This window comes from Haemaphysalis longicornis, unplaced genomic scaffold (assembly GCF_048455015.1).
Source record: "Haemaphysalis longicornis isolate Haplotype H1 unplaced genomic scaffold, Haemaphysalis longicornis Haplotype H1 scaffold_13, whole genome shotgun sequence".
Classification (NCBI taxonomy): Eukaryota; Metazoa; Arthropoda; class Arachnida; order Ixodida; family Ixodidae; genus Haemaphysalis; species Haemaphysalis longicornis.
The window spans coordinates 8,685,262-8,757,350 of record NW_027526233.1 but is presented as its reverse complement, the minus strand read 5'-3'; positions in this window follow the sequence as shown (position 1 = coordinate 8,757,350).

Below are 72,089 nucleotides of genomic sequence, written 5' to 3'. Positions count from 1 at the left end.
ACAAAAAAGCGACAAAGCCTTGGACATGTGTCACACTTTATAACAAAATTCAAGACATAAATCGTTTATTTGAGCTTTGCCTGAAGCTCAGAGATGATACGAAATTTTAGAAATTTTGAGCTCTTCGTAATAAAGTAAATGCCGAAATAAAAAGAGCGAGGGATATGTACTACCAGCGTAAGCTTGAACAAGTTGATCAATCACATAAATTTTGGAGAGTCTTCAATGAGTTAGGCAATAAAAACCGAGTCACGTTTTTCCTGATTTTTTATATATATATGGTGAGCCTATCTCCGGAACTGAACTGTGTGAGCGCTTGAATGAGCATTTCCTCTCTTGCGTTTGAAGTCGGAACGAATCTTGCCTAGTAGCTCCTGACCCAATCAAATATCTAAAACCGGGTTCGTCAGGAAGAATTTTTATTTCCTCGACTGATGAGCCTGAAATGATGACTACTATCCTTTCATTGAAAACTAGCAGTGCTGCTGGTTCAGATGGTATGAAAGCGTGGCCAATCAAGTTAATCGCCCCCTTCATAGCTGTACCTTTGGCTCACGTATGCAATCGTATGTTTCACGATAGTCTATATCCCAGTGAGCTTAAAATTGGTCGGGTCACCATAGTGCACAAGGGTGGGGCACAAAATGATTTCAACAACTACCGGCCAATTTCTGTCTTAAGCATTTTTTCAAAGATTTTCGAATCATTAATTCTTGGTGGCCGCTTAAAAATATTTACACCAAAACAATTCTGCTTTGTGAAGCTAAAGTCTACGGAACTGGCTCTACTTACAATCAAGAAAAAGCTTATTGAAAACATCGAAAAAAGCTTTACACAATTGGAATATTCCTTGATATAAAAAAGGCATTTGATTCCGTAAATCACCGTATATTATTGAAAAAGTTAGACAGCTATGGAATATGGGGAAATGCGCAGACCCTCATTGAAAGTTATCTTAGTAATCGCAAACAGTATGTAATGCTCAGTGAATATGCATCACAATATCAAAATATCACGAAAGGTGTCCCACAAGCTTCCATTTTAAGACCTCGCCTTTTTTTACTATATATAAAAGACATGCAATATACCGCAAACGCAAGATATTATACTATATGGAGACGACAACGTGTTTTTTACTGGGGATAACATGGGAGATCTTGAAATAATAGCGAACGATTGACTTAAGGAACTCTCCGCTTCGCTATTGACAAATGATCTGAGGCTAAATACAAACAAAAAACAAAGTGCGTAATTTTCAGACCTAGAACCACTCCTTTAGATAAGAATCCTGAACCCTATTTTTCAAATGAAGGTATTAAATCTGTGAACAGTAACAAATTTCTTGGCGTATATTTTGATGAATTTCTTACGTGGAACGAGCATACTAATCAACTATTACTGCAACTTTCTAAGGTTACTGGCGCACAATGGAAACTCCGTGATAAAAGACCCAAGAGTTTCAGGATAACTGTGTATTATGCAATGTTCCAATCACAATTAAATTACTGCCTTTTAGTCTGGCGCTTAACAAATCGTTCTAATATTTTAAAGCTAACTCTAACGCAGAAAAAAGTTACTCGGGCTCTAGAAAATCTAGGTTCCTGACACAGTACCAGACAGTTCAGAGAAGCACATAAAATACTGAATATACAACAGCTACATATGTACAACTTAGCATTATGTGTCTACAAGGAAATGCGCATAAATCGTTATGAATTTCAGCAAACATATCTATCAATGAATGATAGTTTTGAAATCAGAAAAATAAACTACAGGTTACCCCGTATCGGAAGAAACTATGGCTTAAAAACCTTGCACTATCTCATTCCTAAATTCCTAAATGATAATGCAGATATCGGTGAGCTTATCGAAACATGTCCTCCAAATTCCTTTAAACGAATATTACGAGAATACTGTTTTCAAGATCTCTATTTTGACCTATTTTGTAAGTAACTTTAGCTATTGGCATTATGTGTTGTATATGTACCTCTCTTTTTTGTATAAATCTTTCCCTTTGAATTCCCGTTCTTTGTAAGTTTATATGTATGTTATGGTGTGATGATATGTTGTGTTATGCTCACACTGTTACGCGAAGTGTTGCGAGTGCTTGAAAATTTGTTGTTTTTTCTTTGCTCGGTTACCAGTTGTACTCAATTTTTTTCATCTTATAACTTTTGCTGCTGCTGATGTCTCAAAGGGAGCAAGGACCCAGTGAGGTACTTATGTGTACCTTTTGTCCCCGTACCCTTAGTCTTTGTTTATGAAAAATAAAAAGTTTTTACATTAAAAAAAGTCTTTCCAGGCCACGCTAATGGTGATAGTGGCAGGATGCCCCAGGGATTGGCCAACCAAACAATCCATCCCGAGATAGCTTCACGTTCAACCACCGTCGTCATCGTCCCGTAGGAGACCCTGAGTACCACACCCCCACAGCGCATGACTGACCAGGCTCCGTAGAAAATGATTGTGGCAGGATGCCCATAGGATATTGAAACAAAAGAATCCATCACGAGATAGCTTCGCGTTCAACCACCGTCGTCTTCTTCCAGTAGGGGAACCCTGAGTACCAGACCCCCACTGTGCATGCCTGGTTGGCACCGCAAACGGTGATTGTGACAGGATACCCCTAGAGATTGCCCAACCAACGAATCCATCACTAGGTAGCTTCGCGTTCAACCACCGTCGTCATCTACCACAAGAGAACCCTATATACCACACCCCATTTTGCATGGCTGGCAATAAAATTCTAATGATGATTGTGGCAATATGCCCCTAGGGATTGGCCAACCAAAGGATTCATCACGAGAAAGCTTCGTGTTCAACCCCGGTCATCAACTTTCCGTAAGGGAACCCTGAGTACCACACCCCCTCCTTGCAAGTCTGGCCAGGCATCGCTAATGATGATTGTTGCAGGATGCCCCTAGGGATTGCCCAACCCAAGAATCCCTCACGAGATAGCTTTGTGTTCTGCCACCATAGTCATCTTCCCCTTGGGAACCTTGAGTACCACACCCCCACTGTGCAAGTCGGGCCAGGCAATGCTAATAACGATTGTGGCAGGATGCCCGTATGAATTTAAAACCAAAGAATCCATCACGAGATAGCTTCGCCTTCAAACACCGTCGTGATCTTCCCGTAGGGGAACCCTCAGTACGAGACACCCACTGTGCATGCCTTGCAAGGCACCGCTAGTGATGATTGTGGCCGGATGCCCGTATTGATTGGGCAACCAACGAATCCATCTCAAGAAAGTTTCGCGTTCAATCACCATCATCAACTTCCCATAAGGGAACCCTGACTACCACAACCACAATGTGCAAGTCTAGCCAGGAAACGTAATGATGATTGTGGCAGGATGCCCATAGGGATTGGCCAACCAAAGAATCCATCACAAGATAGCTTTAAGTTCAACCAATGTCGTCATCTTCCCATAAGGAACCCTCAGCACAACACCCCCACTGTGCATGCCTGGCCAGGCACCACTAATGATGATTGTGGCAGGATGCCCCTAGGGATTGGCCAAATAAAGACTCCATCACGAAATAGCTTCTAGTTCAACCACCGTCTTCATCTTCCCATAAGGAATCCCTGAGTATCACACCCCCACAGTGCATGCCTGGCCAGGCACCGCTAATGATGATTGTAGCAGGATGCCCCAAGGGATTGGCAAACTAAACAATCCATTACGAGATAGATTCGCAATCAACCACCGTCGTCTACTTCCCATATGGGAACCCTGAGTACCAGACCCCTACTGTGCATGACTGGCAAGGCACCGCTAATGATGATAGTGGAAGGATGCGCCTAGGAATTGGCCAACCAAAAAATTCATCACGAGAAAGCTTTGCGTTCAACCACCGTCGTCAACGTCCTGTAGAGGAACCCTGAGTACCACACCCCCCATTTGCAAGTCTGGCCAGGCAACGCTAATGATGATTGTGGTGGGATGCCTCTACGAATTGCCCGACCCAGGAATCCATCACGAGATAGCTCGTGTTCTGTCACCATTGTGATCTTCCCGTAGGGAACCCTGAGGCGTGATTCCAAACGCTTCGCTGCACAGAGCACCCACGTGACACGTGTGATGTCACTGCGCGCGCTATTCTTTTGAGCGCCTGCTAAAGGGTACCCGCAACCCTGAGTACCACACCCCCACTGTGCATGCCTGGCCAGGCACTGGTAATGATGATTGTGGCAGGATGCACCTAGGGTTCAACCGCCGTTGTCAACTTCCTGTAAGGGACCCCTGAGTACCACACCCCACTGTGCAAGTCTGGCCAGGAAATGCTACTGATGATTGTGGCAGGATGCATCACGAGAAAGCTTCGCGTTCAAGCGCTGCCTTCATCTTCCTGTAGGGGAACCCTGACTATCACACCCCCACGGTGCAAGTCTGGCCAGGAAGCGCTAATGGTGATTGTGGCAGGATGCTCATAGGATTGGCCCACCAGAGAATCCATAACAAGATAGCGTTAAGTTTAAACGACGTCGTCATCTTCCCATAAGGAACCCTGAACTAAACAGCCCCAGTGCATGCCTGGCCAGGCACCGCTAATAATGGTATGGCAGGATGCCCCTAGGGATTGGCCAAATAAAGACTCCATCACGAGATAGCTTCGAGTTTAACCACCGTCCTCATCTTCCCATAAGGAAACCCCGAGTATCACACCCCCCTGTGCATGCCTGGCCAGGCACCGCTAATAATGATTGTGGGAGGATTCCCCTAGGGATTGGCGAACTAAACAATCTATTACGAAATAGCTTCGCAATCAACCACCGTTGTCACCTTCCCATACGGGAACCACCAGTACCATACCCCCACTGTGCATGCCTGGCAAGGCACCACTAATGATGATTGCGGCAGGATGCAGCTAGGGATTGGCCAACCCAAGAATCCATCACCAGATAGCTTCGCGTTCAACCACTAACGTCAGCTTCCCATCGGGGAAGCATGAGTACCACACCTCACTTGTGCATGCATGGCCAGGCACCGCTAATAATTGTTGTGGCAGTATGCACCTACTGATTGGCCAACCAAAGAATCCATCAGGAGAATGCTTCGCGTTCAAACGCTGTTCTCAACTTCCTGTAGACGAATCCTGAGTACCACACCCCACTGTGCAAGTCTGACGACGCAATGCTAATAATGAATGTGGCAGGATGCACCTACAGATTGCCCAACCAAAGAGTCCATCACGAGATCGCTCCACCTTCAACCACCGTCGTCATCTTCGCATAGGGGAACCCTGAGTAAAACACTCCACGGTGCAAGTCTGGCCAAGCAAAACTAATGATGATTCTGGCAGGATGCGCCAAGGGATTGGCCAACCGAAGAATCCATAAAGGGAAAGCTTCTCGTTCAACCTCCGTCATGAACTTCCGATAGGGGAACCCTGAGGAGCACACCCCCACCGCGCATGCCAGGCGAGGAACCGCTAATGACGGTTGTGGCAAGATGCCCGCAGGGATTGGAAACCAAAGAATCCATCACGAGATAGCTTTGCCTTCAACCACCTACATCATCTTCCCATAGTGGAACCCTCGGTACAGACCCCCACTTTGCATGCCTCGCAAGGCACCGCTAATGATGATTGTGACCGGATGCCCCTAGAGATTGGTTAACCAAAGAATAACTCACGAGGTAGCTTCGCGCTCAACCCCTGCCATCATCTTCCAGTAGTTGAGGCCTGACTACCACACTCCACTGTGCATGCCCGGCCAGACATGGCTAATGATGATTGTGGCAGGATTTTCCTACGGATTGGCCAACCAAAGAATCCATCACGAGATAGCATCGTGTTCTGCCACCATAGTTATCTTCCCTTAGAGAAACCCTAAATACCACAACCCCAATGCGCATTCCTGGCGAGGGACGGCTAATGATGATTGTGGCAGGATGCCCTTAGGCATTGTCCAACCAAAGAATCCCTCACGAGATAGCTTCCCGTTCAACCAACGTCATGTTCTCGTAGGGAACCCTGACTGCAACACCCCCACTGTGCATGCCTGGCCAGGCACCGCGAATGATGATTGTGGAAGGATGCCCCTAGGGATTGGCCTATTAAGGAATCCTTCACGAGATAGCTTCGCATTCAACCACCATCGTCAGCTTCCCATTGGGGAACCCTGAGTACCACACCTCCTTTGTCCATGTCTGGCCAGGCACCGCTAATGATGATTGTGGCAGGATGCACCTAGGCATTGGCCAACCAAAGAATCCATCACGAGAAAGCTTCGCGTTCAACCGCCGTCCTCGACTTCCTTTAACGGAACCCTGGGTACCACACCCCCACTGTGAAGTCTGGCCAGGCTACGCTGACGATGATTGTGGCAGGATGTCCCTACGAATTGCCCAACCCAAGAATCCCTCACGATATAGCTTCGTGTTCAGCCACCATAGTCATCTTCCCGTTGGGAACCCTGAGTACCACACCATCGCTGTGCAAGTCTTGCCAGGCGACGCTAATAATGAATGTGGCAGGGTGCACATAGGGATTGCCCTACCAAAAAATCCATCACGAGATAGCTCCGCGTTCAACCACCGGCGTCGTCTTCCAATATAAGAACCCTGAGTGCTACAACCCCACCACGCATGCCTGGCCAGGCACTGCTTACTATGATTGTGGCAGAATGCCCATAGGGATTGTCCATCCAAAGGATCCATCAACAGAAAGCTTGTCGCTCAAGCACCATCGTCTTTTTCCCGTAGGCGAACCTTGAGTACCACACCCCCACGGCGCATGCCTGGCCAGGCACCACTGAAGAATATTGTGGCAGGATGGCCCTTGCGATTGGCCAACGAAAAATTCGCCACTAGATAGTTTCGGGTTTAAGTGCTGCCGTCATCTTCCTGAAGGTGAAACCTGAGTACCACACCCACACCGTGCATGCCAGGCTAGGAACTGCTACTAATGATTGTAGCAGGATGCCAATAGGCGTTAGCGAACCAAAGAATCCATCCTGAGATAGCTTCGCGTTCGAACTCCATCGTCATCTTCCAATAGGGAAACCCTGAATACCACACCCCCACTGTGCCTACCTGGCCAGTCACCGCTAATGATGATTGCGGCAGGGTGCCCCCAGGGAACCCTGAGTATCACACCCCCACCGCGCATGCCTGGCACGGCAGCGCTAATGATGATTGTGGCAGGATGCCCATGTGGATTGGGAACCAAACAAACCATAACGAGATTGCCTGACGTTCCACCACCATCCTAATCGTCCCGTCGGAGAACCCTGAGAACCATACTCCCACCGCGCACGCCTGGCCAGGCACCGCTAATGATGATTGTGGCAGGATGCCTGCTGAGATTGGCCAACCAAAGAATCTATCACGAGAAAGCTTCGCGTTTGTGGTGTAGTGGCACCCTCTGTGGAACGCCCGCGCACTGTGTGCGTTTGTGTTGTATTAGGTTATTACTAGATGTCGTTGTGGTGGGACGCACATGATGCTACAGATACAATCACGTGCGTATGCGTGACCGGTGGTGCCGTTGTGATGTGAAATAAATCATTCTTTTGTCTGGGATTGTAACAGCGATGTCGCACTCTTCTTGTGGGCTTGTGCCTGGGCCGGAGCGGTGCGCCTTCACTCCCGTCACTGCCGCGGCCGCTCGCCGTCGCCCACGACACATCTTTTCGCGACGAGGATGGGATCCTTTTCTTCTGTTGCGACAGTGACATCGTCAACGGTTGCGGTAGAATGAAAAAGTGTGTGCGTTGTTTGACCTCGCTCGAGTGTGACTGTCTGGCGCGTCTGGCGTCACGAGGCCTAGCGTTCTTTTGTGCTGACGTTCGTCGAACCGTCGCCTAGGCCTCGCCCTACTTCATTCTTCTGCTTCTGCTCCTGTGTCTCTCTCCTTCCTGTTTGGCAGCATGGGCCTCTTCGATAACCTGCCCGTTTTCCATGAATTGCCGGGGCCGCCTCCGATTCCGTGGCATAACTGGAGAAAATTGTTTCAGGCCCATCTTTAGGCGTCTGGCGGCAGCGAGTGGAGCGATGGACCGCGCGCATCGGCGCTCGTCAGTGTTTTGGGTAGGGAGGGGCAACGGAAGTATTTTGCCGAGACGCAGCAGGAGGAAGCAAGGAGGGACCCCAGTAACGTGACCGACTCTAATGTGACCAGCCCTATCGTGACCGACTCCGCCGCCGACTCTAATGTCACCGCATCATCGGCTTCGGCCGTTTCGAAATTCGACCAACTCTTGGAGCAGTTAGACTCGCTCTTCGCCGCTTCTGCAAACACGCTTCTTTAACGACACTAGTTCACAAGACCTCGTCAATCACAATGGGAAAGTTTTTTAGAATACGTGACCGATTTAAAGGAGAAAGCCGTACGTTGCAAGTTCGGTCTAACGTACGCGGAGCGCGTCCGAGATGGAATTATTTTTGGAACATCTAACCCCCAAATTAGAGAAAAGCTGCTCGCGCATGGTGAAATGTTATCTTTGGAGAAAGCTGAAGAGATTGGTCGGAGTTTTGAATCGTTGTCGTTGGTGAATAAAGCCTTCGGTTCGCATCATCATCAAGTACAAATGGTAGGACGACGAGGAGAAGGTTGCGTCTGGGAAGATGGCGGCGTGGAGAATCAAGGTAGCATGGGTCGCCGGGGAAACCGGCGCGCTCAAGAGGGCGGCATAGGAATTCAAGATGGCCTGGCCAGCCCGGGAGGCGGTGACGTCATTCCACAGGATTCGGGAAGGCAAGATGGTGGCCCCCAAGATGGACGTTTCCATTCGCAGTCAGCTGCAGAGTTTCGCGGTACAGAGCAGCCGAAGAAGTTTGCAGGCAAGCTTCAGTTGTGCGAACGATGCGGAAATAAATGGCATAATTCAGCATTTGAAAATTGTCCTCCAGCCCGAAATCGGCGCTGCAACTCTTGTAACAAGTGGGGACATTTCGCGTCGATGTGCCGGAAGCCGGCAAGAGTGCATCGAGTTTCTTCGTAGAAAGCTACGGGCTCCGCTCCGGCACCGGAACCTGTGCAGCATCCAACATCCACGGCTATCAACGCATCTTCGAGATTTTTTGTCTTAACAGTCAGCACTTCTTCGTCATCCAAGCGGAAGTCAGCGTCAACAATCCTCCGAGAATGGACTTAGTCGTACAAGCCGAAGTCAGCAGAGTGACCATGCAAGTCTTGGTCGATACCGGAGCATCTGTGTCGTTGATGACTGCCGAAGACTTCAAGCGTCATTTCAGTAAACAGCATGCCTTGTCGAAGGCCTCCGTCGACTTGTGGAATTTTTCCAAGCAGCGTATCGGCATCCGCGGCTCATTCCAAGCTCCTGTTCAAGTCTTGCAACGGTCTTGCTTCGTCACATCCTACGTCACAGACAAAGGGACCAAGCTTTTGGGACCAACAATTGGGTAATCAGATCGACGGTGCGTCTCTTACCTGTCGACTAGCATCAGTGTGTGCATTGCGGTGTCCCGTCAACGTGCCCTCGGGTTTCGAACATCTCTTCAACGGCGAGTTGGGGCTTGTCAAGGACGTCTCGCATAAGATCCAGCAGCGTCCAGGTGTGACTCCAGTTGCATCTAAGCTACGACGATTGCCGCTTGCTCTCCGTGATCCAGTGTCCAGCGAGCTGCGACGCCTGGAGGACAATGATGTCATTGAACGTGTCGACGCCTCGGAGTGGGTTTCGCCACTCGTCGTCGTCCGGAAAAAGAACGGTGACATTCGGCTGTGTATGGACCTCCGGGAACCGAGTAAAGCAATTATCATTGATGGGTATCCTTTGCTGCATGTCGAGGAGTTGTTGCAGATGTTTCATGGTGCTGTTTGTTTTTCTAAGCTGGACTTAGCGTCGGCTTATCATCAGTTGTTGCTGGAAGAAGGAAGTAGGGACTTAACTACCTTTGTGACTCATGAAGGCTTATTCAGGTTTAAGAGGGTGTGTTTTGGTCTGGCGTCGGCGCCTGCGGTCTTTCAAAAAATGATATCTCAGATCTTGAAGAATTGAAAAATGTCATTTGCTATCTTGATGATATTCTTGTGAAGGGAAAGACTCATTCTGAGCATGACGCGAGCTTGGTTGAAGTTTTAACATGTATAGCAAACAGTGGCATGAAGTTGAACGACAAATGTATTTTTTCGGTCAAAGAACTTGATTTTTTGGGTCACAATATTTCAGCTGAGGGCATCTCACCTTTGGAAAGCAAAGTAAAAGCTATAGTACAAGCTCCGGCTCTTACGGACATAAAGTCATTGCAATCATTTTTAGGTCTTGCAGGATAGTATGCCAAGTTCATTAAGAACTATGCAGAGATTGTTGAACCACTGCGCCTCATGCTCAGGAAGGGTCAGATGTTCTGTTGGTCTGATGACGCTCAGCGCACTTTTGATCAGTTGAAAGCGTGCCTCACTTGTTCTCCTGTCGCGAAGGTCTTTAATCCTGACTTGCCTGTAGTAGTTACTACCGACGCATGTGATGGGGGAATTGGCGCGGTACTACAGCAGCGGTATTGTTGTGTTCATGCCAGGACGACAGACGAGGGCGGCACACCAACGTGGCAGGCACGGAATGGTTTTATTCCAATGTGACCAAAAAGGTGCAACAAAAGAGAGAGAGAGCGTCGCTCCCAGGCGAGCGGCTTTTATAACAGAAAGGGGCGCTGTGGCCGAGAGTGCAGTGACATGTCACGTGGCCCAAAGGCGTGCAATACAACATCCTTCAGGACTTAATTTAATGACAACATAACTATGGTTGCTATCTCTCCGGCGGCTGCCTCTGTCGAAGGGGGTATCTCCGCTGCTGCGGTGGGTGAACGGGGGCCGGTTGAAGGTACTGACCCGTGGCTGGCTGACGCTGGGCACCGCTGCTGTCGATGGGCTCCAATGGAGCGGACGTGTCTTTCTCGGGCGGCACGCGAACGATGTGGTTCCTGTGACGAGTCCACTGAAACACACCACGAGGGGTCATGACACTCAATTTGTAAGTCACAGGTCATGTACGAGCAAGAATTTTCCCCGGCAACCACTTCTCTCCACGCCTGAAATTTTGCACTTTCACACTATCAGCCACAGTCAAATGTCTCTCGTGTCGCTTTGATGAGCCTTTGCGGAGAGTCTGGGTGAACTGTTTTGCTGCTACCTTTGCTTGAACCGACGGTTTGACCGCATTGAGTAGGGTGCGGAGGCGTCTTGCCAGGACACACACGGCTGGAGCGTCGCCTGTGGTAGTGTGGGGGGTGTTGCGGTATGTCAAAAGGAAATCTGCAAGAGCGGACGGCACCGGTAGCCGTGCAGATTTTCGCAGCGACGCTTTCAGTGATTGAACAAAGCGCTCTGCTTGACCGTTGCTACTTGGATGATAAGGCACCGTTCGTAAATGATGCGTACCTATACTGCGCATGTACCCAGCAAATTCTGCCGATTTAAACTGCGGCCCGTTATCGAGACGAGTGTCTCGGGAAACCCGAAGCGGCAAAACAAATCGCGTAAGCAGCTGATAGTGTTTTCAGCTGACGTTTGCTTTATTACAAAAACTTCTGGCCACTTTGAATGCGCGTCAATCACAACTAGTGGCATAGTGCCTTTGAAAGGTCCTGCAAAGTCTACATGAACACGCTCCCACGGTCGGGTAGGCCAAGCCCATGGGTGCATTGGAGAGGGGCAGGAAAATGGCAAATTACGTTGCGACTAACAAGAATGGCATGCGCTCACTTGCCGTTCAATGTCGCGGTCAATGGTAGGCCACCAGACGTAACTTCTCGCCAACTCCTTGGTTCTGACTATGCCAGGGTGTCCCTGATGAAGTTCGTCGAGCATGAAGGACTGGTTGCGCGTCGGAATGACCACACGGGTACCCAGCACTAGGCATCCCTGCTGCTAAGACAACTCGCACCGCCTGTGGAAAAATGGTTTCAGTTCGTCGCTTGGAGCGCGATCCGGCCAACCACTTAGCACGTAATGCAACACATTCTTTAACACATGGTCGCGGCTAGTCTCGCGTGCCATGTCCCGACAGTTCTCAGGCAATGTACTGAAACGCAAAACGTAAAACATCTATTCTGAAGGCTCTCGCTGTGATCAGGAAGTGGGAGGCGTGACAAACAGTACGAATCTGCATTTTCTGCCGATGACTTGAACTTCAGCGTATACGTTGAAGGATCCCCCTTCGAGCATAAAGGGTTCGCGAGCCCCAACCCGCCCGACGAAATAACGCCGATCCGCATGAGAACAACTCACCGGTTTATTCCGGGAAAACCAAGGTAGGAAAAAACAAACAAAGCAAGTTGAGAGCAATATAAAAAGAGTACAGCAAGCAATCACGGAAACCGCGTAAAGAAAACACTGCGGCGGTTGACGCCCTGCTTGTCCAGAAAGTTACAGCGTGGTGCCGTACACTCACGACGACGTCTCCAGCCACTTGGGCCGACGACGGGTAAAGAGCGTCCGCCGCGGACGCTGGTTGCTCCTCGCTATCCGGGCGTCCTTGCTGTGGCTGGCCGCCCGTCGGTCCCGTCCGCAGCCCGCGGTAGCAGCCGCTCTCGCGTGTGCCCCGGTGCGCACTCCCCCCGTATCTCCTGTGAGCGCCGCTTTTACGCCACTCCGTTGGTTGTGCGCATGTTCCGGGTTGTATGCGCACTACACGTATTTGTCCCGTCTCACTGTTCATCACACACCCGCGCATGGGCTCATGACGCACTGACGCCACTATCGCTGTGCGACGCACGCACTTCACCGTAATCACCGTGCGCGGGCGCTCGTAGGGGCTGCGTCCCTACACTCCCCCTCCCCTAAGACCGGACAACTCCCGAGTTGTCCGAGAAGCGCTGGGGCTGCCGTAGAGGAAGACTTCTCTAGTGGGATTGAGATGAATGCGGGTTTAGGAGGGTCACCCCGCTCGAGCCATGTTGCTGTATCGTTCACCGGGTAGGGCATCCTGGAAGAATATGAACAAGATTATATTTCTTCCGAGTGCCGTTCGTAATATCTCTTAAGGTCGTCAATGTGTACGGGACCCGTATGCCGTCCTCCGTTTAGGTTGCGAAGGCGATATGTCAGCCGAGATTGGCGCTTTGTTACCTCATAAGGACCTTCCCATCGGTCAGCCAGGGAAGCAGCAAACCCTTTTGCTGCATCGCTCAACGGATGTGTGCGGCGCAGTACCAGGTCCCCGACAGAAAACTCAACCCGGCGCCGCCCCTTGTCGTACTGCCGGCTGTGTTCGAGTCGTGCCAAATCCAGGTGTTGCCTGGCCTCCAGGATGGTCTCGTTCAGGCTGCTGCAAAGAACCTGCGCATACTTAACATAAGTGCGAGGGCGCACCTCGACCTGGTCACTGAATTAATGTTCAACAGGAAAACACAGGTCGCGGCCAAACAGCAGGGCTGCCGGTGTAAAGCCGGTCGAGCGATTGACCGTAGTCCTAGTTGCAAACGCCATTTCCGAGTGGCGAGCATCCCAGTCTTTGTGGCGTTCAGTGAAGGCCACCAACATCATCTTCAAGTTCCTGTTGACACGTTCCGTAATGTTGGCTTGTGGATGGTACGGAGTAGTCTTTTTATGTACTACGCCCAGAACCGAACAAGTGTCCACGAAATTCTTGCTGGTGAAGTACGTCGCATTGTCCGTTATGAGTTGTTCTGGAAATCCAAAGCGGGTGAACGTATCCAACAACTTGTCCCAGATCAACTTTGAATCATGTTTACGTAACGCGTAAAGCTCGACCCACTTGGAGAAATGATCTGTGACCACAAGGAGGTAGCGATTGCCCTGTACCGATCTTGGGTATGGACCCATCACGTCGCAAGCCGCGATCTGCCAAGGGAAGCGGCTCTCGACTGACTTCATGAGGCCAGGTGGTTTACCTCCTCTTGGCTTTACAGACTGGCAAACTGGGCATGTCTGGGCGTACTTCATTACCTCCTTTCTCATGCAAGGCCATGTGACAACGCGGCATAGCTTTTCGTATGTTTTCTGTCCGTCACTATGACCTGCGAGGGCGGTGTCGTGGTAATATTCCAGAAAAGGCCGCCTTCGGCGCTTTGGTACGAATACCCGAAAGGGATACTCACCACTGTCCGTATCCGCACTCGGGATGTACCGCAGTAGCAAGCCGTCTTGGCTTTGGACGTAGCAGTCGTAGTCCGGGGCCCGTGCCGCTGTAGTATCGTCGTTCTCCGCGGCCGCAATGGATTCCCGAATGCGCTTGCAGTGTTCGTCGGCCTGCTGCGCTTCAAGCATCTTCTGGCGATTTACCAGGGTTCCCCAGGCTTCAGCAGGCGTTGTAACCGCGAAGACCTGGAGTTCTGGTTGCTGTGGTGCTGGTAGGGGTGCGCGATACAACGCGTCCGTGGCTTTGTTGCTGGTGCCCTTCTTGTAATCCACCTTGTAGTGATACTTCTGCAGGTTTAGCACCCAGCGTGCGAGGCGACCCGCAGGGTTCTGAAGCCGTGACAACCATGACAGTGCTTGGTGGTCAGTCTGTATCGTGAAATCTGCTCCATCCAAGTACATGTTAAACTTTTTGAGGGCGAACACTATGGCAAGACACTCTTTTTCGGTCACTGAATAGTTCTGTTCGGCCGGCGAGAGAGTGCGGCTGGCGAATGCCAGAGGGTACAGTTCGCCGCTATGCTCCTGTAGCAAAACAGCCCCTATGCCGTACTCACTTGCATCAGTTTGGACAACAAAGGGGCGGTTGAGATCTGGCAACCGCAGGCTTGTGGTGTCGGCGATGGCTGTTGATAGGGCCTGAAACGCCTGCTCCTCCGAAGCCGTCCATGACCACCTGGCACCCTTCCTTAGCAGCTGATGGAGGGGCCGTGCCAAGTCCGCACAGTTCGGAATGAAGTGCCTGTAGAAGCCGACCATACCCAGGAAGCGCTGCAGACTTTTGACGTTCTCCTGTTTCGGGAACTGCAAGATCGCCTTGAGCTTCTCCTCGTTTGGCCGGACTGAACCTTGGTCCACAACGAAGCCCAGGAGCTCGATCCTGCTGGCAGCCAGTTGTACCTTGCGGGGGTTTACTGTTAGGCCTGCGTTCTGCATGCGCTCCAACACAGTCTGCAAATGAACAACATGATCGTCAAGGTTGTCTGAAAATACAACCACATCATCCATGTACGCCATCGCGTAGTTGAACTTCGCGTCCCCCAGCACAATGTCCATCACGCGCTGGAAAGTTGCTGGGGAATTCGACAAACCGAAAGGCAGCCTCACGAATTCAAACAACCCTCTGGTACAAGTGAACGCTGTTTTCTCGATATCCTTTTCCGCTACAGGGATCTGTAGGAAACCTCTGCTACAGTCAAGTGTGGTAAAAACCTTTGCTGAACCTAGTGCATACATAACCGCATCGATGGATGGAAAGGGATACGAATCTCTTGTGGTGATCGCGTTTAGGCGCCTGTAGTCTACGCACATGCGGACACTACCATCTTTCTTATCCGCCAACACAATCGGAAATGCCCAAGGGCTTTTTGATGGCCTCACCGCTCCTGTATTTACCATCTCCTGCAGGGCTCCGTCCAGCTGTGGTTGCTTGTGGACGCTCAAGGGCCTCGGGTTGAACCGTAGTGGACGCGCATCTCCCGTCTCGATGTGGTGCTCCAAAATCTTCACAGTACCCGGAGCTTCCGTGAACATCGCTGTGAGGGGTTGTAGTACTGCTGCGAGCCGCGATTGTTCCTTTGGTGGTCCTGCGAACGATATCAAGATTGTTCGCAAACCACTTTCAACATTTCCCGCAGTGGTCTCCGCTGTCAGCAACCCTGACAGCGATTCTGATGGTCCTGCCGCAAAGCTGTTTAGCGGCGTTCCAGGCCCATAATGGTAGTTTCCGGCCTTCACGTCAAGCACCAGCCCTGTTCTGGCCATAAAATCACGGCCCAGAATGGCTGGACAGGAAAGACTGGGGAGGTACAAAAACCGCTGCCTGTGTTTGCGGCAATCAACGATTACCGTCAGTCTCGCTGCCGCTGTAATGGGCACAACCTGGTCTGAAGCTGTTCTGATACTGGTGCTTACGTGCCGGAATTTGATCTTCCTCGGAGAGCACCATTCTCCGACAGTGTCTCCAACCACAGAAACCGTTGCTCCAGTGTCCAGTAGGGCAGGTATAATCAGGCCGGCTACCTTAACTGTAATGAAAGGTGCATTGTCCACGCTTGCAGCCTGTCCGCCAAGGGCCAAAGGCCAACAGCTCAGCATGCGCTGATTGTTGCTCGCTGGAGGCTCTTCGTGTGCCTTTTGCACCAAGTTCCCGCCTTCCATGTTGTTCATGCAGGGTGCGGCATGCTCGAAGACAGTTGGTGTGGAATTTTGGCTCTGCTCCTGCACCCGCCGTCCGCGCCGAGCTTTCGGTGGCCGTTTTGGCCGCCATGGCGGCAGTGGGTCTTTGCACTGCTGCATCTGCGGGTTTGTGCACTGCTGCCTGCCACGATGCGGCGAGTCTCGCTGCAGTTTTGAGTGGCGTATCTCGATTGGTTGCGCGAGGGGGTGTGCACAGCGTGCCGCTGGGTGGTAGGATGACCAGAATACCAGTGCATTGTCGCTTGTGCCGGTCGGCTGCCCTGTGTCCGGGCGGGGTGGCGCCTCCGAGCTCGCAGAACTTGAGTACACGGTCTGGTGGAAAGCCGCTTGCCGCCTTTCCTTGTTGCTCGACTCGGGTGATTTGGGCACGACTTCCTTGCTGATGTCTGCACAGATGGATTTCCGACGGTTAGGAAATGTCTCCCTACTGTGAGGTACTTGCCTCTGGTCATTCCGGCCGAACGGGCGTTCCCACGATGGCGCCGCACCACTGAGGTGAGTCGGCGCTTGCAAACCATCTCCCACGGGGGCGCCGCACCGCTGGGGGGAGTCAGCGCTGCAACAGCTTCCCACGGTGGCGCCGCACCGCTGGGGTGAGTCAGCGCTGCAACAGGTTCCCACGGTGGCGTCGCACCGCTGTGGTGAGTCAGCGCTGCAACAGCTTCCCACGGTGGCGCCGCACCGCTGGGGTGAGTCAGCGCTGCGACAGCTTCCCACGGTGGCGCCGCATCGCTGGCGTGAGTCAGCGCTGCGACAGCTTCCCACGGTGGCGTCGCACCGCTGGGGTGAGTCAGCGCTGCGACAGCTTCCCACGGTGGCGCCGCACCGCTGGGGTGAGTCAGCGCTGCAGCCCTCCCCGCCGTGGCTGCTCTCTGCTGTTTGCCTCTGGCCATTCCCTCGTGGTTGCCGGGTGACGGACCCCACGCCTGCGAACAGCGCTGCCTTCCTGGCTCGCTGCGTTGCTTTCTTCCAGTGTGATCTCGGCTGGTCGAGCCCGGAGGGGGCCTGCGGTATGCACGCGCAGGAAAGCTCTAAGCACGCCTCTTTAGGCGGTGGTGGTTGCTAGGATTCTGTGGCCATCAGCGAAGCTTGTATGGCTGTGGCCTCCTTTGCCAGGTCATCGAAGTCGGAGAACTGCCGGGATCGCAAGTACGGCTGGAACCTCGGGTGGCACTGTCGGACGACCCGGAAAACCTTTTCTGCCTCGGGTGCCGCCGGTTCCGCTCGCTCGTACAGGTCCTGCATACAACGCACATATTCGCGAAGGTTTTCACCGTCTCCCTGTGTACTTGCGCGAAGTTCGTCTTTGATGCGGTACTCATACCCGGGAGGCAGAAACTCCATCTTAAAGCGCTCCTTGAAGTCCATCATATGCTCAAATGGCTTCTGGTGACGTCTCCAAACACCGGCTGCCGACCGCAAAGCAACTGGCAAGATCCTGCTTATGAGCACGCTATCTGAAATTGCCATGGCTTGTTGCTAGTCCGACAATTCATAAAGAAAGTCGAAAACAGACTTCTTGTCTGTATAGCCTGTGTACGTTGGCACGGCTAAGTTTAACCGCAACGACGCATTGCAGTGACAGTTGCATTGATTATCTTGTGGCGCCCGATCACTGCATAATGCCTCAGTGTTAAGCTTGCTAGCCTGAAGCGACAACAGTTGCTTTTCAAACTCGGCCTTCGATGCTATCAGTTGGGCCATCAAGTCAAGAATTGTATTTGTGTTGTCTGATAACGGGTCCGTCTGCGCAGTACCATCCAAGAGAAGTTGCGAGGCATTTTTGCTTAACTGAGGAACAGCATTCTCGTCCGTCGACATAGTTGTGCTGCAAAATACTGTCAACCCAGGCCTGAAATACAACCTTTCTGACCGGCGCAGAAATAAAAATGCTTCGAAGAGGGCGCGCCCGGACATTCAGCGGTTACACTTTGTCGACAAGCGCAAATTTTGTGGCGGGTCACTCACAAGACTTGGTGCGCAGCTTTTGGCCGCTCTTTTTTTTAACGCCAGCTTTGTCGTTGAGCGTTGGCTTGTGGCAGACAATTGGAAGCATCCTCCGCTGGCCAGGTGATGCTTGCAAAGTAGGCACGGCCGGGTTTTGGGGCGAATAATCCCCCGGTCAACGCTGCGTGAAAAAAGGTTACCGGCCCCAACAAAGCATACACACTTCGGAAGCATTCTGCAAGCATTCCCACATGCAGGCGGCAGTGTAGCTCGCGGGGCGAGTCAAGGCTCGAAGACGAGAACAGGAAAAAAGAAAGCAAGCACGTTGGGCGCCAGGGAAGGATCCCCCTTCGAGCATAAAGGGTTCGCGAGCCCCAACCCGCCCGACGAAGTAACGCCGATCCGCATGAGAACAACTCACCGGTTTATTCTGGGAAAACCAAGGTAGGAAAAAACAAACAAAGCAAGTTGAGAGCAATATAAAAAGAGTACAGCAAGCAATCACGGAAACCACGTAAAGAAAACACTGCGGCCGTTGACGCCCTCCTTGTCCAGAAAGTTACAGCGTGGTGCCGTACACTCACGACGACGTCTCCAGTCACTTGGGCCGACGACGGGTAAAGAGCGTCCGCCGCGGACGCTGGTTGCTCCTCGCTATCCGGGCGTCATTGCTGTGGCTGGCCGCCCGTCGGTCCCGTCCGCAGCCCGCGGTAGCAGCCGCTCTCGCGTGTGCCCTGGTGCGCACTCCCCCCCGGATCTCCTGTGAGCGCCGCTTTTACGCCACTCCGTTGGTTGTGCGCATGTTCCGGGTTGTATGCGCACTACACGTATTTGTCCCGTCTCACTGTTCATCACACACGCGCGCATGGGCTCATGACGCACTGACGCCACTATCGCTGTTCGACGCGCGCACTTCACCGTAATCACCGTGCGCGGGCGCTCGAAGGGGCTGCGTCCCTACAACGTGTAAGCAGACAGAAGAACGGCCCAACGTTGCAATCTCGCTGCCGCAATCGTTGGAATGCCTGTCTTCGGGCCCAAAATTGTGTGCAAAGGTTTGTGGTTCGTAACGAGGACGAAGGTGCGTCCATACAGGTCAATACAGGATTGCACAAGGCGGCAGCGGCTGGCGGGAAGCTCGTCTGTTATCACTCTCCGCTGCCTTTGCAGTTATCCTGGTCATCACCTCGAAGCCCAGCAGAAATCGCCGTCGAAGATTCCAGATCCCGAGCCAGCTGGTTCGTCGTCTGGTGGCACGGAACACTACGTCAGACCACGAAAAGCTACAAAAGCCTGCTGCAAGATCGGCTACCCTTCATTGCACAAGGCGGCAGCGGCTGGCGTGAAGCTCGTCTGTAATCACTCTCCGCTGCCTTTTGCAGGTTGGTGTTACGTACATGTTATGTTAGTCGCCTACATTTTTGCCCACCGCTGCCGCTTGAGCTGATGTTATTGATGTGATTGTGTCACGTGTTTGCTGTCGAATAGTCAAATGATGAATCGACTTTTATTTGCTTGGTGTGCCAGGAATCCATTACGTCTGATGCCACTGCAATCACGTGTACTGAATGTGCATTCTCTTATCATGCTGGTAAGTGCTCAGGGGTGGCAGTGGCGACGGTTCTGTCCAAACCTGATATCGGAACGACAGGGCTGTGCGCTACCTACAAAGGCGCAAAACTAAGGAGTGGCCAGAAATCTGGAGAGTCAAATCAGGAAAAAGCAGTGGACATATATGATAAGCTGGCAGTAATAAACCGAAGGATCGCTGCGCTTCTGCCACTCGTGAGCCAGATGAATGAACTGACGACAATCAAAGAAACTGTTAGAAACATTAAAACTGCGGTTGAGAATTTGTCTGCTAACTACGATACCTTGTTGCTAACGGTTGACTCACAGACAAAAGATATTGCTGACCTGAAGGCCAGAGTAGAAAAGGTAGAATGTAGCACTCCAACGCAAGAACTGATAGAGGTAAAAAAGGAACTAAACAACCTTGAACAATACAGTCGCAATCGTAACCTGGAGATTCATGGTCTGGAACATATCGAAGGCGAGAACTTGCTCTCCAAACTGAACAGCATTGGCCGTAAGCTAAACATTGCTGAAGTCACCGCCAGAGAAATTGAAGCTATACATAGACTACGATCGAAGCCAGGCAAAGTCCCAATTGTTCTTGTTCGGTTTGAATCGAGGTACACAAAAGAAAAATGGGCAGAACAGAGACCGCTACTGAAAATCAAGGAACCAGACCTGCGTTTTTTTCGACAACTTGACACCGTACAACAAGAATCTACTATGGATGGCTAAAACAAGAGCGTTCGAACGATCCTATCAGTTTGCGTGGCAAGAAAATGGCAAGGTGCTCGTCAAAAAGAAGCAGGGCGACCGTACCATCCACATCAAATCAGAAGATGACCTAAAAAAATCGTTTGAATCCCCTAATGGGAAACCGGGCACCGCCTCCCTCATGGCTGAATTGTCGTGCAGTTATCATTATGCTGTTTCTTTTCGTCGTATTCTTGCTCGAATAGGGTGTCAGCAGAATTTAGTGTCTATTTTTTGCCTAAACGCGCAAAGCTTGCGAAACAAATATCAGGAAGTTAGTTTGTAAATTGAAGAGCTGAAGCATAATTTTGATGTATTAGCTTTTACGGAAACCTGGTTTAGTAAAAAAAATGATGTGGTACCGTTCGATCGTTATCGCTCTGAACTATATTTCGGCGTAGTAAAAGAGGCGGGGGCCTAGCGCTTTACATCGCTGACGGTATCTCCTATCGTGTCATTACCGAATATAATGTGATTACTGATGACTATTAGTGTCTAGCAGTCGCCGGCAAAGCTTTCGTTGTTGCAGTTATCTACCGACTGCCTTCCCGTCCCTTATCTGTTTTTCTTCACTTCCTAAAGCGAATAAATGAATACTTACTGTCCTTGAACCTTCAAGAACCAATAGTAGAGGATTTTAACATTAACATGCTTGTAAATGATGCCGCCAGCACTGATTTTCTGGAATTGATATCTTCAGTTGGTCTTACAAACGTTATCGATGTAGCTACACGTGTCACTAGTACAAGTCATTCCTTAATGGACCTCTGCCTTACGCGTTCTCTAGACGGGTGCATGTGTGGTGGTGTTTTATCTGCAGGAATTAGTGACCACATGCCAGTTTTTGTTTTCTATCTGGAGCGAATGCTTGCCAGAGTGTGGTAGGAAAGGTTCTTCGCAGATTCATTAACGAAAGAAGTGGTGGTATGTTTCGACAAATGCTTTCAACACTAACCTGGGCAAACGTTTTAAATACTGCAATTCCTAATGAGGCTTGCGATTTGTTCGTAGAGGTATTTAGCGAAGCCTACGATTTTGTTTTCCCACTACTAGAACAAAAACAACTCCGAAAAGCGAGGAAACCATCGGTTACTAGGGAACAGCTAAATAAAATAAAATTCAGAGACCGTTTTTTTCATGAGTTTGTAAAAACTAAGGATATTGGTAAATTGTTAAAATACAAAAAATAAGAAATAATCTAACAACTGAACTGAAGAAAGCACGATCTATGTATTATATGAATAAGTTTTCGGCCGCTTGCGATAAACCACAACAAACTTGGACGTTACTAAGATTCCTCGTATCTCCTAACAAAGTAACCATACCAGACGAAATCATTGTTGACGGTTGTTCGTACTCGGGTACGGCCTTGGAAGATAAATTTAATAGTTACTTCCTAACGTCTGGTGAATCGCTCCTCCCACGTAGCTCCTTTAAGGCTTGTATAAAAGATAAAGTTCCTACGTCTATTTTTTAGCACCGACGTCACCGTACGAAGTTGAATCAATAATTAAAAAGATGAAAAATACATGTGCGAACGGCTTCGATGATATCAATGTTCGCCTGGTAAAGGAAACAGCAGATATTATAAGTATTCCCCTTATCCACATCTGCAACGCTATCTTATCTTCCGGTATTTTTCCTGAAAAGATGAAAATTGCCCGTGTATGTGCCGTTCGTAAAGGGGGTGCTTGGGATGCACGTGGGAAGTATCGCCCGATTTCTGTACTTACAGTGTTCTCAAAGTTTATAGAGCAGGTTAATAATACAAGGTTTAGTAGTTTTTTTACAGTTAATAACGTGATAGCAAATGTACAGCATGGGTTCCAGAAAGGAAAATCTGTGGAAAATGCACTCTTAGATAATAAAGAAAAATTAATTGCAAATATTGAAAACCATTCGTATACATTAGGTATTTTTCTAGACTTCAAAAAAGCATTTGACTCTGTTAAGCATGATATTCTTTTTAACAAACTTGAGTTGTACGGCATTCGTGGAATTGCGCTCGATCTCGTAAAAAGTAATTTGCAAAATCGTCGTCAATTTGTGACGATCAATAACTTCAAATCTACCTTGCAAATCATAAGGTATGGTGTGCCACAGGGTTCAATTTCGGGACCCTTATTGTTCCTTGCTTATATCAATGATATTGTCCTTGTACCTCAAACTCCAAATATTGTCTTATATGCTGACGATACGAATGTGTTTTTCCATGGAACTAATCTTGAGATTGTGGTTCAGAAAGCTAATAGGTGGTTAAAGGAACTTCATATGTGGCTCTTGACAAATGACATCGCACTAACTACGGATAAAACAAAATATATTCTATTTAGATCCTGGAACAAGCCAATGATTCCCAGTGTTGTATTATAAATAGCTGGCAAGAAAATTGAAAGGGTGACATCAGTTAAATTCTTGGGTGTCACTTTTAATGAACATATAAGCTGGACACAACACATTATTAGTTTACGTATAAGCTTATCTAAGACTACCGGCATGTTAAACATATTTAGAAATTTTCTTCCTAGGTGGTTTAAGTGCCAGTTATATTATGCTTTAATGTATTCTCGTCTTTGCTACTGCATCCTCGTCTGGGGCACCACTACCAAAGGCAACTTAGACCGTATCTGTATCTTACAAAAAAGTTTGTTCGATTCATAGAAAATCTTAAGTGGGGCGACCATACCCTTCCTTATTTCTACAAACGTAACCTCCTTAAAATAGATAATATTTATCTCCAATGCTTAGCTTTTAAGATATTCCACGATGGAAAACCCGATTCCGTCGTCCATCTCAATAAATTTAAAAGAGAAAAATGTCGTTACGACCTCAGGCATGAACCATACCTAACAAAACGGGTTCGCACATCTTATGGTAAACAAACGTTAGGTTTTCAAATTCCCCACTTTTTAAACAACTACCCAGGAATTACCAAAGTTTTTCAAAGTTCTTGTTCGATCGGCGTACTGAAGAAAGAAGTGAAACTAGTTTTTTTTTTCAAAGAAAATAATTTTCGAACTTGACCACCTTAGGTAATATTTTTTTTATTTTTCATTTTGCCATCACATTGGTTTTGAATACGATGTCATTGTGTATTCTATTTTTATTGGGTATAAGCCACATATATACTATAAGTATCATCCCCAATCACAGTAACACCTTTAGTCTGGGTATTGTTTGTTCTAGTTTACAACTTTGAGTTTGCTAAAAATTATTTTGAATATTTTACTGTCTCTAACATTTCTTGAATTACGTATTCACTCTATGTTCACTTGTACTTTATGGTGCAAAATCAACCTGTAATTATGTTTATGCATGCTCGCTTACGTCGCAGTGTGTCAATATATTGTCATAATCTGCATTATTCCGTTGTTAAATGTGCTTTGTTATCTGTCGCTGCTGCCGTTGTGCAATCTTCAGATACGGGGCCTCGACAGGCGTCTCGAACGCCTATTGCCCTGTTCACTTCGAGAGAATATTGTGACGTGGCAACGAAGGAGATGTATTCAGATAGTGTAATTACAAAAATAGACGGGATAGCGAAGGCAGACAAGGCAGCCGCGATGTCCTAGGAACTGAACGCGCACCACCATCAGCGAGCGTCGTCTTCTTCTCATCCCAGAGGGCGCATACCCGCAGAGCGGGGTTGGACACTGGTTCCGTTTATAGTAAGGAGCCAAGGAACGGAGCCCGTGACATGACCCCCGGCGCTAGAAGCAACGTCCCGGTGCTGAAGACGGTAGAAGGTGTGGGCTGAACTTAATCACGGACGAAGTAGGGCTTCAGGCGGGACACATGCACAATTTGAGACGCTGGGTGCACAGTTGACGGCGGGGGCGTGACTGGAATGATTTCATACGTCACAGGAGTAACCAAGCGAATGACGCGGTAGGGGCCCGTGAAGCGGGACAGTAGTTTTACAGATAGCCCAACATGACGTGAAGGCGTCCAAAGGAGGACCAGGGAGTCAGGTGGGAAGCACACGTCACGGTGTGTCTCGTCGTAGCGGCGCTTCTGACTTGCCTGTGACGCTGTAATCTTGGCGCGGGCGATCTGGCGGGCCACATCAGCCTGGGCAATGAGATCACGTGCATACTCAGTTCGTGGCGTGGTCGAGTCAGGCAACATGGTGTCCAATGGCAGGGCAGGGTCGCGGCCGTAAAGGAGGAAGAAAGGAGAGAAGCCGGCAGTGTCGAGGCGTGACGAATTGTAGGCGAAAGTAACGTAAGGGAGAGGAACGTCCCAGTCACGGTGGTCAGTGAACACGTACATAGCGAGCATATCCGTGAGCGTCTTGTTAAATCGTTCAGCGAGCCCATTGGTCTGCGGATGATAGGCCGTGGTGAGGTTGTGCTTAATGCGGCAGGACCGAAGAAGGTCGTCGACGACCTGAGATAGGAAGCACCGACCACGGTCCGTGATCAGCTGGCGAGGAGCACCGTGTTGCAGAATGACGGCGTGTAGTAGAAAATCGGCGACGTCCGTGGCACAGCTGGTAGGAATGGCACGTGTGATGGCGTAACACGTGGTGTAATCGGTGGCAACGGCAATCCACCTGTTACCAGAGCGGGATAAGGGGAAAGGACCGAGAAGGTCCAATCCAACCCGGCAAAATGGTTCAGGAGGAACATCAATTGGTTGAAGAGTGCCTGCTGGAAGTGACCGAGGCGTCTTGCGGCGTTGGCAAACATCACAAGCCGTGACGTACCTTCGCACGGACCGGTAAAGGCCGGGCCAGTAAAAGCGTCGCCGCACCCGGTCGTACGTCCGAGTGACGCCCAGATGGCCAGCAGTCGGCACTTTGTGAAGCTGGTGGAGTATGTCGGGACGGACATGCTGAGGTACTGCGAGAAGGGCGTCAGGGCCATCCGCCCGGAAGTTGCGGCGAAACAGGACGCCATTACGCAGTGTAAAGGCGTGCAGAGATGGGTCGGACGGCTCTGAGCTAAGACGGTCTATAACCTGCCAAAGCGATGGGTCGCGTCGTTGGTGGGCGGCTATGTCGTGCAAGTCGGAGAGGGCAAATACGCAGGGGTCATCATCGTTCCACGTTTGATCAGGCGGATCAACAGGATGACGAGACAAGCAGTCGGCGTCCTGGTGCTTGCGACCAGACCTGTAGACCACCGAATAGTCATACTCCTGGAGTCTTAACGCCCAGCGGCCGAGTCGTCCGGACGGATCTTTGAGCGAAGAAAGCCAACATAGGGCATGATGGTCCGTAATGACCGCGAAAGATTTGCCGTACAAATATGGGCGAAACTTGCTGACTGCCCAGACGAGTGCGAGGCATTCACGTTCCGTAATGGAATAGTTACGCTCAGCGGGGGACAGAAGTCGGCTGGCGTAGGCTATCACCCGGTCGTGACCAGTCTGTTTCTGAACCAATACTGCCCCTATCCCGTGGCTACTCGCGTCCGTGCGTACTTCTGTGGGAGCCAACGGATCGAAATGGGCTAAAACTGGGCAGCGAGTCAGGCGGTCAACGAGAGTGGCAAACGCTGCGCTTTGCGCGGTGCCCCAGGAGAATGAGGTATCGGCCTTAAAGAGATCCGTCAATGGCCGGGCGATCTCAGCAAAATTCTCGACAAAGCGCCGAAAGTAGGAGCATAGTCCTACAAAGCTGCGAACATCCTTTGCCGAACGCGGGATGGGAAATTCTTGGACGGCGCGTACCTTATCGGGATCAGGTCGGACACCAGCAGCATCGACTACGTGGCCGAGGATCTTGAGTTGCCGGCCACCGAAACGGCATTTTGATGAATTGAGCTGGAGACCGGCGCGACGGAAAACCTCTGGGATGTCTGCAAGACGATGGAGATGAGTTTCAAATATTGGGGAAAAAACGATGACGTCGTCCAAGTAGCAGATGCAGGTCAACCACTTGAAGCCACGTAAGAGGAAGTCGATCATTCTTTCGAGGGTAGCCGGCGCGTTGCACAGACCAAAGGGCATTACCTTGAATTGGTACAACCCGTCGGGCGTCACAAAGGCGGTCTTTCGCGGTCCTGGGCATCAACAGCAATTTGCCAATACCCAGACCGAAGGTCAATAGAAGAAAAGTACGATGCACCATGGAGGCAATCAAGGGCGTCATCAATCCGAGGAAGCGGATAAACGTCCTTTTTGGTGACTTTGTTCAAGTGCCGGTAATCAATGCAGAAGCGCCAGGACCCATCCTTCTTTTTCACTAAGACGACTGGTGACGCCCATGGACAGGAAGATGGCTCAATTACATTCTTTTTCAACATCTTATCGAGTTCATCTTGAATGATTTTGCGTTCGCCGTGAGAGATCCGATATGGTTGCCGATGAATGGGGGTCGCATCCGCGGTGTTGATGCGGTGGGTTATCGTCGATGTCTGTCCCAAAGGGCGATCGTCCAAATCAAAAATGCCTCTGTACGATGAAAGCAGGCGATGTAACTCGTGAGCTTGCGACGAAGGAAGGTCCGACGCTATCATTTTTGCGATGTCACCAGAGGTAGAGCCACGATCCTTGGAATTACTCGGCGCAACCATGAAGGCGTCAGTGGACACGGCAGAAATTTGGCATTCCTCCAGATGAAAAAGCGTGGCCAGCGACATCCGCTCGGGGAGAACTTGGGGCAAAGAACCAAAATTAAGGAAAGGCAGGCTGATTTGGTTGTTGGTGAGGGTGACGACAGTGTAAGGAAGAGCCACGTGGTGTTGGAGGAGGACGTCGGTTATAGGGGACACGACGTAGTCGCCATCCGGAAGTGGCGGGCATGGTGACAAAGGGACGTAGGGCATTGTGTCAGGAAGCAAGCGGACATGTCCTGTGGAGCAGAGGCGGTTGGGGAGCTTAGTGTCGGTGACAGGACCGGTCGGCACGTCCAGACGAAGAATACCCGTGTCACAGTCAATAAGCGCGGCGTTGTCGGTTAGAAAGTCAAGGCCGAGAATGATTTCATGGGGGCATGCGTCGAATACGGTGAACACTACAGGAATGTGATGGTCACCAACACCAACCCGAGCGGTGCACAGTCCTTCGACGGTGGGCGTACGGCCGTCGGCCACTCTGACAACAGTAGATGGGGCCGGCGTCAGGACCTTACGAAGGCGGCGGCGAAGGTTGGAGCTCATTACGGAGATACTGGCACCGGTGTCTATTAGAGCGCTCACACGAACACCATCAACATCAACGTCAAGCAAATTGCGTCTCGTCGTCTTTGTAAACAGAGGATTTTCAGGCCGGGTCGGACAGGCAGCATCACCTCCGGGAGCTGCATTGGCTAGTTTCCCGGAGAGGTGCGTGCGTAAGAAGTCGGCGGCGAAGGGCGGCGAGGCTGCGGCGAACGAGATTGGCGACGTTGTGGGGACGGGGAGCGGCCAAGGCGGTTGCTGGGGGAGCTGCCGGGAGCATACTGGGGTTGAGTACCAGGGGGGTAGTGGATAGGCCGATCGTCCGAAGAGTAGGTGGTGGGCGAAAACCGGGAGCGTGCAGGGGACGTCCAACGTTGTCGGCAATAACGGGCGACGTGACCAACGCGAGAGCACTCGAAGCAGATAGGCCGGTTGTCAGGAGTTCTCCATTCTGCAGGGTTCCGGCGGCGGTAACGAGGTGGTGCGTCATAACGCCGTTGGAAGCTGTTGCTGGCAAATGAAGGAGGAAGGTTCTGGCGGACGTCCGGACAAGCCATAGCGCAGACAGGATGGATACCGAGGTTGGCTACTTCCTCACGGACAACAGCCTGTATAAGTGATATAGTGGGCAGGGTATGGTCGTGCCCATGGCGGTGTAGATGAGCCGGGGCCATGGCCTCGATTTCGCGGCGCACGATCTTGGTCAAAGTGTCCGAATGTGGCATCGAACCTGGTGCCGTCGGTAAACTGGAAGGCGCTGTCAGATCCGCACACGATGAGGTTGCTGCGGTGTGAGGCAGCCGGGTGAACTGCTGCGCTATGCGGCGGCATTTTGCCTGCTCAAATCGGCGACATTCCTTCAGTACAGAGTCAATTGTGGCACACTCTTTACACATGAGCAGATTGAAGGCATCATCTGCTATGCCTTTAAGGACATGCCCAATCTTATCGGACTCCGGCATCTTGGGATCCACCTTGGCGCAAAGAGCCAACACGTCCTGGATGTAGGTGACATAGGACTCCGTACAGGACTGCGTGCGTGAAGAAAGATCGTTCTTTGCGGCTAGCTGACGTGCAGCGGAGTCACTGAACAAATCCAGGAACTCCTTTTTGAAGGCGTCCCAGCTTGTGAGCCTCGCTTCGCTGTTTTGGAACCAAGTCCCAGCCGTCTTCTTGAGATGGTAGGCAACATTCGCCAGCATGATTGTGTAGTCCCACCGGTTGTGAACACTGACGCGTTCATACATGCGGAGCCATTCATCCGCATCGACGTTATCAGTCCCAGTAAAATCACCGGGATCACGGGGGTGAGACACGATGACTATTGGCGGAGTAGATACAGGCTCACCGGGGGGCGGCATCATGCTGCTGGGAACGTGACGCCCGCTTCGAAGCTCCGTATTTTCTCAAAGTAGCCCGGCGAGCGGTACGGAGACGAGAAGTAGCACCTCCACCACAAGATGTGACGTGGCAACGAAGGAGATGTATTCAGATAGTGTAATTACAAAAATAGACGGGATAGCGATAGCCGCGATGTCCCAGGAACTGAACGCGCACCACCATCAGCGAGCGTCGTCTTCTTCTCATCCAAGAGGGCGCATACCCGCAGAGCGGGGTTGGACACTGGTTCCGTTTATAGTAAGGAGCCAAGGAACGGAGCCCGTGACAGTATGAAAATTGAAATGTACCGTGTGATGTACGTGTATCATGCCCACAATAACAAATAAACAAACAAATAAACAAACAAACAGGTAGTAGTGAAACCTCTTCACTCCAAAAACTAAGGCAAGCCCTTCCTTCACTATCTGGCTGTAGCCAGTTTCTGCCTTAGAGAGCGTACGTGATGCGTACGCAATAGGACGACACTGACCTTTGCTATCCACATGTGACAACACCGCACCGATTCCATACGCCGAGGCGTCGCACGATATTTGCAGTGGAGTGGTGGGATCGTAGTGCGTCAGCAGTGGGGGCGCCGACAGGAGATCCTTCACCTGCCGGTAGGCTGACTGGCACTGGTCGCTCCATGATCAGGGAATATCGTTTCGCAACATCCTATTGAGGGGCGAGACAACACTGGAAAGGTTGGGCACGAACGTTCCATAGTAATTTACAATACCCAAAAGTGACCACAACTGATGCTTATCAGTTGGTCATGGCGCCTGCACTATAGCCTTGATTTTATCGTCTGCTGGTTGCACTCCCTCGGCACTCACAATGTGGCCCAAATACTGCAGCTTATCTTTGAAGAACTCGCACTTGGCCGGTTTCACTTTCACCCCTTTTTCAGACAAGCGCCGCAACACGGATTACAAGTTGCGCTTGTGTTCTTCGTCCGTTTTTTCTGTTACCAGGATATCGTCAATGTAGCACGTCACTCCTTTCAGGCCTTTCAGTATGTTATCCATAGTTTGAAAAATTGCCGGAGCCGACGCAATTCCGAAAGGGAGGCGATGTACAGCCAGTAAAAGGCTTGTCTATAACACAGCGTTCGTACTCTCAGCCCTATCCTGCCCCGCCGGAGCGGGATTTGAATAAAACTACTGCGGATATCTGAAGTCTTAGCCCTTCGCTTTTGCCTCCGAAATGTTTGGAACGAGTGTGTTTCGGCAGTTTTCGGATGTAGCTGGTTGAAGTTGAAATCGCTGTTATAGACAAGCGTTTTACCGGCTGTACTGCATACAATCCTTGATGGGTATTCAGTGTGAGATAGCCTTTTGAAGTCTCATCCAACTCTAACTGTTGGTACGCTCGGTTTAAGTCCAACTTCGAAAACATCTTGCCTCCTGCCAGGACTGCGAACAATTCGTCGGCTGTGGGAAGAGGGTAGTGTTCAGTGTCCAATATTAGATTTACGGTCATTTTATAGTCACCGCATAGCCTGAGGGACCCGTCGCTCTTTATAACTGGTACAACTGGCGTTCGGTGCTTGCTACTGGTGACAGGCGAAAGTATACCCAGTCTAGTCAGCTTCCCAATTTCTTCTTCGACTGAAGGTTGGAGCGCAAGAGAGAGAGAGAGAGAGAAACAACTTTCGCTGAGCCCATTTCAGGTGACGCTCGCAGGCGTCAGACGGGGTGGAACCCTAGTCACGAGTCCCATATGAGTCCAATAGCTCCTGGCCCCTGGACGCGAGCTCTTGCTGCGTCGACAGGTCGGGGCTGGACATCAAGATCTCCCATCGAGCGCAAAAGGTACTGGTCTTGCCTTCATAAACCTAGGCTCCTGATTATTTTTGAAATGAAGTTGTGCCTTCGCACCTTGAATTGTTCCCAGCTCGTCACTGAACAGATGACTGTACTTCTGGAGAAGTGCCTGGAGTTCTGCAGGCGGGTCCCGTGTGGCTTGCGACGCTGTCTTGATGGCATGGAGCTCCTTGAGGCTTGCCCAGTCGAGCTGGATGTGCTGTAGCCACTCTCGTACAAAAAGTGGTGGGCCTTCCTGCTGTACAACGTAGAAAGTAAGAACGTGTCGCTTGTGGCTGTATTCCACTGTGACGTTTACCACTCCGGCCGGCGTGATGAGCTCTCCTGTATATGTGCGCAGCCGAAGAGTAGTGCCCTCGAGGCGCATGCTAGGGAAAAGGCGCTTGAAAAGATTTCCTGGAATAATGGACACTGCAGCTCCTGTATCCAGTTCCATCTGCAAGGGAACACCTTGCACTGTCAGTGTTACCACTATGGGCGTTGACTCTGCAGAAGTTGTCACGTCGTTCATGGACAGCTCCATGTCGGCTTTTAAAGCCCTTACCTGGAACCCTTGCTTACTTTTTCCAAACTTTGCCTTGCAGGGCCGCTGAATATGCCCTTTTTGATGGCACTTAAACCATGTGGCTCTACTATGTGGGGACTGCCGGGCTCCGTGTTTCGGTGACCCACACCGATAACAATTTCCTGTTTGCCACACTTTCGCTCGCGAGGTTTGCAATTTGTGCAGTTCCGCTTCTTCCCCGGGCTGTGCATGTGTTGCCGTTGCATTCTTCAATGCCGCCTCTAAAGACAAAGCGCGCTCGACAGCTTTCTGGAAGGTCAAATGCTTATCTTCTGTGAAAAGATGCCTCTGAATATCGACGCGCTGAAGGCCGCATACAAAGCGCTCCCACAAAGCTTCGTCGAGAAAGGTTCCGAACTCGCACGCTTGGGCTAGTCACCTTATCTCCGCCACATACGCTGATATCGCTTCGCCCTCTTTCTGCGTTCTGCGGTGAAATTTCGCGCGTTCCGCAATTACAGATGGCTTCGGGGTAAGCTGACTCGGAAGAAGTTCAAGAAGAGTGTCAAACGATTTTGTTGACGGCTTATCAGGGGCGGTCAAAGATTTCTGTAATGCGTACGTCTTCGGGCCGATTAGGCTTACGAAAGCGTCCACCCGCAAATCCTCGGGCACCTTGTTAACGCGCAAGTACGCTACCACACGCTCTTCATACGAAAGCCAGTCGTTTGCAGACTCGTCAAAATGCTCTACTTGCCCGAAACCGAAGCCCATAGCGACGTTTCCAGCTTCCGCAGGAGTCGTCATTTCCACTGTTGCAGCGTCGCCGTCGTTGGTGCAGCTGCCGTGTCACCGTCATTCGTTGAAGGGGGCGTAGTCCCGTCGCAGGCTCGTTGTCCTCGTCGCCATTATGTTGTGTTCATGCCAGGACGGCAGACGAGGGCGGCACACCAACGTGGTAGGCACGGGAATGGTTTTATTCCATTGTGACCCAAAGGGTGCAAAAAAAGAGAGGGAGAGCCTCGCTCCCAGGCGAGCGGCGTTTATAACAGAGAGGGGCGCTGTGGCCGACAGTGCAGTGACATGTCACGTGGCCAAAAGGCGCGCAATACAACAGGTATGGTTCTAGACTTGAAACCGTAGCCTTTGCTTCTAGAACTTTGTCGGAGACTGAGAGAAAATACCCTGTGGGAGAGCGCAAAGCGCTGGCTTGTTTGTTCGCGTGTGAAAAGTGGCACATTTTTCTTTGGGGTAGCCGGTTCACGCTTAGGACGGACCATCAGTCTATAGTTCCTTTGTTAGCCGCAGGAGATGCAGGTAGAAGACCTTTAAGGATTTCAAGGTCGTCAGATTGTCTGCTGTACTACAATTTTGACATCGAGTATTGCAAAGGATAAGAGAATCTGGTGGCTGATGCTCTATCGAGATTACCTATTCCGACCGGTCAAGAACTTGTTAAGGAGGAAGAAATAGTGTCGCTAGTAACATTAGTAGTTGATAAAGAAACTGTGCAGCTGGCAACGAAGGCAGATGTGACGTTGCAAAAGGTAGCAGAGTATGTGTCTAAGGGTTGGCCAGATAAGAAAAAAAGTACAGAGTGAATTAAACGCTTATTTTCATGTCAAGGATGAACTTTCTGTGGTGGACGGTGTACTCATGCGTGATGACCGTGTAGTGTACTTGTACCTACGCTAATGTGTACTTGTACCTAATGTGTACGCTAATGTGTACTTGTACCTACGTTCCTCCAGTTGGCACATGGAAATCATCAAGGAATAGTACGTACGAAACAACTTCTCCAGCAACGTTACTGGTGGCCTCAGATGGATCGTAATGTTCAAGAACACCTAAAGCATTGTCGTGTCTGTCAGCTGGCAGACAACTCTGCTAAGCCTCATGTAGCTCCGTTGCATCCAGTGGAATGGCCTGAAGGGCCTTGGCAGAAGTTGGGAATGGACATCGTCGGTCCGTTAGATGTGTCGTACCCCCGATTTCTTGTTACACTAGTCCATTACTGCTCTAAGTGGCCTGAGATTCTGGGCACAAATTTCATTTCAACTGAGGATGTCATTAAGTTGTTGGATCGGTCTTTCAGTCGGGAAGGGCTCTCTGAGGTTCTAGTGACGAATAATGAACCCCAGTTGGTCTCCAAAAAATTGGAAGAGTTTCTTAAAGGTGAAAGGTATCCGCCACGTGCTCTCGTCGAATTACTACCCTCAGGCTACCGGCCAGATTGAACGGTTTAACAGGGTTCCCAAAGAACATTTACAGGTAGCCAGACTTGAAGGCAAGGATGCTTCAAAAAGCATTACGCAATTTCTTGGGTCGTATAGGGTCACACCACATTCAGTGACACGTCTTTGTCCACCTTTTTTGCTGCATGAACGTCTGCCTCGTTCTAAAGTGGATATTAGCAACTTCAGGATACGTAAAAAGGCAGTAGAATCGGACAACTTACTGGCTCATGTTCCGAATCAGGAATTCACGAAGCAGCATAGAGCCAGACAGCACTTTGACAGAAGGAAAGGTGCGCAGCAGACCCGCATAAAGGTGGGAGATGTGAAAGTAAAATTCCGTAAGCAAGGATTTCTCAAGTATAGAAAGCCGTTGACAGTGCAAGCTCAGGTTGCACCTTTCACCTTTAAGCTCAGTGATGGAAAGATCTGGAACGCTTCAAAACTCACAGTCATTCCGAAAAGAATTTAGGTTGGCTCGGCACCATATTCCTTTGAAAATGTCGAACTCTCTTTGAGGCATAAAGAGTTTTTATACTTTTCGTCTAACTTAGACATTTGTGACAGTCAGTCCCTTAGTCTACCGTAAAAAGATGGGGCAAACCCCAGGGTCAAGACAGACTCTGATCTGTCACAGCTTCCTTCCAGTGCAATTTCTGGATCCATTGTTCCTAAGGAAATGGTAGAATGTCAAGAAGAAAATAGTGATCAAACAGATCCAAATAACCATGTAGACAACACAAGGGAAAATGAGGGGGCGTCTGGGTCGTCAGATAATTCAAGTTCATCATCTACGCGTCCACGCCGTAAGACTAAGCAGCCTCAGTGCCTTCGCGACTATGTGCGGTAGGGGGTAGACATAGGGTTAATGCCTTGTCATGTTGGACGTGTCATGTCTTGTGTTGAATCGCATATCACCATTGAAAGTGTTTTTGGACGGTTTTTTTCTTAATGGGTCATTAAAAAGTCTTACTCTGTTGCGTGTCGTTTGTGCAACTACAGGAGTGTGCGCAACTCTGTTAGTCATACCTCCACTTCTCCTGCGCGAGTGACGAGTGCTTTTGTGGGACTATGTAGGACTGTCCTGAGCGACTGAGTGCTTTTGTGTAGATCATGTGCAACGTGCAGACAGTCTTTAAGCACGGGGGAATGGTGTGGAGTATGTATTTCACAGAGTGCGCGAACTTCTTTTGCACTGGGAGATGATGTGGTGTAGTGGCGCCCTCTGTGGAGCTCCCGCGCACTCTGTGCGTTTGTGTTGTATTAGGTTGTTACTAGATGTCGTTCTGATCCAATAACGTGCGTATGCGTGTCCGGTGGTGCCGTTGTGATGTGAAATAAATAATTCTTTTGTATGGGGTTGTAACAACGAGTTCGCCCTCTTCTTGTGGGCTTGTGCGTTGGCTGGCACGGGTTGCCTTCGCTCCCATCGCTGCCGAGGCCGCTGGCCGTCGCCCAAGACACAACAGCGTCCAACAACCATTGTCATCTTCCCATAGGGGAACCGTGAGCACCATACCCCCACTGTGCATTCCTGTCCAGGCACCGCTAATGATAACTGTGGCAGGATGCACCTTGGGATTGGCCAACCAAAGAATCCATCATGAGAAAGCTTCGCGTTCAACCCCCATCGTCATCTTCCCGTAGGGGAACCCTGAGTAGCACACCCCCACCGCACATGACTGGCCAGGGCCCGTAATGATGATTGTGGCAGGATTCCCACACGAATTCGCCAACCAAAGAATACATCACCAGATAGCTTCGCGTTCAACCACCATCGTCATCTTCCCATTGGGGAACCCTGATTACCCCACGCCCACTGTGCATGTCTGGCCAGGCACCAGTAATGATCATTGTGGCTGGATCGCCGAAAGGATTCCCTAACCAAAGAATCCATCACGAGAAAGCTTCGCGTTCAAATAACGGCGTCATCTTCCCATAGAGAACCCTGAGTACCACACCCCCACCGCGCATGCCTAGCGAGGCACCGCAAATGGTGATTGTGGCAGGATGCCCCCAATGATTGGCTAACTAAAGAATCCATCACGAGATGGCTTTGCGTTCAACCACCATCGTCATCTTCCCATTAGGCAACCTTGCAGTGATGCGGAGTTACCAGTCCGGAATCGGAATGAATCCGGAATCAATCCACATTTTTGCGACCCCGGAATGGAATGGGAATGGAACGGCGACAATACTTGAAGGAGTGGAATGGGAATGGAATTAAGCGCCTTTTGACCGGAATGGAATGGGAATGAAATTACATGTTTTTTCCCAAAAGAAAGCGCCCTTTTCCTTCTACGCGCTGTTTGTTGTCACAATATGCAAAAATACGCAAAAAATCCAACAAGCCCAATTTCAAACATTAGTAAGTCGGAGTATTGAATTTAACAATAACTCAGTACTGTTAAAATCGATTGGCTGATTACAAGCACGGTATATTTATAAGCAGCGATTCTACTACAATTAACTACAGCGCTGCTACGAAGTTCGTCGCGATTCTCCGCCTAATAAACGTGGCTGTAAGCCGTTGGTATCCGTCGTGGGGAGCTACCGCAATGGCATCCCCCCTATCTCTCCCACCAACTTCGCCTTGTGCTTTTTACCTTCGCGGGGCCTTCGCCCTGGCCGCGAGCTGTATCCCCACGCTTCACTTTTGTTTTTTGTGTCCGGAACCGTCGGTGATCACATCCCACCTAGCCGTCATCGGGACGCTGGCGCGGTGCTTGTGTTCACTGCGAAATTTCGCATATCAGCTTACCCCCCATTTCCCTTCGCGCTCCCTCCTTCTCCTTCAGGGACGTTTTGCAATACTGGCCCTCCTGTCTAGACACTCGGAGGCCTTTGCCCGAAGCAGCGTCTACGAAGGCCTAAAATATTGGTTCGAGAATCCACCAGAAACAGGCGAGCCCATGTGAAAGGAACTGCGGTCACGCCTGCGCCTGCAAGCTGCACGCTGCAAGCTTTGTTTCTAAACTGTTCCGACCTAACGGAAAGCGAAAGCTAGCCACTTTCACTTGCTTTCCCGACTCACAAGGGCAGTTTCCGTTGTAAATGTGACATCAGCTGACGTGAAACGCATGTGAATCTCTTGATTGATTGATTGTAGAGTTTAACGCGCCGACGCAACGCAGGTGATCAGGCGCGCCGTTGTGGATGGCTCCCGCATAATTTTAACCCCCTGGGGATCTTTAACGTGCGCCGAAATCTCGTACACACGGGCATTTTTGTTTTTCGCCTCCATCAGAAAAGCGACCACCACGGCCTTGAATCGAACCCGCGGCCTCGTGCCCAGCAGCGCAATGCTTTACTGAGATACCGCGGCGGGTCCATGCCATCTCTTTCAGTGACAGACAGCGAAGCGAAACCGGCTCTTAAAAACCTTTTTTAAGCAGCTCGTTTGTCAAGAGCAACACACAGGCAGGATGCAACTGTATTAGTTTATTTTTTTTTTGTTTTTAGAACTGATCGTTGAAGCAGCCGCCATTTACACTTCGTGGCTTCAGAACTGAACGGCGAAGCGCCCGTTCGGCTCACACCATTTTGTTACGTAATTTTGATGAATGAAACCAAAATAAACCTTTTTCGACCTTTCCCGGCAGCTTGAGACCTTTATTGCAGCGTATAAAATTCAGGAGGAGACCTAATTGCGCTGCTGAGCACGAGGTCGCGGTTCAATTCCCGGCCGCGGTGGCCGTTTTCCTGGTGGAGGCGAAAAGCAAAAACACCCGTGTGTAGGGCGTTTCGGCCTAAGGTGGTCAAAATTAATCCGGAGCCTTCACTACGGCGCGCCTAATTTCCTGCGTTGCGTCGGTGCGTTAAACCCTACAATATATCAACGAGGACACCTACGCACTTTTTTCTGGCGTAGGGATTTCCACAACACCAGGCTGACCGGCTGCCGAACGTGTCCGTCCATTATGATCGTTCTCATTTTTTTACATCTTTTCTTTTGGATCATCGCCCTGACCAGAGAACACTTGAGGGAACATTCATTGCTACTACACTGCATGCAACTCCTCAAATTAGTTATACAGGTCTCAGTTATACAATTAGATACGCAGGCCTTGGACTCAGTTTTGCTGAGTCCAAGGCCGCAACGCATTCGAAAGTCTTTCTTCAATTAGCTAGAGCCAAAGGTTGCGCGGTTGTAAAGTGTGAACAATCTCAAAATATCTAAAAGAAAAAAAAACCAAGACGCAGATTAGTATATGAACCAATGTACTATCCCGGAATACACTAACGAGAGAAAAAAGAATTCTCCCTGCGCATTGGTTCTCATCGAAACACCCATACAAAGGTCGCGCATACTCGTAGCACAGCCTGAACTTTCGCTCGTGCGCAGTGGATGACACCTGATGCACGCAACTAAGCTTTTCGGCAAGGGTAACTTTGCATACCTGCGCACACGGAAAAATAGGCAGTTCTGAACCTATGCGTGCTTTCAAGGCATGCTTGACATGCGTGAGTGCTGACGACCTGTGCGGCCCGTGATCCGTATTTGGTGCAAAGGCAGGACAAGGTGCTCGACCGGTAATTCTTCCAACTGATACCACCAGATCTGGGGGTTCTGTTACTCGTTAACAAAATTATAGTTCTAACCATGCTCACGACCGCTCCATACGCGTGGAAACTGCTTAAGGAATATAATGTATTCTTACACCATACTTTTGTCAGCACAAAAATACAACATGTAGACGCGTTAGCATTAACACATTCACACTTAAACAGTATTAAAGCATCACAACTCGTAAGGACGTGCTGACCATGCAAATACTTTAATAAATATCTGGAGAACTGCCCCTGAGGGATTTAGTAGGGTGATTGCACTGAACAAGATATGCCACTAAGCCACTATCCCTCGACCTTGGTTACGTGTTTTGCGTATTTTAGCCGTTCTTAACGCGTGTAATACCATCAGCTTAATGGTGGGTTCGTTGGTAACTTGATAATCACCGGATAAAACGTTGAGGAATTAGAACAATGGAATTGAACTACCCGGCAATTCCCGGAGTGGGAATGGGCGATGTTCCGGCATTCCGAGGAATTGAAAGGAATAGAATTTAAGCAACTTGTAATTCCCCGGAATAGAATTGGAATGGAATAGGGACGCCCATTCCGCAACACTGGAACCTTGAGTACCACTCCTTCATCGTGCATGCCTGGCCAGGAACCGGTAAAGATGACTCTGGCAGGATGAACCTAGGGATTGGCCAACCAAAGAATCCATCACAAGAAAGCTTCGCGTTCAACCGCCGTCGTCAACTTCCCTTAGGGGAACCTTGACTACCACCCCCTCTGTGCAAGTCTCGCCACGCAACGCTAATGATGATTGTGGCACGATGCCTCTAGGAATTGGCCAACCAAAGAATCTATCACGAGATAGCTTCGCGTTCAACCAACATCTTCATCTTCTCGTAGGGAACCTCAAGTACCACACACCCACTGTGCATGGCTGGTTAGGCCTCGCTAATGATGATTGTTGCAGGATGCTCCTAGGGATAGGCCAACTAAAGAATCCATCACAAGATACCTTCGCCTTGAACCACCATCGTCATCTTCCCATAGGGGAACCCTGAGTATCACATCCCCCCCGCGCAAGCCTTGCTAGGCACCGCAGATGATGATTGTGGCAAGATTCCCGTAGGAATTGGCCAACTAAGGAATCCATCACGAGGAAGCTTCGCGTTCAAGGCCGTTGTCATATTCCGTAGGGGAACACTCAGTACTACACCCCCACTGCGCATGCCTGGCCAGGTAGTGCTAATGATGATTGTGGCAGGATGCAGGTAGGTATTGGAAACCAAAGAATCCATAAGGAGATTGCATGGCGTTCAACCACTATCGTCGTGGTCCCGTCGGGGAACCCTGAGAACCAAACCCCAGCCGCACATGCCTGGCCAAGCAGCGCTAATGATGATTGTGGCGGGAAGACCGCTGGGTTTGGCCAACCCAAGAATCCATCACCAGATAGCTTCGCGTTCAACCCCCATCGCCATCTTCCTGTAGGGGAACCCTGAGTACCACACCCCCACCGCGCATGCCTGGCCACGCACCGCTATGGTGATTGTGGCAGGATGCCCCCAATGATTGGCTAACTAAAGAATCCATCACGAGATGGCTTCGCGTTCAACCACCATCGTCATCTTCCCATTAAGAAACCTTGCAGTGATGCGGAGTTACCAGTCCGGAATCGGAAGAAATCCGGAATCATTCCACATTTTCGCGACCCCGGAATGGAATGGGAATGGAACGGCGACAATACTTGAAGGAATGGAATGGGAATGGAATTAAGTGCCTTTTGACCGGAATGGAATGGGAATGAAATTACATGTTTTTTCCCAAAAGAAAGCGCCCTTTTCCTTCTACGCGCTGTTTTTTGTCACAATATGCAAAAATACGCAAAAAATCCCACAAGCCCAACTTCAAACATTAGTAAGTCGGAGCCTTGAATTTAACAATAACTCTGTACTGTTAAAATCGATTGGCTGATTACAAGCACGGTGTATTTATAAGCAGCGATTCTACTACAATTGCCTATAGCACTGCTACGAAGTTCGTCGCGATTCTCCGCCTAATAAACGCGGCTGTAAGCCGTTGGTATCCGTCGTGCGGAGCTACCGCAATGGAAACCCCCTATCTCTCCCACCAACTTCACCTTGTGGTTTTTACCTTGGCGGCTCCTTCGCCCTGGCCGCGAGCTGTCTCCCCACGCTTCACTTTTGTTTTTTGCGTCCGGAGCCGTCGGTGATCGCATCCCAGCTCGCCGTCATCGGGACGCTGGCGCGGTGCTTGTGTTCAATGCGAAATTTCGCATATCAGCTTACGCCCCATCTCCCTTCGCGCTCCCTCCTTCTCCTTCAGGGACGTTTTGCAATACTGGCCCCCCTGTCTAGGCACTCGGACGCCTTTCCCCGAAGCAGCGTCTACGAAGGCCTAAAATATTGGTTGGAGAATCCACCGGAAACAGGCGAGCCCAAGTGAAAGGAACTGCGGTCACGCCTGCGCCTGCAAGCAGCACGCTGCAAGTTTTGTTTCTAAACTGTTCCGACCTAACGGAAAGCGAACGCTAGCCACTTCCACTTGCTTTCCCGACTCACAAGGGCAGTTTCCGTTGTAAATGTGACATCAGCTGACGTGAAACGCGTGTGAATCTCTTGATTGATTGATTGTAGGGTTTAACGCGCCGACGCAACGCAGGCGATCAGGCGCGCCGTTGTGGATTGATCCCGAATAATTTTGACCACCTGGGGACCTTTAACGTGCGCCGAAATCTCGTACACACGGGCATTTTTATTTTTCGCCTCCATCAGAAAAGCGACCACCGCGGCCTTGAATCGAACCCGCGGCCTCGTGCCCAGCAGCGCAATGCTTTACTGAGCCACCGCGGCGGGTCCATGGCATCTCTTTCAGTGACAGACAGCGAAGCGAAACCGGCTCTCAAACACCTCTTTTAGGCAGCTCGTTTGTCAAGAGGAACACACAGGCAGGATGCAACTGTATTAGTTTATTTTTTTTTTTGTTTTTAGAACTGATCGTTGAAGCAGCCGCCATTTACACTTCGTGGTTTCAGAGCTGAACGGCGAAGCGTCCGTTTGGCCCCACCATTTTGTTACGTAATTTTGATGAATGAAACCAAAATAAACTTTTTCGACCTTTCCCGGCAGCTTGAGACCTTTATTGCAGAGTATAATTTCACGAGGAGACCTAATTGCGCTGCTGAGCACGAGGTCGCGGTTCAATTCCCGGCCGCGGTGGCCGTTTTCCTGGTGGAGGCGAAAAGCAAAAACACCCGTGTGTAGGGCGTTTCGGCCTAAGGTGGTCAAAATTAATCCGGAGCCTTCACTACGGCGCGCCTAATTTCCTGCGTTGCGTCGGTGCGTTAAACCCTACAATATATCAACGAGGACACCTACGCACTTTTTTCTGGCGTAGGGATTTCCACAACACCAGGCTGACCGGCTGCCGAACGTGTCCGTCCATTATGATCGTTGTCATTTTTTTACATCTTTTCTTTTGGATCATCGCCCTGACCAGAGAACACTTGAGGGAACATTCATTGCTACTACACTGCATGCAACTCCTCAAATTAGTTATACAGGTCTCAGTTATACAATTAGATACGCAGGCCTTGGACTCAGTTTTGCTGAGTCCAAGGCCGCAACGCATTCGAAAGTCTTTCTTCAATTAGCTAGAGCCAAAGGTTGCGCGGTTGTAAAGTGTGAACAATCTCAAAATATCTAAAAGAAAAAAAAACCAAGACGCAGATTAGTATATGAACCAATGTACTATCCCGGAATACACTAACGAGAGAAAAAAGAATTCTCCCTGCGCATTGGTTCTCATCGAAACACCCATACAAAGGTCGCGCATACTCGTAGCACAGCCTGAACTTTCGCTCGTGCGCAGTGGATGACACCTGATGCACGCAACTAAGCTTTTCGGCAAGGGTAACTTTGCATACCTGCGCACACGGAAAAATAGGCAGTTCTGAACCTATGCGTGCTTTCAAGGCATGCTTGACATGCGTGAGTGCTGACGACCTGTGCGGCCCGTGATCCGTATTTGGTGCAAAGGCAGGACAAGGTGCTCGACCGGTAATTCTTCCAACTGATACCACCAGATCTGGGGGTTCTGTTACTCGTTAACAAAATTATAGTTCTAACCATGCTCACGACCGCTCCATACGCGTGGAAACTGCTTAAGGAATATAATGTATTCTTACACCATACTTTTGTCAGCACAAAAATACAACATGTAGACGCGTTAGCATTAACACATTCACACTTAAACAGTATTAAAGCATCACAACTCGTAAGGACGTGCTGACCATGCAAATACTTTAATAAATATCTGGAGAACTGCCCCTGAGGGATTTAGTAGGGTGATTGCACTGAACAAGATATGCCACTAAGCCACTATCCCTCGACCTTGGTTACGTGTTTTGCGTATTTTAGCCGTTCTTAACGCGTGTAATACCATCAGCTTAATGGTGGGTTCGTTGGTAACTTGATAATCACCGGATAAAACGTTGAGGAATTAGAACAATGGAATTGAACTACCCGGCAATTCCCGGAGTGGGAATGGGCGATGTTCCGGCATTCCGAGGAATTGAAAGGAATAGAATTTAAGCAACTTGTAATTCCCCGGAATAGAATTGGAATGGAATAGGGACGCCCATTCCGCAACACTGGAACCTTGAGTACCACTCCTTCATCGTGCATGCCTGGCCAGGAACCGGTAAAGATGACTCTGGCAGGATGAACCTAGGGATTGGCCAACCAAAGAATCCATCACAAGAAAGCTTCGCGTTCAACCGCCGTCGTCAACTTCCCTTAGGGGAACCTTGACTACCACCCCCTCTGTGCAAGTCTCGCCACGCAACGCTAATGATGATTGTGGCACGATGCCTCTAGGAATTGGCCAACCAAAGAATCTATCACGAGATAGCTTCGCGTTCAACCAACATCTTCATCTTCTCGTAGGGAACCTCAAGTACCACACACCCACTGTGCATGGCTGGTTAGGCCTCGCTAATGATGATTGTTGCAGGATGCTCCTAGGGATAGGCCAACTAAAGAATCCATCACAAGATACCTTCGCCTTGAACCACCGTCGTCATCTTCCCATAGGGGAACCCTGAGTATCACATCCCCCCCGCGCAAGCCTTGCTAGGCACCGCAGATGATGATTGTGGCAAGATTCCCGTAGGAATTGGCCAACTAAGGAATCCATCACGAGGAAGCTTCGCGTTCAAGGCCGTTGTCATATTCCGTAGGGGAACACTCAGTACTACACCCCCACTGCGCATGCCTGGCCAGGTAGTGCTAATGATGATTGTGGCAGGATGCAGGTAGGTATTGGAAACCAAAGAATCCATAAGGAGATTGCATGGCGTTCAACCACTATCGTCGTGGTCCCGTCGGGGAACCCTGAGAACCAAACCCCAGCCGCACATGCCTGGCCAAGCAGCGCTAATGATGATTGTGGCGGGAAGACCGCTGGGTTTGGCCAACCCAAGAATCCATCACCAGATAGCTTCGCGTTCAACCCCCATCGCCATCTTCCTGTAGGGGAACCCTGAGTACCACACCCCCACCGCGCATGCCTGGCCACGCACCGCTATGGTGATTGTGGCAGGATGCCCCCAATGATTGGCTAACTAAAGAATCCATCACGAGATGGCTTCGCGTTCAACCACCATCGTCATCTTCCCATTAAGAAACCTTGCAGTGATGCGGAGTTACCAGTCCGGAATCGGAAGAAATCCGGAATCATTCCACATTTTCGCGACCCCGGAATGGAATGGGAATGGAACGGCGACAATACTTGAAGGAATGGAATGGGAATGGAATTAAGTGCCTTTTGACCGGAATGGAATGGGAATGAAATTACATGTTTTTTCCCAAAAGAAAGCGCCCTTTTCCTTCTACGCGCTGTTTTTTGTCACAATATGCAAAAATACGCAAAAAATCCCACAAGCCCAACTTCAAACATTAGTAAGTCGGAGCCTTGAATTTAACAATAACTCAGTACTGTTAAAATCGATTGGCTGATTACAAGCACGGTGTATTTATAAGCAGCGATTCTACTACAATTGCCTATAGCACTGCTACGAAGTTCGTCGCGATTCTCCGCCTAATAAACGCGGCTGTAAGCCGTTGGTATCCGTCGTGCGGAGCTACCGCAATGGAAACCCCCTATCTCTCCCACCAACTTCACCTTGTGGTTTTTACCTTGGCGGCTCCTTCGCCCTGGCCGCGAGCTGTCTCCCCACGCTTCACTTTTGTTTTTTGCGTCCGGAGCCGTCGGTGATCGCATCCCAGCTCGCCGTCATCGGGACGCTGGCGCGGTGCTTGTGTTCAATGCGAAATTTCGCATATCAGCTTACGCCCCATCTCCCTTCGCGCTCCCTCCTTCTCCTTCAGGGACGTTTTGCAATACTGGCCCCCCTGTCTAGGCACTCGGACGCCTTTCCCCGAAGCAGCGTCTACGAAGGCCTAAAATATTGGTTGGAGAATCCACCGGAAACAGGCGAGCCCAAGTGAAAGGAACTGCGGCCACGCCTGCGCCTGCAAGCAGCACGCTGCAAGTTTTGTTTCTAAACTGTTCCGACCTAACGGAAAGCGAACGCTAGCCACTTCCACTTGCTTTCCCGACTCACAAGGGCAGTTTCCGTTGTAAATGTGACATCAGCTGACGTGAAACGCGTGTGAATCTCTTGATTGATTGATTGTAGGGTTTAACGCGCCGACGCAACGCAGGCGATCAGGCGCGCCGTTGTGGATTGATCCCGAATAATTTTGACCACCTGGGGACCTTTAACGTGCGCCGAAATCTCGTACACACGGGCATTTTTATTTTTCGCCTCCATCAGAAAAGCGACCACCGCGGCCTTGAATCGAACCCGCGGCCTCGTGCCCAGCAGCGCAATGCTTTACTGAGCCACCGCGGCGGGTCCATGGCATCTCTTTCAGTGACAGACAGCGAAGCGAAACCGGCTCTCAAACACCTCTTTTAGGCAGCTCGTTTGTCAAGAGGAACACACAGGCAGGATGCAACTGTATTAGTTTATTTTTTTTTTGTTTTTAGAACTGATCGTTGAAGCAGCCGCCATTTACACTTCGTGGTTTCAGAGCTGAACGGCGAAGCGTCCGTTTGGCCCCACCATTTTGTTACGTAATTTTGATGAATGAAACCAAAATAAACTTTTTCGACCTTTCCCGGCAGCTTGAGACCTTTATTGCAGAGTATAATTTCACGAGGAGACCTAATTGCGCTGCTGAGCACGAGGTCGCGGTTCAATTCCCGGCCGCGGTGGCCGTTTTCCTGGTGGAGGCGAAAAGCAAAAACACCCGTGTGTAGGGCGTTTCGGCCTAAGGTGGTCAAAATTAATCCGGAGCCCTCCACAACGGCGCGCCTCATTGCCTGCGTTGCGTCGGTGCGTTAAACCCTACAATATATCAGCGAGGACACCTACGTACTTTTTTCTGGCGTAGGGATTTCCACAACACAACTGACCGGCTGCCGAACGTGTTCGTCAATTATTATCGTTGTCATTTTTTTACATCTTTTCTTTCGGTTCATCGCCCAGACCATAGGACACTTGGGGGAACATTCATTGCTACTACACTGCATGCAACCCCTCAAATTAGTTATACAGGCCTCAGTTATACAATTATTTACGCAGGCCTTGGACTCAGTTTTGCTGAGTCCAAGGCCGCAACGCATTCTAAAGTCCTTCTTCAATTAGCTAGAGCCAAAGGTTGCGTGGTTGTAAAGTGTGAACAATCTCACAATTTCTAAAAGAAAAAAAAACAAGACGCAGATTAGTAAATGAACCAATGTACTATCCCAGTATACACTAACGAGAGAAAAAAGAATTCTCCCTGCGCATTGGTTCTCATCGAAACACCCATACAAGGGTCGCGCATACTCTAAGCACAGCCTGAACTTTCGCTTATGCGCAGTGGATGATACCTGATGCACACAACTAAGCTTTTCGGCAAGGGTAACTTTGCATACCTGCGCAAACGGAAACATAGGAAGTTTTCAACCCATCCGTGCTTTCAAGGCATGCTTGACATGCGTGAGTGCTGACGACCATTGCGGCCCGTGATCTGTATTTGGCCCAAAGGCAGGACAAGGTGCTCGAACGGTAATTCTTCCAACTGATACCACCAGATCTGGAGATTCTGTTCCTCGTTAACAAAATTATAGTTCTAACCATGCTCACGACCGCTCCATACGCGTGTTAACTGCTTAAGGAATATATAGTCTTCTTACACCATACTTTTTCAGCACAAAAATAGAACATGTAGTCACGTTAGCATTAATACATAGAGACTTCGGCAATAAAAAAGCATCACAACTCGTAAGGACGTGCTGACCATGCAAATACTAAAATATCTATATGGAGAATTGCCCCTGATGGAATTAGTAGGGTGATTGCACTGAACGAGATATGCCACAAAGCCACTATCCCTCGACCTTGGTTACGTGTTTTGCGTATTTTAGCCGTTCTTAACGCGTGTAATACCATCAGCTTAATGGTGGGTTCGTTGGTAACTTGATAATCACCGGATAAAACGTTGAGGAATTAGAACAATGGAATTGAACTACCCGGCAATTCCCGGAGTGGGAATGGGCGATGTTCCGGCATTCCAAGGAATTAAAAGGAATGGAATTTAGGCAACTTGTAATTCCCAAGAATGGAATTGGAATGGAATAGGGACGCCCATTCCGCAACACTGGAACCTTGAGTACCACTCCTCCATCGTGCATGCCTGGCCAGGAACCGGTAAAGATGACTGTGGCAGGATGAACTTAGGGATTGGCCACCCAAAGAATCCATCACAAGAAAGCTTCGCGTTCAACCGCCGTCGTCAACTTCCCTTAGCGGAACCCTGACTACCCCCCCCCCCCCTGTGCAATTCTCGCCAGGCAACGCTAATGGTGATTGTGGCAGGATGCCTCTAGGGATTGGCCAACCAAAGAATCTATCACGAGATAGCTTCGCGTCCAACCAACGTCGTCATCTTCTCGTAGGGAACCTCAAGTACCACAAACCCACTATGCATGCCTGGCCAGGCCTCGCTAATGATGATTGTTGCAGGATGCTCCTAGGGATAGGCCAACTAAAGAATCCATCACAAGAGAGCTTCGCGTTGAACCATCATCGCCATCTTCCCGTAGGGAAACCCTGAGTATCACATTCCCCCCGCGCATGCCTTGCCAGGCACAGCAGATGATGATTGTGGCAAGATTCCCGAAGGAATTGGCCAACTAAAGAATCCATCACGAGGTAGCTTCGCGTTCAAGAACCGTTGTCATATTCCGTAGGGGAGCCCTCAGTACTACACCCCCACTGCGTATGCCTGGCCAGGCAAGGCTAATGATAATTGTGGCAGGATGCCCGTAGGGGTTGCAAACCAAAGAATCCATAAGGAGATTGCATGGCGTTCAACCACCATCGTCGTGGTCCCGTCGGGGTACCCTGAGAACCAAATCCCAACCGCACATCCCTGGCCAGGCATCGCTAATGATTATTGTGGAGGGATGCCCGCTGGGTTTGGCCAACCCAAGTATCCATCACGAGATAGCTTCGCGTTCAACGCCCATCGCCATCTTCTGTAGGAGAACCCTGAGTACCACACCCCCACCGCGCATGCCTGGCCAGGCACCGCTAATGATGATTGTGGCAGGATGCCCCAAGGAATGGCCGACCAAAGAATCCCTTACGAGATAGCTTTGCGTTAAACCACCGTCATCATCTTCCTGTAGGGGAATCGTGATTGCCAAACCCCCACCGCACATCCCTCGCCAGGGCCGTAATGATGATTGTGGCAGGATTCCCCTGCGAATTGGCCAACTAAATAGCTTCGCGTTCAACCAGCATCGTCATCTTCCCATTCGGGAACCTGGAGTACCCCACCAAGCTGTGACTCTGACCAGCACCACTAATGATCATTGTGGCTCTATGCCCGCAAGGATTCCTTAACCAAAGAATTCATCACAAGAAAGCTTCGCGTTCAAGCAACGTCATTATCTTCTCATAGGGAACCCGGAGTACAATACCCCCATTATGCATGCCTGGCCAGGCACTGGTAATGATGATTGTGGCAGGATGCCCCTGGGGATTGACCAACCCAAGAATCCATCACGAGATAGCTCGCGTTCTGCCGCCATAGTCATCTTCCCGTAGGGGAACCCTGAGTACCACACCCCCACTGTGCATGCCTGGCCAGGCACCACTAATGATCATTTGGCCGCATACCCGAAACAATTTGCCAACCAAAGAATCCATCACGAGAAATGTTCGCGTTCAACTGTCGTCATTAACTACCCCTAGGTGAACCCTGAGTACCACACCCCCACTGTGCAAGGCTGGCTAAGAAACGCTAATGATGATCGTGGCAGGATGCCCCTATGGATTGGCCAACAAATAAATCTATCACAAGATAGTTTCGCGTTCAACATTTTACAGACAACTTTTAGTACTCACGATAGTGTGGTGGACAGTGGAATAGTATAGCCGGGTCTATGACCCTGTATTGGTGAAATGGAGTAGCCGGGAGCAGATCCGCTTCTAACCTCTCCACTCAATAAACCAGTTAAACCAACCAACCAACCAACCAACGTCGTCATCTTCCCCTAGGGAAAACTCAGTACTACATGCCAACTGTGCATGCCTAGCCAGGCACCACTAATAATGATTGTGGCCGGATGACCCTAGGGATTGGCCACCTAAGTAATCCATCACTAGATAGCTTCGCGTTCAATCACCACCGTCATCTTCCCTTATGGGAAGCCTTAGTACCACGCCTCTGTGCATGCCTTGCCAGGCACTGCTAATGATGATTGTGGCAGGTTGAACGTTCGGATTGGTGGTGGCTTAACTGGTTTATTGAGTGGAGAGGTTGGAAGCGAATCTGCTCCCGGCTACTCCATTTCACCAATACAGGGTCATAGACCCGGCTATACTACTCCACTGTGCACCACACTTTTGTGAGTACTAAAAGTTGTCTGTAAAATTTCCTCCTGGGTTGGTGGTCACTGAGTCACGACAAAAATCTAATATGTCACCTAATACTTTGTCACTATTCCTGTTGTGGTAAAAAACACCTTCAGGGCCCGAACAACCTTATTTTGAAGCCCCGCATCAGGCCATGGTCCTAGTGAAGATTCTAAACACACCACCCGATGGTTCTCTAATGGGAGTTTGTGTAAAAGTTCACGTCTTTGCCGTGAGTATAGTGAGCAGTCTAGCATCACGTGGGAAACATCTTCTTCAGGAGCTCCGCATGCGCAGGATGGTGAGGTTGCACAGTGAATTCGGTAAGTCTGGCCAGGCAACGCTAATGATTTTGGCAGGATGCCCCTCGGGATTGGCCAACCAAAGAAACCATCAGGAGATAGCTTCGCGTTCAACCACCGTCGTCATCTTCTCGTAGAGAGGAGGAAGAACACTTTATTTTGAGCCTGGTGATGTGGGAGTGGCTCCTCAGTCCAGGAGACCATGGGACGACCTTGCTGTCCCAGCCCTGGACAACACGAGTTTCTGTGCATCAAAGCCGGCGCTGGTAGTCAGGTTCTTCCACAGCTCAGAAAGGGGAAGGGAAGTGGGTAAAGCAGGGAGGGCTGGGTTATGTGCGCACCCCAAGATCATGTGTATGAGGCTACATGGGTTAGGGCAGAAATTACATGTGGAGAGTATTGGGTGGGGTACATCCGATGTAGCCAAGTTGGGTGAGGAAAGGCGTTTGTTTGAAGCCTCCGGAGTATCACTTCTTCTGTTTTCGTAAGATGTGGGTGAGGAGAGGTAAAATGTTGTCATGATGTGCGGTAATGTTGGGTGATGTCTTGAAATGTGAGCAGGAGAACGAGACTTATTGCTTCCTCAGAGGCCTGGGAGGAGAGTTCGCAGGCTTGTCTATGGGCAAAATTATTGCCGGTTAGTGAGGAGTGTTCTTGGGTCCACAGAATGTCGATCTTCCTGTTGGGGGCGTGTTAAGCCAAGAGGTTCCACGTAGTGTAGGCCAAATAACCCGATAAAAACTGCGACAGACGGCTTGACAGTCCGTAATTAGAATTGTGGCGGGTGTTGGAGTGATGGCGAGAGCCACAGCAAATTTTTCTGCGGCCCAGGTAGATGTGGTCTTGATTGGGGCACAGGTGATGATCTTGTCTTTAGTAGTTGCTAAGGGTAAGTAATAGGACGGATTGCAAGGTGGGATGGATATTTTTGGAAAGCGGGCAGACACGAATGGATTGACGGCAATTATGGGGAAGAGGTTTTCTGTCCGTGGTTTGAGGAATTGACATTTTCAGCTCCTGTAAAAGTGCCAGTCCTGTTGGTGTTTGAGTTAGACAGAGACGTTGAGTGGAAAGATGACCTTCGATGAGTTCCGTGACCGAGTTGTGAATGCCTAATTAGAGCAGTTTAGTTGTAGCGGTGGACATAGGAAGGTTAAGCGCTTTCTTTATGGCTTTGCGGACGAGCCGATCTATGGCTTCCGTGTCACTTTTGCTGAGAGTGAGGTAGGGGGCGATGTAGATGACCCGTGATATGAGGAAGGCGCGGATAAGGCGGAGGTCTTCCTCCTTCATGTCGCGATGACGAGTGGAGATGCGACTAAGCATGTGGGTAACTTGAGTGAATACTGTGGTAAGCTTGAATAATGTCTGATCGTTCCGTGTATTGGCCTATATTGTAACACCAAGTATCTTGAGTGAAGGTCTGGGACGTATAGGCTGACAATCGAGGGTAATTTGAACTGATTCTTTGTTGGATGCAGGTGGACTTTTCAGTACAATGATGAGGTCAGATTTTTGAGGGGAACACCGAAGGCCAATTGATGAGGCATATTGGTTTACAGTGTCAGTGGCTTTTTGAAGGGTATCTTGAATTTCACTTAACCCGTGTCAGTCCAAATGGTAATATAATCCACATACAGTGCGTGATGAACACGGGGGACTGCTTTAAGCTGACGAGGGAGTTCTAGGAGAGCGATATTAAAGAGCAAAGGTGAAAGAACAGAACCTTGAGGAGTGCCTCGGCCTCCTAGAGTGAAGGGATCAGATTTCACATCGCCTGCTTTGAGGATCGCCTGTCGGTGGGTGAGAAAATCGGCAATGTAGGAGTAGGTACGCAAGCCACAGCCTGTTTTGTTGAGACGGAAGAGGATGGCAGAATGAGGGACGTCATCGAAGGCTCCCTTTAAGTCCAATGCAAGAATTGCACGAGGTGAATTTCGGGAGGCTGGTATAAGAATTTCTTCCTTTATGCGAAGAAGGATGTCTTGAGGGACAGATGTTCTCGAAAACCCCACATTGTATTTGGGATGAGATCCTTGGCTTCTAGGTAGGGTTGTAGACGTCGGAGTAACATGCGCTCCACTAATTTACCCACGCAAGATGTTAGAGAAACAGTACGAAGGTTTGTCCAGATGGGGGGACTTGTAAGGCTTAGTGATAAAGCGGATCTCTGCTGTTTTCCATTTTGGGGGAAGTTTTCCGGATTTCCAATGGGTGTTATTTTGCTGCAGAAGTTGTTCCATTGAGGCGTCATCCATGTTGGCTAAGAGAAGACGGGTTACATAATCCGGGCCCGGGATGCTGTTTTTGTTGCATTCGGAAAGAGATGTGCGGAGTTCGTAAAATTGAAAATCTCGATCAAGGTCCGGATTTGGCTGGCCTGTGAAATGATGGGGAGTGAAATTTCTGGCTGTGTGGAGGTATTTATTTTTAAGGAACGCATGAGTGCATCAGAAGAGCCATTGAAAGAATGAAGAGTTTGGGTCAATGGTCGATGAGAAGCGCTGCTATTGGTTTGTGGGTAGATGAGATGCCGGAGCAGGTGCCAAGTTCTTTTGGTTGTCAGAGTACTTTGGAGGCTGTCACACAGCTGTAACATATTTTTTTTAGAAAGGTGGTAGGCGTACTCAATTGCTTGTTGATTTAACAGAGCGATTCGGAGATGCAGTTTGCGGTTATGCCGCTGTCGCTTCCAGCGCCTGGTGAGGCTCCGTCGTGCCTCCCAAAGCCTTAAGAGTTTCCTGTCGACATCAGGGGTGTGGTGGGTGATAGCCACGGTTTTGGTTGTTGAGTGAACAGTTTGAAGTAAATCATCAATCAATGCTGATAGGGGTGACTGGGGTCAATAGGTTTGGAAGAATTTCTTTTCTGAAGGCGTCCCAGTTGGTAAAGCGTGCCACCCCCAGCTGAGCATTGTACATGTGTTTTTTTATTGTTATTAGTATAAGCTCGTGATCATATCCAATCGTTTCCTGCGGAAGAAACCAGGAGACGTCTAGGGCGCCCAAAAGAAATGAAAGATCCGGGGTAGTATCTCTGGTGACGCTTGTACCAGTGCGGGTTTGTGAATCGGGTTGGTTGAGCAGCTGTAGGTTGAGGTCATCGATAACATTGGCAAGAATGGAGCCCCGCTGGTTTTTGTAGTGGTAGCACCAGTTAGGATGAGCGGCATTGAAATCTCCTAAAATAAAAAGCGGTCTATTTCTGGCGATTTTGATGGTATCATTGATCGTGGCTTTATTGTCGGGTGACTTTTGGGTAGGACGACAATATATGTTGAGTATAAATACGCTGGAATTGGTTCTGCTGGACGGAGACAGAAGCTCCAGGAGGGTGTGGTTACATCCGTGCTGTATTGTGATGTGATGAACAGCTGATGCGGCCTTATTGAAAAAGGTTAAAGTTGGGTAGGTTTCGATCGATCCATACCATATGTACCCAGGTAATGATCTGCACGTGTTGGCCTCTTGAACGGCTATAACAACTGGTTTTTGGGGGAGGGTGCAGATGAATTGATGAAGAGCTGCGCTTTTTTGTTTGATGCCTCTACAATTCCACTGAAGTATGGTGGTTAAGCTAGCTTTACGCCGCGTCCCTGGCATCCGGGAGAGGAGGGAGCTGCATCGGAGTTACGGGCGTAAGGGAGAGCTCGTCCGTGAACGCGAGTCACGTTTTTACTTGGGCGTTTGGTGCGAGGAGTGCTGAGGTAATAGGTGTGGTCTGGGGGAGCTGTGGTCGGGTTGTGAATGCTGATTTCATTTCGGAGGGAACATTGATGAGCCCGTAAAGATTGGAGTTCTTGTTGAAGGCTCCGATTTTCTAGGCGGATGAGTTCAATTTTTGAGTTATTCCACTTAGCTGGTTTGTGAGCTGGGAGAGCATATCATGAATTTGGGGAAAGACCATTGATTCTGATTCTTTGGGAGGAGCAGCGGAGTTGGGGGATTATGAGGTGGCGGGAGCAGGATTGGGTTTCTTGGGTATCTCATTGAGATTACTTTGAGAGCTTTCGAGGACCTCGAGACGGCCTGAAGAGACGTTATTAAGGCAGCTTGTTCCGCCAGGACACAGGTTAGCTTTTTGCACTCTATGCAGGTTGCTGAATTTTGTGTAGCTTTGGTAGGAAGGGGTAGGACAGATTGGGGTGAGCTGTGGGGGAAACCATCTGAGCCCAGCTTACTTGTGCCGGCTGATCCAGTTGATCCCCAGGTGACGTGGTGCATAAGGCCCCCCTGGACTCGCTTCTGGGACGGTAGCGTTTCGGTGCAGCAGGCGTAGATGAACGGTCTCATGAGCGACTTCCATGTGGTGACAGGTCCTGCGGTGTCTGGAAGATTCAGGTCGTACCTGTCGGAGTCGTCGTTGTTTGAGAACGAAGGGTTCGGAGTAGCGTTTAGTGCACCCTGGGGACCCAAAGAGATGGGCGCCACCGCAGAGGCGGCACGTATGGTTGCAGGCGTTTTCTGGTTGTGGATTTTGGATGCCACAGACGTGACATACCGCAGTCGCTGGATTAGGGCAGGCTGTCACTCGATGTCCAACGGTGTGGCAGGTGCCACGGACGCGAATTGTTTTCTTGTAAATAGAGCAAGGGTATTCTGCACCGTATAGCCGTACTTTACAAGGGACTTTAGGGCCAGCAAAGGTGATGATGACGGTGGAGGAGGTTCCAATGCGTCTGACAGTATCTACATCGTCCACCGTTTGGTCAATGTTGTTCAGGGTTTCGATTTCTGTGAATCCTGTGGGCACGCCACGAATGACTGCTTTGATAGAGTCGTCAGATGCAAGTCCATATAGTTGAAGAGGGTATTGCTTCTTGTCGAAGATGAGTTGTTTAACTTGGCTGAGCAACCTCGCTGCCTCCGATGACGGGGTGCTGACTGTAGCAATGTTCTGCGTGACGTCCACCCGTAATCGAAGATTTGCCTGACGCCACGTGGTGTTTATTGCGTACATCAACGCCAAGGAGAGTTCAACAAAGGGAATGTCGCCGAGAACTAGTCCGCCTTGGGGTCTTAGGACCAGCTTGAAGTCGTCTTTAGGTAAAGGTTTGGGTTTCACAGCAGGCTTACTTACTTGCAAACGAGGCGGCATGGTGCAAGACCAGACTGGTGCGCAGGTCAGGTCAGAAGAGGTTGCTTTACGCTGACCTCGTCTTTGAGCTTTGGAGACAATCTCGATGAAATCTGGAAGATTTTGTTGATTTATAGGCTCACGCCTTTCGTCCATCTGAGCTGAATGCATTTCATCGTCGGTCGAGGTGGAGTTGGTTGCGACTGCATTCGCAGTGGTTGATTCGTCGCCGCTGCTGGTTGCGTCTTGCATGATAACTCCATTGCTAGGCCTACGCCAAGCGGAAGTCATTGGCTGGCGTATTATAGATGTAGCTTGCAATATATTTCACCCACTGGTCCAAACAAGGTGTCAGGATGACGGAGAATACCTCCTGAAAACGGTGGTATGATTGGGATACGCGCACCCCAAACAATTACCACATTTTCGGCTAAAAATACTCGGAGCCGGTATAGAGCGCTTCGGGCCTTTTACTTCTTTTTCTTCGATCCCTCTTCTTGTAGAGAACCTCAAGTACTCCACCCCTACTGTGCATGCCTCGCCAGGAACCGCTAATGATGATTGTGGCGGGATGCTCCTAGGGATTGGCCAACCAAAGAATCCATCACGCTATAGCTTCGCATTCAAACACAGTCGTTATCTTCCTATAGGGGAACTCAGAGTACTACACCCCCATGCTTGCCTGGCCACGCACCGCTAATGATGACTGTGGCAGGATGCCCGTAGGAATTGGAAACCAAATATTCCATCACGAGAAAGCTTCGCGTTCAACAACAATCGTCATCTTCCAATAGGGGAACCCTGAGTACCAGACCTCCATTGTGCATGCCTGTCCAGGCACCGCTAATGATGATTGTGGCAGGATGAACATAGGGATAAGCCAACCAAAGTATACATCACGAGAAAGCTTCGCGTTTAACCGCTGTCGTCAACTTTCTGTAGGGCCACCCTGAGTACCACCCCACAAATGTGCAAGTCTCGCCAGGCAACGCTAATGATGATTGTGGCAGGATGCCCCTAGGGATTGGCCAACCAAAGAATCCATCACTAGATAGCTTCACGTACAACCACCATCGTCATCTTCCCGTAGGGGAACCCTGCGCACCAGACCCTCACTGTAACTGCCTGGCAAGGCACCTCTAATGATGTTTGGTGCAGGATGTGCTTAGAGATTTGCCAAGCAAAGAATCCATCACCAGATAGCTTCGCGTTCTGCCCCCATATTCATCTTCCCTTAGTGGAACCCTGGGTACCCTATCCCCACTGTGCATGCCTGGCCATGCACCACTAATGATCATTGTTGCAGGATGCCCGAAATGATTGGCTAACCACAGAATCCACCACGAAAAAAACTTCGTGTTCAACCGCAGTCGTCAACTTCCGCTAGGGGAACCCTAAGTACCACACCCCCACCGCGCTTGCCGGGCCAGGCTCCGGCGATGATTGTGACATGGTGCCCACACGGATTGGCCAACTAAAGAGTCCATCGCGAGATAGCTTCACGTTCGACCACCGTCGTCATATTCCCATCGGGGAACCCTGAGTACTACAACCCCACCACGGATGCCTGCCCAGGCAACGCTAATGATGATTGTGGCAGGATGCCGTAGAATTGGAAACAAAAGAATTCATCACGAGATAGCTTCTCCTTCAACCACCGTTGTCATCTTCCCTTTGGGGAACCGTGAGTACCACACCCCCGCTGTGATAGTCTGGCTAGGCGCTGCTGATGATGATTGTGGCAGGATTCCCTTAGGGATTGGAAACCAAAGAATCCAACACGAGATAGCGTTTCCTCCAACCACTGTTGTCATCTTTCCGTGAGGGAACCCTGATTACCAGAACCCCACTGTGCATGCCTGGTAAGGCGCCGCTAATGATGATTGTGGCAGGATGCCCGTAGGGATTGGCCAACCAAAATATTCATCACGAGGTAGCTTCGCGTTCAACCACCGTGGTCATCTAGTAGGCGAGGTCTGAGTACCAAACCCCAACTGTACATGCTTGGCCAGGCAACGCTAATGATGATTGTGGCAGGATGCCCCTGGAGATTGGCCAACTAAAGAATTCATCACGAGATAGCTTCGCGTTCAACCCCCATCGTCATCTTTCCGTAGGGGAACCTGAGTACCACACCCCCACCGTGCATGCTTGGCCAGGGCCCGTAATGATGATTGTGGCAGGATTCCCCTACGCATTGGCCAACCAAATAATACATCACTAGATAGCATCGCTTTCAACCACCGTCATCATCTTTCCGCAGGCGAACCCTGAGTACCCCATCAGCACTGTACATGCCTGGCCAGGCACCACTAATGATCATTGTGGCTGGATGCCCCCAAGGATGGGCCAACTAAAGACTTCATCCCGAGATAGCTTCGCGTTCAACCACCATCGTCATCTTCCCATTGGGGAACCCTAAGTACCCCACCCCTACTGTGCATGTCTGGCCTTGCACCACTAATCATCATTGCAGCAGCATGCCTCAAGGATTCGCCAACCAAAGAATCCATCAAGATAAATCTTCGCGTTCAACCAACGTCGTCATCTTCCCATAGGAAACTCGGAGTACCAGAACCCCCCCGCGCATGCCTGGCGAGGAACTTGTAATGATGATTATGGCAGGATGCCGCTAGCTATTGGCCAACCAAAAAGTCCATCACGAGATAGCTTCGCGTTCAACCACCGTCGTCATCTTCCCGTAGGGGAACCCTGGGTACTACACCCCGACCGTGCATGCCTGGCCAGGCACCGCTTATGATGATTGTGGCAACATTCTTCGTGGGATTGGCAAACTAAAGAATCCATCTCAAGATACATTCGCATTCAACCACCAATGTCATCTTCTCGTAGGGGATCCCTCAGTATCGCACCCCCCTGGGCATGCCTGGCATGGCATCGCAGATTATTATTGTGACAGGATGCCCCTAGGGATTAGCCAACCAAATAATCCATCACGAGATAGCTTTGCATTCAACCAGCGTAGTCATCTTCTCGTAGGGGAACCCTGAGTACCCAACCCCCACTGTGCATGCCTGGCAATGCCCTGCGTTACTGCGCGGTGACTTTATAACAGAAGAAGAGTGGGAAGAAGCCCTACAAAGTGAAGAATACATGACTCAACTCCGGCCTGTCCAGATTGCTTGCGAGAGAGCGGAGAAACAAGGACTTCCGTCCCCTGCGCAAATGCGGCCCGCATACGCAGGACGCAGTCACTAAGACTGCCACAGATTTTCTAGACCTCAATAAGTTCTCTGTCTGTCTGTCTGTCTGTCTGTCCAGCCAGACACCACTAAGGATCATTGTGGCCGCATGCCCCAAACGATTCGGCAACCAAAGAATCCATCACGAGAAATCTTCATGTTCAACTGTCGTAGTTAAATACCCGTAGGTGAACCTTGAGCACTACACCCCCACTGTGCAAGGCTGGCCAGGAAACGCTAATGATGATAGTGGCAGGATGCCCCTAGGGATTGGCCAACCACAGAGTCCATCAAGAGAAAGCTTCGCGATAAACCGCCGTCGTCAACTTCCCGTAGGGGAACCCTGAGTAGCACACCCCACCGCACATGACTGGCCCGGGCCCGTAATGATGATTGTGGCAGGATTCCCCTACGAATTTGCCAACCAAAGAATACATCACCAGATAGCTTCGCGTTCAACAAACATTGTCACGTTCCCGTAGGGAACCCTGAGTAACACACCCCACCTGTGCATGCCTGGCCAGGCACCGCTAATAAAGATTGTGGCAGGATGCATCTAGAGACTGGCCACCTAAACAATTCATCACTAAATAGCTTCATGTCCAACCAGCATCGTCATCTTCCCATATAGGAACCATGGGTACCACACCTCTGTGCATGCCTGGCCAGGCACTGCAAATGATGATTGTGGCAGGATGCATCTAGGGATTGGACAACCAAAGAATCCAAGACGAGAAAGCTTCGCGATCAACCGCCGTCGTCAACTTCCCATAGGGGAACCCTGATTACCACACCCCCACTGTGCATGTCTCGCCTGGCACCGCTAATGATGATTGTGGCAGGATGCTCCTAGGGATTGGCCAACTAAAGAATACACCACGCGATAGCTTCACGTTAAACCACAATCGTCATCTTCCCGTTGGTGAACCCTGAGTACCACAAACCCACCGGGCATGCCTGGCCAGGCACCGCAGATAATGATTGTGGCAAGATGCCCATAGGGATTGGCCAACTAAAGAATCCATGTTTACAATTGGAAATTTGAGCGCAAAAATTCGACAAAAACCCAGAAAGACCAGACGGGACTAGCGCTAGTCCCGTCTGGTCTTTCTGTGTCTTTGTCGAATTTTTGCGCTCAAATTTCTACTTGTAAACTCGAACCAACTAGCCCAACTACAAGTTCTTTTAAAGAATCCATCACGCGATAGCTTCGCGTTCAAACACCGTCGTTATCTTCCCGTAGGGGAACGCTTAGTACCAGACCCCACTGAGCATGCCTCGCAAGGCACCGCTAATAATGATTGTGGCAGTATGCACCTAGGGATTGGCCAACCAAAGTATTCATCACGAGCAAGCTTCGCGATAAACCGCCGTCGTCAACTTCCCGTAGGAGAACCCTGAGTACCACACCCTCACAGTGCATGCCTCGCCAGGCACCGCTAATGATGATTATGGCAGAATGCTCCTAGGGATTGGCCAAATAAAGATTCCACAATGCGATGGCTTCGCGTTCAACCACAATCGTCATCTTCCCGTAGGGGAACCATCATTACCACAACCCCACTGCGCATGCGTGGCCAGGAACCGCAGATGATGATATTGGCAAGATGCCCCTAGGGATTCGCCAACTAAAGAATCCATTACGTGATAGCTTCACGTTAAACCACTGTCGTCATATTCCGTAAGGGAACCCTGAGTACTACACCCCACTATGCTTGCCTGGCAAGGCACCGCTAATGATAATTGTGGCAGAATGCGCGTAGGGATTGGAAACCAAAGAATCCATCACGAGATAGCTTCGCGTTCAACCACCGTCATCATCTTCCGTAGGGGAGCGCTGAGTACCAGACCCCACTGTGCATGCCTGGCCAGGCACCACTAATGATCATTGTGGCCGGATGCCCGAAAGGATTTGCCAACTAAAGAATGCATCACGAGATAGCTTCGCGGTTCAACAAACGTCGCCATATTCAATAGAGGAACCGTGAGTACTACAGCCCAACTGCGCATGCCTGGCCAGGCAGCGCTAACGAGGATTGTTGCAGGACGCCCGTAGTGATTGGAAACCAAAGAATCCATCACGAGATAGCTTCGCGTTCTACCACCGTCGTCATCTTTCCGTAGGGGAGCCCTGAGTACCACAACCCCACCGCGCATGCCTTACCAGGGACCGCTAATGATGATATTGGCAGGATGCCACTAGGGATTTTCCAACCCAAGAATAATATGCGAGGCATTCCTCCTCTCCTCTCCTACTCTTCTCTCCTCTCCAACCTTCCTCCTCTCCCCTCCGAGCTCCTCTCCTCTCCGGGATTGCGCATCGAATGGAAACACCTGCGCCTCAGCGCGCGATAATGCGAAGCAGCTTAGGGTTCGAGACGCGACGGTAGCCGCTGCATACTCCGCTTGGGGCGCCACTGTATTTCCGCGGTATAAGTGACGCGTGCGCGCCCTCCGCTCCCCCACTCTCCTCCCGTAACACCACGGTGAAACTGATAACTACTGAGAACTTGAGGCGACCGCATGGCTGCTTCCTATACTACTCAGGGTTCAGCTACGGGAAGATGGTGTATTTTTTTTCTTCGACCGACTACATGAAACGCTACGCAGAGACAAGCGCTCTTCCGACGGGGACTGCACAAGAAGTCGCGAAGTTCTTCTCAAAGCAATTTGTGCTGTGACATGGAGCCCCCGAAATCTTAATCACGGACCACGAACCGCCTCCGCTTCGGATGTTTGGCAAGTAATCTTACGCTCCAGCAACACGGATCACCGAAGAACGACAGCGTGCCACCCCCAAACGAACGGACTTACGGAACGTCTGAACAAGACGAGCGCGGATATTCTGTATATGTACATCACGTTGAACACAACACTTGGGACGAAGTCCTCCCGTGTGTCACGTTTGCGTACAGCACAGCTATCCAGAAAAATACTAAGACGACACCGTTCGAGCATGTTTACGGAAGACGCCAGACTACGATTCTTGACGCCATGCTTCCTCACGTAGAAGAAGACGACATCAGCGCCGACATCCAAGGATGCCTTCAGCTTGCGGGGGAGGCCCGCCAGCTCGCTCCATTTCGCACAACGGACCATAAGCTGGTGGATGCCGGACACTGCAACCTCCGACGTCGACACGCCAAATACCACCCGGGAAAATGTGTGTAGGTTTGCACTCCCCTCAGATGATGTGGACTCACTGAGAAGCTTCTGCGACAGTATTTCGGACCTTACCGGATTCGGCAACGTGTTACCCATCTTTACTGCGAGGTGATTCTCAATGGTGATTCCGGAACGTCACGACGACGAAGGCGGGAAGAAGTCGTTCACGTGGTTCGCCTGAAACCTATTACGAAAGATAACGAACTTTTTGGTTGTTTCTTGGGACTGTTCTTTATTTTAGCATCGGGTCGATGACCTCTCGGAGGGGGGGTAATGCCGTGAACCCTCCATTGCGTTTGTTTATTTGTTTTGTTTTTGCCGACCGGCGGCTACGGGGTCTGTTATCTCTTTTGTCTGTGTGCCAAGGGAAGTACGTGTTCCATTCTTTATTTCTATGCCACACGTCTTATCTTTTTTCATAGGGAGAGCGCTTCGAACAAACGCCAGCAGCCTTGAATAATCGTCGTTGTCTTTATTCTTCTTGATGTACTTCGACTGTTCGAGAAATACTCGCGCCTAAAGATAAATTCCTGCAGAGCAGACACCGCGGCATTTGACTCTTAGAAGCTTGCTTGCGGACGTCGCTTTGTTCATTGTTGCTTCGGCGCCTGTGTTTTCTTTGAGTTGTTAGGTGGGGAGCATGACCTTGCTTAATAAACTTGTTTACCTTAAGACAACTGCGTCGTCCTTGGCTGCGTGAGAATATGCACAATGGTACTTACACATACAAATATTATGCATTATATTTTTAATGCCAACCCCACCACGCAGTATGCACTGCTTTATTTTCACACAAAGAAATACGAAGCTCGGTTTAGTAACCAAGGAAATTATCAGCCCTTAAGCAGACCACCTATTGAACATAGTAACCAGCAATAAATGCACGTAATTTTTTATAGCACGGTCACCTATATAGCTACTGCCATTATACTTGCACTAACAAGCTTCATTTATTTATTAGTCAACTGCATTTGCTATTTGACCTCGCAAAGTAAAGACACTTGTGTGTTTCAGCAGGGATGAGTCCAAGGCGTACCAAGGATACCCAAGAGAAGAAACTTTCTTGGTTGGTATTAATCACCCTGGAACAACAGCCTGTAGTCCTGAAACGTACCAACAAGGGGTTATTGTTGAAGGGTTAAGTACATTTTTAGCTCACTATGCCATTTTTCAGCCTAAGTAAGGTAATGCTATTAGTGTTATTGACGTTTGATTTAGAGTCGAGTTTTTTAGTAGGGTCTATATATGTATAAATGAAACTTTATTGTAAGAAAAGTTAGATAGAAAAAATATCACTGTTACGCCTGAAAGATATATGGATGCCGAAACATAGGAACAATGTTAAAGAAAAAGACAAGCTTTCGTGCATATCGCAGCTTAACGATACCCTCCACGTTGGCGACGTGTACCGAATATACAAATTCATTGTATAATTTACGATAATATTGTCACGGGCTCGGTCTTTAACTCCTTACCATAAACGGAACCAGTGGTCAACCCCCGCTCTGCGGGTATGCGCCGTCTGGGACAAGTGAGCCCACAGGCTTGGGAAGAAGAAGACGCTCATTGATGTCGCTGTGCGTGCCGTACCTGGGACATCGCAGCTGCCTTGTCTGTCGTTACTACCCCGTCTATTTTTGTACCTGGAATCTCTAAATACATCCCCTTTGTTGCCACGTCACAATATACTCTGTAGCGAAAAGGAACGAGAAGACCAGACGTCCGGCTATCAAAGATGGCTATGACCGACTGCCGCGAGAGCTGCGGTCGTGGAGCGAGCCCCCGCCGCCTGCCTCCCGGCACGCTTCTTTCTCTTTATTCAACATACTCCCGCGGGCCCAAGTTGATCAAGCATTTGCTTCAAAAGAAAACGCAGACGCTGGACTGGACGACGTATTTTTTGTCCCGATGACAGGCGTAGGGAACACGAGCGCAAAACTCCGTCGCGCCCCGAAATAGTTAAAGAATGCGCCCAAGTTGCCGGAAGGCCGGCGGCGAATTGTCCTGTACGAGCACTACGTCGCCCACTTGGAGCCTGGAGGGAAGCTGCGCCGTTGCCTCGTGAGCGGATCGGAGCAACAGGAGGTACTCTCGTTTTCATCGACGCCAAAGACACTCCGCTACGATTTGACGGTGCCGAGATCGTCTGCGTAGCTCGCTGCCCATGGAAAGCGGTTCTAGAAGGCCGAGTTGCTGAGGCAGGCACGTGTTGCTTTTATCCAGCCAGAAGTGCGCTGGGGTCAGCGGGTATGGCTCATCCGCGTCTGCCCAGAGATACGCAAGGGGCCAGCTGTTAATTACCGCCTCGACTTCGCAAAGCATCGTCTGCAGCTCTTCAGTAGTCAGGCAACTGCAGCCAAGGATTCGCCGTAATGTCTCCTTGGTGAGCCAGACTAAGCGTTCCCACCAACCACCCCACCACGCAGCTCTTTCGACGTTAAATTTCCAAGAAATGTTGCGGCGGCTGCAAAAATCCAGGATGGGGTACTCCGGAGCCGAACGGAGAGAGCGTGCGCACGGGTGGAAGGCTAAGGCGTTATCCGAGTAAATGGTCGATGGAATGCCGCGTCTAGCGATCAACCGCCTGAAGGCAGACAAGAAGCTCGATGACGTTGTCTGAGATGTAAGCTCGAGGTGGACGGCTCGTGTCACCCCACAGGAGAAAACGGCGATGTAGGCCTTTGTTTCCTCAGGATTCGTCGTGCGAAAGAACAGCGGTTTACAGAAGTCTACACCGACAACGCTGAACGGACTAGATTCTGTTTAAGGATGGATGTCCGGGAACATGGGACGACGCGTCGAAAACAACTCGAAGCTTGGTTCTCACAGCATCACGACGCACGACACCATGGTGTGGCATATAATAGGTGTTCGGTGTCCTATGTTCCCCATGGTCTTCATCAAAGTATGCGCGGAGGGTCCTGTCTTATTGCCTCAGCAAGTCTGGCGGACCGCGGAAGCGTTTGAGTTGCATGCAGTCTCTGCTATGCAAGCCGGTAATTGTTATCAGAGACATCAAGCCCTGGCTCTCGAATTAGAAGGCGCGATTGATAGCGGTCGCTTGCTTTGCGAATTAAATGCTTGAACTGGTGGACGGCGGGGTCGTTAAACCCTATGTTTTCCGATGTTCCCTGAATGCCGATTGCTTCCAGGCGCCACATGGACGACAGTTCAACGTCCTCGGCGGCGTCTTCAGGGGGCGCTTCCCCGAGCGATAAAAACAGCGCGCTGGAGTGCGGGGTCGAAGGACTTGGGTTTTAAAGTTGGGCACCTTGCAAAGTCCAGCCCAGAACTGTTTCCACGGCTGTTAGCCAAAGAGAAAACAGGAGAAATTCGTCCCGTGGCCACATTCCAATATGCGTCCGACCCGATTAGCACGCTTATCTGATGCTCCTGAAACGTGGCCGAAAGCCGGGCATCAGCCGCAACTTGATACTTAGCGGCCATCGATGTGAGAATCTCTTCGCTGACGGGCGGGCTTGTGACGTTGCAGATACTGGGTACTTGTAGGGCCTCGATTATGATGCGCTGGCCACCGTGCTGACTTTTAAGCGTCAAGGACCCCGGTTGCACGAAACAGGTGCGCTCTTGCGAGTACTTCCGAAAGTAGCAATGGCAAGACGTTCGACCCCGTCGACGAGACAATCGAGTGCGCGGGACAAATCGCGTGGGATGAAGGTGCGCTGACTCCCAGAATCCAACAAAAAGCGGACGAGCAGCTGGCGGCTTGTGCCGAGGCCCCATGCACGGCCTGTCTGCAGAAGTACTGGCGTGAGTCCGGCAGCACTGGTCGAAGAGGACGTCACTGCATTAGCTGTGCCGATTGTCGCCCTGTCGCTGCGACGGGATCTGGTTCTGCGGGGGGCTTCGACCCTTCCAGCCGGGCGTTGGATGTCGCAGAGCGTCGTAAGGTGCCGACGCGAACAAAATCCGCATACTTGACTGTTCGCTGACTTGCACTGCTTTGCAAAGTGGTTGCCCTTGCCGCATCTGAAGCAGCACTTGCTTGCCTGCAGACGCTTTAATTTCTCTTTGGGCGATATTGGCGCTCTGCAGTAGGCGATGACATGGTCCCGAGCATTGCAAAGTTCACATCCGTGTAGCCCCGACGACGGCGATTGGGTGCCGAGAGTCATCGCAGTAGGCGAATCGATGCGCGGAGGCGAAGACTGCTGTCTCCCCTGGCCGCGGCGCGTGGACGGAACCGAACGATCGGATGCGCTCTCCTCTCGAATCTCCATCTGGACGCGGAGAAAGTCCAGGATCACCTTAATTTCTTTGGATGTGGCGGAAGGGGACGCGGACACCTCGAAAGCTACCTGCTGCGCCTCCTTCAGCCTTAGCCGGTACAGGAGGCCCAGGTCGTGCGGCAAGGTCCGCAGCAGTACGCGATGGAGCACGACGGAGTACTGGTCCGGGGAAACGCCCAGGCCCTCTGTCACAAACTCGAGCGTACGACGTCTAAAAGTACCTTATAATTTTTCATTTTTATTGTACAGCGCCTAACTCTTCTTGCAGTCGTTCGATTCATTCGGTTGGTTCTATTCGCCCGAGACCAGGCTGGAAGTTTCTCGAACGAAGAGGCGGTAACACGATCTCACGCCGGCTGGCCGGCCAGAAAACAACAAAAATAAAACCTCCGCCGCTCCGGTTTCGTCGAAGCTTCCAGTACTTTCGAGGAGGTGTGCGTGGCGTTGCCAGTGCTAAAGAGCGGCGATGATTCTAGAAGGGAGAAGAGTGAAGTTATTCGCTGACGGCGGCGGGCGCGTTGTGTGTTGTGCTCTCCCTCTCACCGCCGGCACGGTTATAAAACGGGAAGCCGCGCCTAAGCAAACCAGCTACGTTTGGCAGTCGTGATGTGACAACTGCACCTGCCAGTTTGTACATCACACAATCGGCGACCCGCGCCCTGGAGGACTCCAACGTACTCCCGGGCCTCGAATCACCGTGATCGTCTCGGACGGCCTGGCCTACAGCGAAGCCACGCTTCCCAGGTAGCCGAATCGCCTCCGACAGCGGTGCATCGTCCGGCCCGGTCGGTGAATATGCTGGGACTCTGTCTCTCATAAGCATCGAACAGTTCATTTTCTTTTAGTTAACTGCTCCGATTCGTAATCTTCATTTGTTAACGCTCCTGTTTGTATCATTTTTGTCGAATGGGACTGTTTCTTGCATTTGAATTCCATCTAAGTTGTCTGTCATTATCGATCTGCTACCTCGTGCTTGTATTTGTGACTTGCCTGTCTAAATATAAGTCTTTGTGTTGTTTTTCGTTCAGGGCTCTTGCTCATTCTTGCCGCTCTAGTCGGCGAAAGCCGCACATCAGACGGCCACCCCCTTTGTCACCTGTGCCCTTTAGATTCGGTGGGGTTTGTTGGCTCTCTTGAGTCGACTCCCCATATCTTCTGACAGTGCACCCTAATTTAAGGAAACGGGTGACAATTTCTGGCGTCCACGGCAGGACGTCTGATGTGAGCGGTAGGGAGGAGAAAGAGCCAGGAACTTTTTTTGGCATAGGTTGCTACTGCCTTCATAAGTTGGTGCTCTTGTAAACATTCTCTGTCCCCGCACGGGGCACCTTGAGCAATCTTGGTGACGGTACTGGCGACACCGCGGACCCCGAGCTCCCAACATAAGCCGTGTCCAACCGTGGCGAGGTGTTTAAAGGTGAAGGGTAGAAGCCGTAAACGGTGGCCGTCGGAGCCTTGGTCAAGCTCCGGCCGATGGGCTCCCTGCCTGTCTACCAGGCAGGGAGCTCCGGGACCTCTTTGACTACCAGGGTAAGGTCAAAGGAGAAAGTACCCCCGTCTCCCTGCTTTCCAATGTATCACATGGCATTTTCCAAACCCCCCCCAAAACGTGATCGGCCCCCGAAAAGGGGCCGCACCGAAGTTTCTTTTCCTCCTTTGCAATCGATCTCTCTCCCAAAGCCTGATAATTTCTCGCGGTTTTTGATCATGGAATCTGTTGACAAGGCAAAGCCCATCACTTCCCAGTCTGTGTTTCTAATATCCAAGTTTCTTGAAAGCCTTATCGGAAAGTCGTACAAGGCTAAGAAACTCACAACGGGAGAAGTTTTGATAGAAGTAGAGAACAAACAACAATCCTCCAGCCTCCTCAAGCAAACGCGCATGGTAGATGTTGACATCAAGATCACGCCCCATCGCAGCCTCAATAGCTGCCAGGGCGTGATCTCTGATCGGGATCTAATGAATGAGACTGAAGCAGATCTGCTCGAGGGCCTCCGAGATCAGGGCGTGACAGCAGTGAGGCGAATCACCATACGTCGAAATGATGAAATAATTCCAACCAAGCACATAATCTTGACACTTGACCGCTCTAACCTTCCTGAGTCGGTCAACGCAGGTTTCTTGAGATGTCCAATCCGACCCTACGTGCCGAACCCACGCCGCTGTTTCAAGTGTCAGCGGTTTGGGCACGGCACAACGTCTTGTCGTGGTAAATTGACGTGCGCAAAATGTGCAGCACATGATCATCAAACTGACAATTGTAAATCCGAGAACTTCACCTGTGCCAACTGCCAGGGACCACACGCTGCCTATTCTAGGAGCTGTGAAAAGTTCAAACAGGAAAAAGAGATAATTGCCTTGAAAGTCAACGAAAACATCACCTTCCCAGAGGCGCGGAAGAGGTTCGCCTCTTTCCCTCTGGGGAGGTACGCCGACGCAGCTCGCCGGGGGGCGGAGCGGCGTCTGGTTTCGGCGGGGACCCAGTACCGCGAGTCGGACTTGGTCCCGCCTCCGCCCCCCCCTGGGTTGCCTCTGGTGGCCCAACCCGCCACCGCACCGCCTGCTAAGTCAGCAGTGGCTGTGGTGGCATCCACGTCCGTTGGGGATGCTGCTGCACCCTCTGTTTCCTCCTCTCCACCGGCCCAAAGCACATGCGAGGGCCCGGAGGATATGGAGCTGGAGGAAACCGCAGCGTTTCCCACCTCCTCCGCACCGCCTGTGCCACCCGGGGCGCTCCTGACGCCCTCGGCAGTCGCGGCCAAAACGAAGGGCACCGCAAAGGGTACCAGGTCCGGGGGGTCCGGTACGCCGGGTACCCCTTCCAAATCAGATGATGACTTGGATGTGGGACCCTTCCTGTCTGCTTCGCAGCGGAAGGAGCGGGTCCCTCCATCTAAACCTCCAGATGAGGTAAAGAAAACCCGTCCAAGAGTCCAAGCCCCGAAAGACCCTACATAAGCAGTCACACCCCAGTAGCTCTAATACATCATAATGGGAAGAGAAAATGTCGTTCAATGGAACTGCAGAGGCCTTCTAAATAATCTTGACGACGTGTATGAGATTCTGCATGCCAATCAGCCAAGTTTAATGTGTGTCCAGGAAACACATCTGAATTCCAAGAACACAAATTTCTTGAATAGTTACCTGGTATACAGAAAGGACAGGGTTGGCTGCACACACTCTTCTGGCGGTGTGGCCATAATCGCCCGCAAATCCTTAGCATGCCACCCTGTCACCTTGAACACTATCCTGGAGGCTGTGGCAATTCGAACGATAATATTTAATAGGTTGATAACGGTATGCTCCATATACATTCCTCCTGATGTTTCACTTTTAAGCTCTGACTTCGAGGCGCTGGTTGACCAGCTGCCCGAACCATACATCCTGACAGGCGACCTTAATGCTCACAACACTCTTTGGGGCTCTTCTCGCACGGATGCCCGAGGTCGCCTTATAGAGAAATTCCTTACATCTTCAGGAGCATGCCTTTTCAACAATAAACAGCCTACATATCATAACATAGGACACAACACATACTCATGTCTTGACTTGGCTATTGGCTCCGCAGTTCTCTTTCCTCTTCTCGAGTGGGGTGTGGGAACTGACCCATACGGTAGTGACCACTTCCCCACCTCACTTACATACATAGGTAAAGGCCCATGCAGTCCATCTTCCCATAATAGGTTCAATGAAGCACGAGCTAACTGGAATACATTTACAGAGACATCCAAACTACACCACACATCTATAGGACACCTACACGTTGAAGAAGCTACCCAACTCCTCACGGCGCACATCCTCGACGCCGCCGAAAAGTCCATTCCCCACGTCTCTGGTGCCCCGCGCAACCAGCGGAGGCCGTGGTGGAATGAGGACTGTAGGCGGGCGCGAGAGGCCCAGAACAAAGCGTTGGGTATCCTCCGTCGGTACCCCACGTCGGGAAACCTCCTCTTGTTCAAACGGGCCAAGGCGTTAGGAAAACGTGTGCGCCGTGGGGCAAAACGAGAGAGTTGGCGTACATTCATAACATCAATAAACTCTTACACAGACACAAGGAAAGTATGGACACGAATACGTAAACTCAAGGGACAACAAACACACAGCCTGCCTCTGGTCAGCACTACAGGGGACACACTCGAAGACCAGGCTGACACACTCGCACAACACTTTCAACACGTGTCCAGTTCAGCACACTACACAAACACTTTCCTGAAACATAAAGCCTGTTGTGAAAAGAAGTCCCTACGCGACAGCAACAAATCACAGACTTCTTACAACTCTCTGTTTTCACTACATGAGCTGAGGGCTGCTCTAAGCACGTGTAAACCCTCAGCTCCAGGCCCAGACAACATCACATACACAATGATACAACACCTGCACGCAGACACACTTCTAACACTCTTACACCTCTATAACAAGATCTGGCTTTCGGGGCACATTCCAAACTCTTGGAAGGAGGCTATAGTTGTAGCTTTCCTGAAGGAGGGAAAGGACCCGTCGTCCCCCTCAAGCTACCGTCCTATAGCCCTGACGAGCTGCCTGTGCAAGCTCTTCGAGAAGATGGTAAATCGCAGGATCGTGTACTTCCTCGAGTACAACGGTCTTCTCGAGAGCTGCCAGGCAGGCTTTAGGGTGGGGCGATCGACGAACGATCAACTGGTAGCTCTTGACTCGTACATCAAGGATGCCTTCGCGCATAAGCAGTATTGTTTAACTGTCTTCTTCGACCTTGAAAAGGCATACGACACCGCTTGGCGTTATGGGATCCTTAGGGACCTCAAGTCATTCGGTGTATCGGGTAACATGTTAAACACTCTTGTTAGTTACTTGTCAGACAGAACGTTTCGAGTAAGAGTTGGTTGTGCACTCTCAAACGTTTACGTGCAAGAAAATGGCGTGCCACAGGGTGGCGTGTTGAGCTGTACTCTCTTCATAGTAAAAATGAACTCTCTTGGTAAGGCACTGCCACCTACAATCTCTTATTCCATGTATGTAGATGACGTGCAGATATCCTATAAATCATGCAATCTGTCAATCTGCGAACGTCAAGTCCAGCTTGGTGTAAAGAAACTTGCCGGCTGGGCAGACAAGAATGGTTTTAAATTAAATCCTGTAAAAAGCTCCTGCGTTGTGTTCTCCAGGAGGCGCGGGGTCCATATGGACCCAGACATTACTCTTAATGGCGTGTCGCTTCCTGTGAACAAGGAGCACAAGTTCTTAGGTGTTGTGTTTGACCAGAAACTCACATTCATTCCACACATCAAGGAACTTAAACATAAATGTCTGAAAACAATGAATATACTTAAGGTTCTCACGCATCAATCTTATGGTTCCGACAAAGAACTCCTACTACGGCTCTATACTGCTTTGGTTGGGTCTCGGTTAGACTATGGCAGTGTGGTATATGGGTCGGCGACTAAAACAGCGTTGCGAATGCTTGACCCAGTGCTACACTTGGGGCTTCGTCTCGCCTCGGGTGCTTTTCGCACTAGCCCTGTCGAGAGTCTGTATGTCGAGTGTGATAAGTGGAGCCTTGAGAACCAACGAACGTACATGGACTTGCTATATGCTTTTAAAATTTCATCACTGAATAATCATCCTTTTTATCCTGTCTTTAACGATACATCAACATCTCTGCTCTTTGCAAATCGCCCATCCGTTCCTCTGCCCTTTTCACTTAGAGTGAGAGAGCGAGCCTCGGATCTCAGTGCTTTGTTTTTAGATGTGTACAGGTCATCCTTTTCTAACAGTTTACCGCCTTGGCAAGTTCGCCCTGTGTCGTGTGACCTCTCTTTTATGAGACTTGACAAAAATCGTGTACCACGAGCTGCAATACTGCAGCACTTTCTGTCTTTGCAGTTTAAATACTCATGTGCAGAATTTTATAGTGACGCTTCTAAAACCTCCATTATGGTGTCGTGTGCTGCTCATGGTCCTAATTTCAATGCAGCCAGAACCATGAGCGTGCACACATCAATTTTTTCAGCGGAAGCGTATGGAATTTTACTGATTGTACGACACATCCTTGAAAATCACATTCCCAATTCCATCATATATACAGATTCTTTGAGTGTTGTTCGCGCACTGTCATCGCACAAGCCCCCCAGAAACCACATAGTTAATCTTGTATTCTGCACTATCATGTCCGTGTATGCACAAAAGCATGAGCTGGTCCTCTGCTGGGTCCCAGGACACGCAGGGATCTCTGGGAACGAGTTGGCAGACGAGAGGGCCGGTGCGGCTGCACTCAGGAACACTGTGGACATTACAACGGTACCCTACACAGACCTCAAGCCACACATAAGACAACACCTGCGCAGAACATGGCAAACACACTGGGACGAACAGACAGACAACAAACTACATGTAATAAAGCCACACTTGGGACGGTACACAGCTGACTCACACAACAGACACACGGAAGTCGCCTTGGGTAGGCTGCGGATAGGGCACACCCATGCGACGCACTCGTATCTGCTGACGGGATCTTCTAGACCCCAGTGCGGCAAGTGCGGAGAGGCCCTATCCGTAGTGCACATACTAATCACATGCAAGGCACTTCACACAACACGACAGAAACACTTCAGAGAACTCTACAGACAACATATTCCCCTACATCCATCGTTTTTCCTAGGTGATGATGCCATTGTTTCCGTGAAACGTGTGTTTGAGTATTTGTCCGACGTCAAGTTTTTAAACCTCATCTCCTATCACGCATAATCATATCTGGCCCTATACACCAGCCATCACCATTGCCGTTAATTGATTTTATTGTTATTTTGGCTTTAGTAGCCTATATTTTATTTTAGATACTTTTGTTTGGCGCTCTTTGCCCCAGCTGGCCTTGCGCCAAAAAACTCTAACGATCATCATCATCATTAAACTTTCTCTGTGTAGATATACCTAGCTAGAGGCTAGAGTATTGTGGCTAGATTGCGATACATTTGCAATCATGGATTTAGAGAAAATTGTAGCGTTGGGCTGC